The sequence below is a fragment of the Callorhinus ursinus genome, unplaced genomic scaffold (assembly GCF_003265705.2).
Source record: "Callorhinus ursinus isolate GAN/ISIS: 27379988/994484 unplaced genomic scaffold, GSC_fseal_2.0 scaffold3, whole genome shotgun sequence".
In the NCBI taxonomy this organism is placed as follows: domain Eukaryota; kingdom Metazoa; phylum Chordata; class Mammalia; order Carnivora; family Otariidae; genus Callorhinus; species Callorhinus ursinus.
In genome coordinates this window covers 62,920,774-62,992,862 of record NW_027397065.1, presented here as the reverse complement: position 1 = coordinate 62,992,862, position 72,089 = coordinate 62,920,774, and the positions used below count along the sequence as shown (strand labels likewise).

General features: G+C 41.9%; 2 protein-coding genes, 1 non-coding gene and 2 pseudogenes across 6 annotated transcripts in view; 3 read left to right on the top strand and 2 right to left on the bottom strand.

Annotated features, from left to right (window-relative positions):
* The window catches only part of EGFLAM (EGF like, fibronectin type III and laminin G domains), a 188,287-nt gene extending 184,459 nt beyond the window's left edge, over window positions 1-3,828 (top strand). For all 4 annotated transcript variants that reach the window (XM_073890971.1, XM_025866656.2, XM_073890974.1 and 1 more), the window contains 2 exons: window positions 1,732-1,835; window positions 2,640-3,828. In XM_073890971.1, coding sequence (XP_073747072.1) covers window positions 1,732-1,835; window positions 2,640-2,794 — 259 coding nt within the window. In that variant the 3' untranslated portion in view covers window positions 2,795-3,828. The remainder of the gene's footprint in view (window positions 1-1,731; window positions 1,836-2,639) is intronic.
* A 9,529-nt stretch (window positions 3,829-13,357) lies between these two features.
* Window positions 13,358-66,615, bottom strand: LIFR (LIF receptor subunit alpha). Its single transcript, XM_025867370.2, has 19 exons — window positions 66,471-66,615; window positions 64,315-64,429; window positions 61,505-61,644; window positions 55,781-55,944; window positions 49,065-49,239; window positions 46,997-47,251; window positions 42,604-42,733; window positions 42,020-42,189; window positions 40,075-40,220; window positions 38,719-38,881; window positions 36,132-36,202; window positions 33,265-33,478; window positions 31,515-31,694; window positions 28,728-28,829; window positions 27,979-28,146; window positions 24,126-24,287; window positions 22,907-23,000; window positions 21,195-21,273; window positions 13,358-20,590 (listed from the first exon to the last, which is right to left on the bottom strand). The coding sequence occupies exons 1-19, from the start codon at window positions 66,613-66,615 to the stop codon at window positions 19,967-19,969; spliced, it is 3,297 nt and encodes a 1,098-aa protein (XP_025723155.2). The 3' UTR covers window positions 13,358-19,966.
* LOC112820525 (U2 spliceosomal RNA) lies at window positions 35,102-35,291 on the bottom strand. Its single transcript, XR_003207186.1, has one exon. It is a non-coding gene; the product is annotated as a U2 spliceosomal RNA (small nuclear RNA).
* LOC112820275 (nucleophosmin pseudogene) lies at window positions 50,577-51,840 on the top strand (annotated as a pseudogene).
* On the top strand, window positions 55,240-55,405 carry LOC112820537 (U4 spliceosomal RNA; annotated as a pseudogene).
* Window positions 66,616-72,089: the final 5,474 nt, after the last annotated feature.

The following is a 72,089-nucleotide window of genomic DNA, read 5'->3' as shown; positions in this document are numbered from 1 at the left end:
TGGAAGGTGAAGGAGGGACTAAAAGGGGAATGATTGGTTTTAAAACCTTTCCTTGAATTTACTTGAGGAGTTAGAACCCAAGCCCCTTTTCCACCTCATCTAGCTGGCACACTGCTCTCTCCCTACCCATGGGAAAATAAGGAAAGGCAGTTCTCTGGAGAAAGTGAAATAAGGTTCTGAGCTGGTGGCACTAGGCATAACTAAATACTGGACTACTGTGTACTGTATAAACTATATAAACTAGAGCTGGGGACTGGGTGCAAGCTCATATGTTGAATATTAAGAACCCCATAATTCTTCCCCCAGTGAGATTCCAGAATGCTGGGAGCCAGGCTATCCCCCACAATAAGGAAAGTAGAAAATTCAGATGTCCCCCAAGAAAATGATTGAGCCAGATCCCAGCACTATGAAGCCCCAGGCAGCAGAAACGAATCTACACACAGAGCTTCCAATCTGCCTTTTAGTGCTTTTTTCTTTTTTAAAGATTTTATTTATTTATTTTAGAGAGAGATAGAGAAACAAGTGGGAGGAGGGGCAGAGAGAGAGTCTCAGCTCCCCGCTGAGCATAGAGCCTATAGTGGGGCTCGATCTCACGACCCTGAGATCATGATCTGATGGTTAAAACTGAGCCACCCGGGCGCCCCAGTGCTTTTTCTCTTCACTTAACTATGAATGAAATGAAACTATGAAACTATGAAATGGCCGTCAGGAATCACTAGGCATTTGAAAAAATCTCCAATGTAAAAGATGGCTAGCAGAACAAATCAACATAACAAAGCAATTTGAAGGAAACAAAGACTTGAATGAAAAAATGATAAATGATAAAATATGATATAAATGGTAAAACATATTACTGTTGTCAGAGAGATAAGAGAGACCAGTAATCCAAGAAACAAGAACAGTTTGCTGTAAAAAAAAGATTAGAAGATCAATAAGGAACTCCTAAAAAAAAAGTGCAGCCTGGGTTGGTACAGTCCTCCAAGATCTGTACAAACAGGTGGTTTTTTGAAGAAGGTCCCTGGGACCAGATAGTTTTGGGAACCAGCATAGAAAAAGGCGAAGCCCTTGCCACAGATGAACACCTCCACTCCACTGTCCCCAGAGTCGCTTTTGGATGACTCTCTGGGCCCTTTAGAAACTTCTCAGCCATTCTTTGTCCTCCCCCAGAGTAATCCTCTACCTGCTTCATTGGCTTTCCATTTTGCTTAGAATACTGTTAGAACTCGCCACGGGTCCCCGTGTCCCTTCCACACCTCCCCTTATAGTTCTGTTCTTCTCTGGCTCCCTTCAGGAGAAATGCTTCTGGCCACTCTCCTCCCACTTCCAGAGTTCTCTGTGCCCAGCCTGTGCCAGCCCCCTGTCTTTTCTCTCTTTAGCATTGCCACTCCCTGTTTGCATTACCCTCCTCCTTCACCTGACCTACCCAGCCTCCAGAGCTCATCTCAGACGGAGTGTCCCTTGAAGCTTTCCCTGACCCCCTCTCCTCCTGTGCTCTGCGGCATCCTGGCATTCCTCTGCTGCAGAGCGGTGACACGGTGTTTTCATGTACAATTTGAATTTTTTTGTTTGCCTCAGGAAACCATAAATTCCTGAGGGCCAGGAATTTTTTCTTTTTCATTTTTGTGCCTCCGTCATTTAGCATAGTGCCAGGCACAGAGTAGGTACTTGAATACAGTTTTATTAAAATGAATGCATAATTGAATTAAGCTCCAAAACTGGTGGTCTCTACAGGGATGGCCAATCCGGAAAGATAACTGTGGATGACTATGGGGCCAGAACAGGCAAATCACCTGGCACGATGAGGCAGCTCAACATCAGTGGAGCTCTGTATGTGGGTAAGTGACCTTTGACCAAATCTAAATTATGCCAGTGTCTTCTTGTTAGGCCTCCATTTGTCATGGTGGGATTCCCCCAAAGAGGTGCACTTCACCAGATCAAAATACTTAGAAATTGGGAAGCTTGCCATATAGTCTGTTGTTCCATTTTCTGAACTTCTGACTCATGGCTGAGGGGGCAGGAGGCACTTAGATGCTTTTGTGCTTTGGACTGATCCACCAGGAAAACCATGCTTTTCTTGTTTATAGAACAAAAACCTGCCTAATATAGCTCCGACAGTTCCCTCTGAGGAAGGAGGATCTTTCTTGTCCCCTCTCAAAATTAGAATGAGTAGTATTTCTGTAAATAGTTTAGAAACCACTACTGCAGACACATAAACACGAAAATAGATCTCTATCCAAATGATATTTCCTAAAAGTGAACTTAATTGAAAGCTTTCAATATCAGTGTATTTCTTTTGGGTTAAGATGACATCATTTAACTATCTGCTGCCTTCTGTTGACTTTATACAACATTTCAAAATTTCTCAGGCACTGTTTGATTTTAAGTGGTCAGTTGGGTCAGCAGTCACACATGAGGTGGGTATTTATAGCCTCTGGTTGTGTGTCAGGTCGATACAAGTCCATCTGTTCCTTCAAGGGTTACTATTAATCAGACAGATGCTCTGCACTGAGCAGTTGGAGGGGCTCACAGCCCTCACCCATCCTGTCAGCCGAGGGACACCTTGGTCAATGAAGACTCAAGTGTCCTAACGAGACCTGCTCCCCTCCGGCTCACCCCGTCTCCCTCTTGCTTCCTGGCAGGTGGAATGAAGGAAATCGCTCTGCACACTAACAGGCAATATATGCGAGGCCTTGTGGGCTGTATTTCTCATTTCACCCTGTCCACCGATTACCACATTTCCCTCGTGGAAGATGCCGTGGATGGGAAAAACATCAACACCTGTGGAGCCAAGTAAGCCCAGCTGGGCTTGCCCAAGGGACACGGCCTTCTCTGCTGAGAATCCCCGGGGCCCCGCGAGCCTGCCTGCTGCCGCACACGGAGGCACGGCGGCCAGGTGTGTTTCTTCCCATCAAGGAGAAAGTACCCCCTGATGAGAAACTAGAACCAAGACAGGAGTCCCTGTGTGGCCTTTCCTGCTGACACTCTGTGGGCCAAACCTAACGGAATACTCTGTGTAGGAAGCGTCGAACTTTGTCCATTGAATGTGCAGGGGCTGCCAGAGATCACACATCAATGCAAATTCCAGAGCCTATCTGCTGTAGCTCAGTGACTGTGTTGTGATTCATGGTGAATAAAAAAAGAAAGAAAGAAAAAAAAAATAGAGACCCAAAGGGCAGTATTAAAATACTTCCCTCCTTCCCTGACTCATGACACTTTTACTGACAGCAGAATGACTATTTGACCTTGAACCTTGAATTTCTCACCTTGGCCCATGAATTATTTAGGATTAATCCCTTCCACTCCTCAGTGGCTGGTTCAGTACGCTCTGACTATTCCATGAAAATCAGGAGGAGGGGAGACTAGGCATGGAGTCACAGAACGCTGCCCCCACCAAAGTTTACCTTTAATGAAAACTCTCTACTTTTTATAATGCAAATCGAAGAAAACAGGCACCATGATTTTGTAGATGTCTTTTTGTATGTGTATATTTTTATAGCTGCAGATTGTCCACACAGTATACTTTTGCAAGTTTGTGTGGACAACCCTGAATTCTTTGCACACTTCCTAAAAATCTTCCCCCAGAAAAGACTTGTTTGGGCCCTTCATGGCATCCTCCGGAGTGGGGTAGTTATCTCGGGGCGGGCAGCTTAGGGAAGCTGACTCTTCTCTTGCAGTAAATGTTGATGGCTCAAGGAGATGAACATGAAGCTTCCCACATAAGCAGATTAACAGGGACATGTGTTACGGAGGAGGCTCACTGTCATATTTGCTTTAGGAGAGGGGGAACGTCTGTAGTGAATCTGAATAAAGGAGATGGAGAAGGCTAGAGCTCATGCGTTCCGTCTTTTACTCATTTGGGGGAGGTGTTGCTGATGCTTGCAGAAGTCACGTCCGCAAATGGACACCGATACAATTAGTTCATGAGCTGTAGACACGATCCCTGAAAGTAGAGTCTCACAGTGGGTGATTATAAGGCTGTTCTGGGGCAGGGGGTGCCCTCAGCATGGTCTGAGCGTCTGGGCAAGAACTGGAGAAGTGGGGTGCTTCCTCTGCCTCCTTGGCGGGGACCCGGCAGACAGCTGGCTCACTGGCAGATCCCAGGACGGGACTTGCTAAGGGAAAGGTGAGATGAACACTGTCCCCAAAGAGGAGGGAAATAGGATCTGAATCACGTACGAGCCTATAATTTGTCATGACGTGACTCTGGCGTGTGCAGCCTGTGTTCAGCGGAGACTTTGAGCTTTGGGTGAAGCACGGTGGTAAGCACTTTGAAAATTCTGAAAACTGAGTAAGTGAACTAGAGACATTCCCCTCGAGCTTCAGCCTTCTACTTCCTGCCTTTGGGGCCTCCGAGGACCAGGACCCTCCCTCTGGGAGGAATAACAGCAGCGATGGGAGTGGGGACAGGGACTGTAGCAGTGGCAGCCCCGGTAATACCTTTGTTCTTCTGGGTGTCAGCTGGGGAGTGCAGTTTACAGGAAAGCCACGTGGGAGAAAGGGGGCTGTTTTTTGTCTTTTTTGTCTTTTTTGTCTGTTTTGTTCCCTAGCTTAATGAACTGCACACTCTTCCTGCTAGCGTCCAGCTTAGAAAATACAGAATTATCATATTGTTATATGTATCCCTGTATCCTTCCATTTCTAGCGTACACGGTTTCCTGAACTTTTCATGGACTTTTATGTCTTTGCACAATCTTTTTACGCTGTTTCCTCAGCCCAGCATATTACATTCCTTAATCCAACATGTCTGTATTCTCTGTCCCCTTCAGGTAATCGATCAGAAGGTTCTGCGTCAGGGTGTCTTAGAAAGTGGGTTTTGCCGGCTCCCAAACACCCTCAGCTCCACCCCTCTTCCTTGGAGACTGCTAGCAGCCGTGCTTCCCCAGAGAGAGTGGGGTTGCCTTCATAGCATAGTTTCAATCCATTGCCTCCAGCCAAAAAACAAAACAAGACAAAACAAGAACCCACCCAAAAAACACCCCCAAACAAATAAAACACTGTGATTTTAGCAAAATATGCAGCTGAGCTGAAGCCAGGAGAGTTAGGTTGTAGATGAGCCACCGTTCCCTGCAGGTGTTACCTGGACAAAAATGCAGTGACTCAGGGACAAGGGCCTGGGAGTGTGTGTTGAAGCTGATGAGAATTGTGGGCCACCTTCCCCCCTGGGTGGGATGCAGAAGGGGTTAGAAAGGGTGACCCCATGGTGGGCTGAGGGCAGGGGAGATCCTGCTGACAAGAGGGCAGCAGAGTAGGGTGACACCAGAGGAGCGGATCACCTGGGTGCTCAGGGTCAGAGAACATGGTAAGTATATCCCAAGCCAGGAGCAGGGCTCTTTCACCCTCTCGGTGGACAAAACCCAGGGGAGACGGGATGTATTTGTAGGGGAGGTGGTTGTGGGGATACAGACGGCATTCTGAGGCTTGACCAGGTGGTTCTTTGGGTCTCAGCTGGACCCGTTCACATGTGTGGCAGTTGGCTCATTTAGGATGGCCTTGGCTGGGGCGGTGAGGTGACTCGAGTCTCCTCCGTGTGGCTCTCCTCCTCGCGGGCCCAGAGGATAGGCTGGTATGCCCTTGTCACTAGAGAGGAAGGCAAAGACACTCAAGTAAAGGTGTAAGGCCTTCGACAGCCTACGTCTGGGAACTGTGCATGTCCCTTCTGCCACATCCTATTAGTCAAAGTCCATCGACCGAAGAGATGAGGAAACAGACTGCACCTCTGCGGTGGAGAGAAAGTCACCCAGCAAAGGGCCAGACACAGCCAGGGTACGAGATCTGGGCCCTTAATGCCATCCGTCCCTCACATAGGCTGTTGAGAGAGGGCGTGTGGTGCGGGGCCATGGCCCCCCCCCCCGGCCACAGTCCTCCTGGGAGCGGGGATGAGGTCTGTGAAGTTGTCAGTGGCCGCCCGGCCAGACGGGGCCCACGGAGCAGCATCCGTCCCTCCTCCACACCTGCTGTGCTCTGTGCCCCCTCCTTTTGCTACCCGTTGCCTGACACTTATGCTATTACTCTGAGGAGGGGGATCTAGGAGGGGAACAGGATTTGTGCCCTAGCTTTTGGGTAGCGGCTCTGTTGAGAGAATCCTGAAAAAGCTGCCTGGGCCCTGGGCTCCTGAGAGAGGTTTGAGTAGCTAGGGAGCTTGGAGGTTAACGGCATCCCTGTCCTGCCCGCCAGGGCTATCGTGAAGCCCGGGTTCCTGAAAACCACCGTTTGTACCCTGGTCAGGATCTGAGAAAATCCCCCACACTTCCATGTGCCCTAAGCAAGGATGGCTGGGGGGCGGACGGGCGGGGAGGACAGGGGCGTCCTTGCCATTCCTACCAAAACTGACTCTCTCAACCGCACGGTTCCTCCAAGCCCGGTTGCAGGATTTCTCTCAGGAAGGTCTGTGGGGTCTTCTCTGTCCCCACACTGTCCCAGAAGCCCATGAGTGGCAGCTTGACGACCCCGGGCCGTCGGGCAACACTCTGAATGGCTGCCCTGCTCTCCCACCCTCTTGCTTGCTCTTCATTTCCGGCCCCAGGCCCGTTCCAGCCTCCGGGCCTGCGCCAACACAAACAGGCCTCAGGCTCCCGGACGCGAGCCACCCGGGTTTCAGAGTAACGGGTGCTTTCCTTCCCACTTCCCTCCTCGCCTTCCCCTCGCCACCCGCCTCATCGCTTCTCCCCCTTGCAAGCGAGCTGCCTCCTCCCTGAGTGGGAGGAAGGATCTCGGAAATGTGCCCAGAGCTGGCAGGCCCAGCGCTTTGCACTTGGAGGAAATGCTGCATTTTTCACCTTTAACCCAGAAAAATATGGTTCTCAGAAAGCTTGTTTTTAGCACTGCGAGTTCCCAAAGGAAGAGGAATTGGGAGTAGGAGCGGCTCGCAACCCCTCTCAGCTCTGACAGCCAACCCCCTGCCCCAGAAGGCCGCTCTTCTTTGGTAGGGAAGCGCCAGGGGCAGCCTGCAGCGGCCCAGCTGCTGGGGAAAAATAAAGGCAGCTCCAAGTAGAAAGACATCAATCTTTTAGGAGACGTCTGGACAAAGCATTAGCCGCTCCCTGTTCCCTTTATGGCCCTCTTGCAGCTCTGGCCCAGTCCAGCCGACACACAGTAGTTGCCCCTGAGGATGGAGGTGGGGTTGGGCTGTGCCTGGCACCAGCCGGGACCCTTTGCTGATCAGGCTGTGTGATGAGCCTGTGTGATCAAAGGCAGGAAAGGCATCAACATCAGAATCCCAAACAAGGGATTTGTGGTGCTTCCGCCCACTCCCAAGTGGCTTTTTCCCAAGATGGAGAGCGTGGGTCACTCAGCTGCATCGTCACTGGGTATTTCCTCAGCACACACGAAGCAAAGAAGGCAAGTAGAAGGGCCCTGCCTCAGCCCAGTGAGGCCGTGAAGTACAAGGTCTGAAGGCACTTAACGCTGGCAGGTTCTTAGTGGAAGTGACAGGCTATGGTTCGGAAGTTCCACGAGGCTATATTCAGGCGACCACACGGACTGGCTTCTGGGATAGCCCTTGTGAGTCATTAGGCTCCAGCCCCACGTTCATATGTTTAAGCTTAATATCAGCCCTCCTTTGATGACTGCCAGAGCAGATGTGCATGGCCTGTTTGGCTCGGGAAGACAGAAGCTGGCCAGAAAGACTGGGCGACTTGCCGTGGTCCTACCATGAGGACACGACCATGATGCTTCCTTGTGGACCTTTCCTCCCCCTCACCCCGGCCTGCAGTCAGACGCTACCGGCCCAAGGACCCCAGGATTGTTCAGTGGCCTTCTGGAGCTTCCTCAGGTTGGCTGTGACTGGTAGCCCAGGCCTGTGGGTAAGGGGATTGGGGCAGAGGCCAGGACCCAGGTGTCTGCCTGCCAGTTTCTCGTCAGAGCTTCAAGTCTGCCTTCTTCCAAAGTTCTCTTATCTCAAGGACGCTGGAGGCAGAAACCAGAGCCATTTGGTCAGAACGGGATTCAGGGACCCACAGTATGCAATGAGGTCTGGGTTTGAAGTGTTTTCTCTTCTTTCCTTTGCCTTCCCCTCCACAAATAACCTCCAGAACTCAGGGGAGTTGTTGCAAATTATTTCCAAGCAGAGTGTGCTCCCTGGGCCCTTGCCTAGCCCCGGCCAAGCCAAGAACTGAGAGCGCAGGGCAGGCAGCAGAAAAGACTCCCTGCTGCTCCTCCTCCTCCTCCTCCTGCCTGTGCTCACGGAGACATCTTTGGTCCTAGAAAGTGCATGGCTCGCGGAGCATTTTTCTTTTCCTGGAAGGATGTGAGAGGAACACTATGTCTCAGTCTTTGGGATGAGGTGGCTGCTATTTGGCTCTTTGTCTCGCAGACCTGCTCAAGCTCCAAGTGGTTTACAAAGGCACAGAAATTTCTAGCACATGGTGTGACCTCCCCCAGTGTCCCAGCTGCCCACCTCCAAGCAAGGGCCCAGCCTGGGGCTTCAACCTCCTGGGACAGCCTGGTGACAGGGCTGCAGCTCTGACTTTGCTAAAAGACAACTTGGGTTGGAATGTCTCTGAGAAGGAAGGCCAGGGGAGCTCAAGAAATTTGCTCAAATATCCTCATTTAGCAACAAAAGTAACAGGCACCAGGCCAAGGGCTGAGCTGCAGGAAGCCCTGTAAGGAAATGGGCTTCAGGAAGGCAGAGGCCAGGGGAGGGAGCTGTCAGACCCAGAGAGCGTGGAGGAGAGAGGTAGGGATGCAAGGCTGCCGCACAGTGACCCGGGCCCTGGCTGCAGATGTCCGGTGTTCCCGCTGGACTTCAGCTCACAGGGCACCTGGGGGCGTGTGGGTGTGATACGGGGGACTGTCAGAGCAGAAAATGGGCCCACTGGTTGCCCGGGGCCACATATCTGTGAGCTCTCGAATGAAGGAAGCTAAGTGATGGCCTGATCTAGCCTCTCAAACAGGGCTGGGGAGGTAAAATGATTTGCCAAGTGTTGGGATCTTATTCACAGTGACATGACTGCCTCTTGCCTGGCAGCCTGAAGCCCTTGGGGTTTGTTCAGAGGCTTTGGGGCGGTTAGGATGGAAGGATGCAGAATGATCTGGGTCCTCCCAAGCATTGCTTTGGCGCTCCCTTTCATAGACACGTGCCATCACACATCTGCTTCGTGAACATTTCCTGAGGATTCGCTATGTGGGAACCAATCCCAGAATGAGACACCGGGAAGAAGGTGAAGGATAGAGAAGACTTGGCTCCTGAAATCCAGGTGTCAGCTGGGGCTGTGGTCCCGTCTGGCATGCTCAAGGGCCACCTGCTCCTTCAAAGCCTGCAGGAGACTCTCTTTCTGCAAGCCCAGTCCCTCCTGCGAGAGCTCTTGATTAGGTTAGGCCCACCCTGGATAATCTTCCTTTTTATTAACAGCAAGTCGATGGATGAGTAACCTGATCATGGGAGTGACATCTTGTCTCCTTCAGGGTCGGGCTCACACTCCAGGGAATGGGAGGGTAGCAGGCCTGTGCCGCAGGGGCTGAGACTCTTGGGGACCGTCTTGGACTTCTGCCTACTACAGCTCATCAACCCTCACCACCAGGCTGTATACCTCCACACAGTACTTCACCGGAAACCAGATTTGTTTGCCTAAGACACATTTCATGTCATGTGTCTCCCATTAAAGAATGTGCCACTGTCTCGACTTCCCTACACTAGGAGTCTGACAAAGACTCCTGGGCTAAAGGGACTTCTGTTCCCAGAGAGCATCAAAATATTTCAAAATCCCTCCTATAGTTCCTGAAAATCCTGTTTCCCTTGGGTCTAAGGATCCTTACCAATGACTGAGGGCCCAGGATGGAGTTCAGCTGCTGGTGTGGGTGCCCTGAGGACTGGGTGAGACTGAGCCGGGCAGCTGTCTTTTCTAGTGGCCAGCCAGCATGAGCCCTGAGCAGTCCCCCACTCTGAGCTCCTGCTGCCTGCCCCGCCCCCCCACCCCAACCCACCCCCCTGCATCTTAGAGGAAGTAGCATGTGAGCAGTAGAACTCCGCTTTAGGTTGGAATCTTCCTTAGTTGGTAGGAAAAGACCCATTTAATGGCATAGAAAAGTCGACTGGGGAGTGCTTGAGTAGAGCGTGCCAGTGACTCCTAGTGTGAAGCTCAAGTGTTGGTTTTTAGTCCCAACCAAATCAATGCCAAACCTCTTTGCCTGGCTTTCAAAGTCATCCCCTATTTAATGAAAAGTATCAGCGGTTTTATAAGTGAATAAGAACGAAGGAATTCAGTAAGGAATAAGGAATAGGAAATTTAAATAATATATCCATACACTAGAGTGTTATATATCCATGAAAGAACAGTACGATATAAATATTCCGTTGATATAAAAAAGATTTTCAAAATAAGCTAAATAAAAGAATCAGGTTTGAAAACAGAATATACAATATAACCCTCATGTATGTGCACACATATATATGGAAATGTGTAAATATTTATATACACACATTCACATAGGAAAAACATCTGAAAGGGTAAAAGGCAAAGTGTGAAAAAGAGCTAATGCTGTATAAGAAGAATGTGATTTTTTTTTCTTTTTATTTTCTAGTTTAGCGAGGCTGTAGTGAATATTGTTTTGTTCACTCAGAATATCACCCCTCTTCTTGTGGGGGACTGGTCGTCCTCTGACTCGGAATGTGTAGTTTGTGTACAAGCGGCCTATGCCACCGAGCGAATGAGACCTGAGGCAAGGCTTGTCTTCCGGAGAAGCAGATATGCAACTGGGGGGAAGAGAGGTGGCGACAGAAATGGGACGACTTAGTCATGCAGATGGTCACTTGGAAGGATACAGACCCAAAGAGAATGACATAAATTTCGAAGCGGGGAGGAGGTGCGGGTGTTGGTGGATGCTGGGGAGCGGGGGGGCTCTCCCCTGTGGTCACTTCAGTAAAGCCCATTTATCCTTTACCTGCGCTTGTCAAAGAGGTCTGAGGATGAAGACAAATTTCCTTGAGGGAGAACAAAGGCAAGCAACAAAGACTTGAGCACCTGGGGTGAGCAATGTCTCCCCCAGTGGACGTGGGAAGGAGTATCTTAGGCCACCACAGGGAGCCTGCCGTCCTTGCCTGAGGCATGCGAGTTCAGCGGGACCCCTTGTCTTTCCATGGTTGGAGACTAGACCCCAGGCGGGTCACCTCTCTGTACTGTAACGTAGTTCCTACATCCGGGAAACACGTTAAGTCATGTACTGGCTTTTCAAGGTCGTTATTTCAAGAGTACGTAACAAGCACTTGTCATGTGGCGGACACTGTGCCGAGCCCTGTGGATGCAGCGGCAACTGAGGCGCCCCTCAAATTCTGTGTCAAAGAAAGCATTAGAATTGTGCTTGGTGCTCCAAGAGGTGGGGGGGGCTGCACAGAAGTGGGGTGCGCGGAGAGGTGGGGCTGCTGAGACAGCGGAGGAGACTTCTCTGAGCCAGCCATGCTTACTAGCCTAAGACGTGAGGATGGAGAAAGTCACCCGGCGGAAGAGAGGTCGAGTCCAGCATTTCAGCAGGTGGAACAGGTCCCGCGGTCCATCGAAGCAGGACTCTTGCCATGTAACACCCCTCTGGGTAACCGTGGGATGTGACCTCAGGGGCATCTAACCCGAGTTTAAGGCATTTACACCTTTAAGGTGACGGTCAGTAAGAGGCATTCCTGACGTTCCTGGAGGGAAAGAGGCACGGGTAACAATCCCACATCTACCCTGTTGGGAGCGTCATGTACACTCTCTGGAATCCTCACAACCACTTTGCAAAACGAGGTCCTCAAGCCCCACCGTTTTGAGCCCAGGAGGATGAGAGGTTGGCTGATTCCCCCCACCCCCCGAGGGGGGGGGCGGGTACTAGGTGGTGAATGCGGCCAGGAGCCAGGCCTGCGCAGCTCAGGCAAGGCGGCAGCCACCTGGCCTCCCAGGAAAGGAAAGGAGCCACCAACGGGAACAGAAAATTGGACCCTAGGCCTGTTTGTGAAGGGTGCGTGCTGTTGGCTGTTGGTAACTGGGCAGTCTGGCCTCTTGAATCAGAACCTGCCCTGGACAAGGTGAGTGGGGGTGTGTGCAAGCACCTCGAGGGATAGGAAGCTGAAGGCTTGGCTCCAGCCTTGGAAGGCTGTCTGCAGCAAAGACATGTTTCCATGGCAGTGAGAAAGCTGGCTGGGGCCCCAGGGGTGGGGGCGGGGGGAGGAGTTAACATCTGAGCTGGGACCTCAGCCTCGCTCTCACCTTTCGGAAGTCGAGAGACGTCGGAGCGGCCCAGTACACTCCACTCGCACTCATTTTAACATGATTTCCACTTCCCAGTTTTTATCAAAATCCTCCTCAAAAGCTTTTCTTGTCTCTTTAATCTGAAACTAATCACTCTGGGATAAAATCCACTCCAATTTAATTCCAAATCAGTTCAAGACATCTCTTGTAAAATCAACTTCGCTGGTTCTCAGACACCGAATAAATGCTTTCAATGCCGTATTTCTGTTAGTCACTCCAGGGGTAGGGTAATGGATCAAATTTAGAGGCCTTTCAAAACTAATTCTTACACAGCTCTTTTGTAAACAACTTGAGTTTGTAAACTAACATTTTAAGTGATGTTGAATACTACACATTAAGGAAAAAATTCATACAGCTCTACTTTTCTTTCCCCTAATACTTCTATCATTCCTCTCTTTCTGACCTTTTCAAAGTTCCTGGGGTGGATGGTGCTTACACATTTTGGCTCAAGAATCCACCATCTGGGAAACAAATTATGCCCTGACATCTCCCCGGAGGACAGACCATATGTATGCGCTCTTCTAGGACTTAAACACGAACATGTGTTTCACAACCAATTCGAAATTGGTCTACGGTTTCTTCAGGTTAAATTGTAGCCCATTCATATTTTAGTTGTGACTCTGGGTAAAGCGCAGGCTACAAAGGACTAAAGACTTAATTTCTCCCCTTATGAAATGCTACTTAAGATCACTTCACACTTTAAAATTACTGAGGTTTTGCTGAATCAATGACTGTATTTCCAAATTCAGTGACTTGGAATTAAACTGATTTTGCTGTATTCCCAGAATCCCCAGAAATGTTTAGGTTGTCTTCAGAGGAAAAAAATTAAAAACCATACTTTCAGGACCAGTATTCATTTTTTGTTTTATGATGTTGGATTCCCACTTTTTGATTGTTTTTATGCTAACTTCTCTGGGACACGGAATATAGATTTAGTGGAACATACGGAAGATTATGTCAATGGCACACCAATGTATTAAAATATTAAAAATTTAGTTAGAGCCCCGTGTGACTGCTTCATAAACCACTCTAATGCTTATGAGAATTAACAAAAGTATTAACAATAACAAAGCAGAGGCTACTGTTTCCTAAGTGCTTAAGACAGGAGAAAAAGCAAACAGTAATGCCTAAATCCGTCAGTGTAAGTTGTAAGAAAATATATTTATTTTTCCATGACAATACTATGATAAAATTGTTAAATACATGCATTTTAAAAACAAACATAAGTAACATCTTTAGAGTTAACAGCCAAGCATACTAGTTTTATGTTTAAGGTGTCTTAGTAATAGGTTACTTATATTCTACGTTCTTGATATAACCATGTTCTCCAAAAGATATGGAAACTAAATTCTGAAATTATACGATGATATAAAATGTTCAAATTTTCCATTCTTACAGCAACATAATCTCCAAATTTTCGCAAGGCGGAAAACACTTCAGTTGTCATCTCTGTTAAGTGGAGTTGTTTTACTCCATATTAAACTAGGAATTCTGTGAATCAGAGTGAATCACACCAATATACTGCAATCTATAGTTTGCTTCCTCTAGGTGTGTTTTTAAAGGTTTCCTTATACGATTAAGCATGATTTTAGGTACAGAACATCACAAATGATAATTCGGGGTTAAACAAAGAAAGTCTGTAGTGGTAACATTTCAAGAAACGAAAATGGGACATTTTGGATGTGCAGTTTCTCCCTGTCTTTCAGCTACATTTGCACACACCTGACCAAAAAATTAGTAAACAGTTACTAGTATTTATATAAAAAAAATGAAAATATTTAACATACAACAACCCCTTTAAAAAGACACTCATTCTACAGACAACCTTATAAAAGACAAAAACTTCTATCTGTTCACAGTATGTGTATTTTGTAAACAGTAATTCACTATAATGCAATTTTGAGAGTAAAAAAATGGCAATTTCCTAAACGTGAAGACCTCTGACTTATAGCCAGCTAATGAGAGACAAGAAAAGGCAACACATTCCTTTGGGATAGCTGAGTATTTTTAAATGATTTTCAACCTTTGGACATACTTGTAAAGGCGGTACCATCTCAAATTTTGTATGTCTTTCTATCCAGGCCAATCTTTTTCAAGCAATGCTGAATTGAAATGTATTTAAGAAAAAGCCATGCTCCTTTTTGAGAAAATAATAGGAAAGCACAAACGCCAAGGTAGCACAGAATACCTACCCTTCCACAACAACGAACTGAATAGGTGTTTCTTTCTGTGTTTTGTCTTCAACTATTCATAACATATTAATCTTTTTCCAAAACATTATGTCGGAAGGAAAAAATTAAATAAAAGGGTGTATCATAAATAATGGGAAAAAGTTTTGGAATCAAACTGGGGGCCAAACATTTGAAACATTTTTTAATGAAAATTTAGTATTGTTTTGTATGATCGATTGCCAAAATACTACTGTTAAACCTAACAGTTAACTTGTCCATGTTTCATTGGAAATTGTATTACCACCTAGAAATCTTTCTGATGTCTTATAATGGAATGTTTAGGAGGAACAGGAAGTTCAGAAATTGAAAGTTACCCATTTTTAAAATGGAGTAATTCTGAAGGGAAGTACACTTTAAATGTGTAAGGAAATTCAATACATTTAAATAAACCATTCAACCAGGTATACAAAGTATTTTTGGCTTAAGGGCAGCATAAGGTCTTTGTTGTTAGTTGTTTGGCTTTTTTAAAGTTCAGATTGGCTAGTGCAAAGGAAATCTTAGAAAATATATGTAAATGTAATACAAATTGATTTCCTTATCAATGAAATATTCATCCCCCCCATCACATCTCTTAGTTTTTAGGGTGTTCAGTTATAGCAATAAAAAAGTAATGTAAGTTACTACTGTTTTGTATTTGGTTAATATTCAATCAGTGAAAGCTTACTTATTTGAGAGATTCTGAATTTATTTTTTCTATGGTTCTTCAGCTAGGCACTTGTAATGAAAACTTTCAGAAGGTTTCCCTCTTAAAACACTACTTTTAATTTTCATAAAAATGTTGCACAGTTAGAATTTATCTTGCATAGGTAAATTCTGTCTGCAACTTGGACACTTATAATTCAAAATATTAACATTCTTAATATAGGGAGAAACAAGCACACTCAAGGTTAAAAAGAACAGAAACCTGTCAATTCAGCATCATAATTGTAAGAATTTGAATATATTCTAGATCAAATCACATCCCGTGGAATTTTACCACACACACTACAGCCTGACATATCAATTAACTGAATGTTCTTCTTAATCCTCCATACAGGCACTAAAAATAGCTCATTTGTATCATAACTGGCATGAATATGATCATGTCATAGTTAAGACAAAGGCACAAACTGAAAAGAAATAAAAATCTCACCACCCTATCGAAATAAGAGGTTTAAATATTAATAGCCCTGGTACATAATCCACAAAGACATAAATAGACCAAATTTAAACCAAGTGATTTCCAATGATATTCTAAGGTCATGTCTAAAGGATGCATTTCCAGTAAGTTTGGAAAATTTCTTCTGTGAAAAATCTTCTGGATATGAAAGGCAGGATGGGCAAGGTACCATGGAATTTTGTTTCAGCGGGAAATACCAGTTTAAAATAAATGCTTTGAAGAAAGTTTATCAAGAGAATGCATGAGTCCTTATAATTAGTTAAGCTCACACATCAATGTCTTGTTGGTTTGCTAGAACAATGCTGGTTGGTACGAACATGTCCCAAGTTTTGTACCCATTAAATAAAAAGATGCTATGGATTCTCACAAGGAGAGAGGAATAAGATATCTAATGACGCTTTTGCCTGAGTCTTTCCCAAGTTTTCACTCAAACTGGAGCTACTTCTTGAGTAGATTTGAATCTTTCAGCCAATAGTCTTGGGCTAGATCCTCGTATAAACCACCCTTCGTGAAAATTGCACATTCTGGAATGGGACTCTGTCAATAAACAATCACTCGTTGAATTCCCACCATGTACCTAGTCTTCTCTGGAATTAGCTAATGATCTCACATTTGACTTTTGGGATGCCTAAGTTTAGACTTTCAAGATAAAAGGGCATTTTATAAAAGATGCAAATTTTAAATGGTTCAACACAGAAACAGTAAAAATTACTTTAGAATAAATAGAAAAAAAAAGTCTCATCAGATTATGTGCCTGAGCTGTCAAAAAATTTGAGATAACATTTTCCACATTTTGAGATGTTAGGGAGTACTTTAATTTCAAAATACTATAAACCTGATTTCAAATTCCTTTTGGAAGAAAATATTCCCTAGTCTCCTTCACTAACCTACATCTAATTATTCAAACGCAGAAAGGACTGCCAAGTTCTTTATACACAAACCATATGAAGACAATTAAGAAATTACAGGACTAATGATTTCCAACAAGAATACAAGTTGCCTGAAGTTTTAATAATGTGACTTTTACCACAGTTTCTGAGTGCAATAGTACTAGATGTTCTAAATGCAGTCCTTCAGATCCATGAGCCGTGAAAGTAATGCTGGTATGGAAAACGAGGCTGATCCTTTCACCCTTAACCTTTTCCATGAATGGCTGCTTGAGTCTAAGCTGTAAGAACACAGCACCTCTATCACCTAAGCACATAAACACACAACTATCCTGATACCCGGGGCCACAATCTCAAAGCCAGGCTTCTACAGTTCAGCACGTTGATGACTTCAACTGTACACGGGTACTAATCCATGCAGTACATAATGTACAAGCTCTACCTAAATGTCAAAATTCTAGCTAAGTCTTCTAAGAATATTTTTATACTAAATACTGTTTATCTAAGAGGGCCACTCACAAGAGAAATGCAGTCATAATGACCACCAGAATCTCCATTCCTCACAAGGGAAGCTTGATCTGAAATTGGTTTGTAAGTGAACTGGCTTATGCAAGATAGGAAAATGTGTCCTAATACCGACTATTATTAAACAGACATTGTGGGGCATAAATGAGTTCAGATACTTAAAGAGTTTTCTAACCAATGACTAGGCTTTAGTTGAGGAAAGAGGGATCTCCCAATTATTTTGCCAGTTGGGAAGGGCTGAAGGGAACACATCTAGCCTCCCCCTCCCAACTAGCCTTTAGTGTCCCATCCCCCAGGGAGAGGGGCTAAAATGACTGGACAGAGCGTGACCAACTACAAGACTGCTTTTCACACTTGAGCATGGTCCTGACATTGACAAAGAGTGCCTATTTACCAGGTGCCACAAACAACCTGATATGTGACAAAGGGAGGTGTCTGCTCTCCCTGTGTTGAGGCTGCCCCCACATGACCAGGTAGGGCAGCAGGGGCGAGGAGGGGGGGGCGGGAGGTAATGACTTTGGATTTGCACAGAGGGTCTGTCTGTCTTCAACTCAGTGGGGAAAGACAAACCACCTGCTTTGGCCTCAGCCCTAAACCACATACTTGTAGGCATATAGCACGTTACAAAGAGCTTGCCCAGTCTAACAGTGTTGCTCCACTTCCCATTCACCTAGTGATCGCTGTGTATGGAACTCCAGGGGAAGGTGAGAGGTGAGCAGCACTCTGACCCTTTCTCATGCAGGAAAAGCACTGAAGTCTTGGAGAGGGTGAAAGGACTCAAGAGCCCACTGATATTCACCGTAAGCCAAACAAATGAGTCATTATATAGGTTAGAAAGGGCACCGGATCCAGATGGCCACAGCTGCAATGCATATATGCTGATGACAGAGATCCAACAATTGCTTCTGGCCTTTCCCCCATTCTCAGTTTAGTGTAGCTCAGACCAATAAACTTTTACCTTGGCCAACACTTATCTAAAGAGATGAAGTCCAGGATCCATTGGTTTCAATGGTGAACAAGGCAGGAGCTGGGGGCAAGAGGGGGGGATGGAAATGACAAGCTTCAGCAGGGAATGCAGGCAGCCCCAGGTCTGAGTGTCTGGGGTGCAAGCTGAGGAGAGGAGCCCAAGAGGATAAATAAAAGCAGCAAACTGTCAGGGATGGCTCTGGTTTGAGACATTTTTCATTGTTGAAAATCTCTAGGAGCTATTCCATGGTTTTAACATATACTAATTGTGTACATAACTAGTTCTGTTTCATTCCACGCGTCCATATATCATGAAGCTCAAAAATTTAGTTGAATTCTAGCAATTACCATCAGGATTCAGTGAGTACCCAAAGAGGTTTGCCCCTTGTCACCGTGTGGCTTTTTTCCATGACATGGTTTTTATAAAGAAACATGAGGACCTAGAAAAAAAGGATAACCAATCCATTATCACAGAACCTCAGATGATTAAATAAAGAAAAGAAAAATAGGCACATCCTGATGTATTCAGGTATTTCCAATTTTTCTGGTGCTTTGCCTTAACTCTCCAAAGACAAAATACATAGACAACCTACGGGTGGGGGAGATGTAAGGTACACTTTTTAGTTTATTCTGCTTTTCCAAAACCCACATTCATCCTAGACATCACTTACGGAAAGCAAGGGCAGGCGGGGAGGCTGTGAAGACATGCAGTCAGGGACGGCTCACACAGCAACCACCGCACCTTTAACACGGGCACGCCCACCCATTCCAACGGACCTTGCCACAGCTCGCATGCAATAGCCCTTGAGGAACTGTTCCTGTAGGAAGCATGATCTTTTCAGTTTTAGATTTAAACATTTGAGGACTGGGTCAAATAGTCTAGACTGATGATCATTTCACAAGGAGAAACTGCCAAAACGCCTGATCAGGAGGAACCTTTGCTACGAGGAGTCAAAGGTCACCACTGCCCGGGTGATTGGAACTCTGTGACACGGCGTTCTCGGGAGGCGCTGAAGCCGGTCCGAACAGTACAAAGAGTTAATGCAGCGAGCGTCTGTGTAGGAGTCACCTCAAATAGTCAAATCACTGCAATTCTAGGTTTATTGGTAATATTGGATTGGCTCCTATATTTATAAAACTGACACTGTGTCACAAAAAAACAAAACAAAACAAAAAAACCCCCTCAGATCTCCAGTCTTTGAAATTTCGGTCTTAAATATTAGGGCAACCAACTGCAATAAGGGAAGTTCGCATGCAAGCTACAGAGTAAGGGAATGGTCTGCAAAACCTCCCAAAGCAAGACAACATGATTCTAATTTGGGCTGGTCAGTGTCACGCTCATTTTCAAAGTTTGTACCCCTGAGAAAACTGTTTGATAACCATTATACAGTAGGCATGGAAATCAGCATACTTTATCAAACAAAACACTAAATAGCTGTCACTACATTAGAAATTATATTAATTTTTTGTAAGTGCTGTGGATAGAGGAGACTAATGTTGAAAGTTCTGAAATCTGTGCTTGGTTTTCGTCTAGAATGGAGCAAGGATCAGGCAAATAACCATCATCTGTTACTCTGACATTTTTCTCCCATGCCTGTAAATCAGCTTGCGATTCCATAAAGCATCCATATGAGAAAACCACTAGCAGAACAGAACACGCGGCTGGGGGACTTGTTTTGCATGTGTGGACCAGACAGGATTAGCCACGAAGGGCTTCCTGAAGGTAGAGCACGTGAGAATTCTTTGGCTCCAGTCACGGATTGCTCCAAGACTTGAGCTGCATGGACTGAATGTCTGGGTTACTCTACTTTGGCTGTGAGACTACACTAGGTGTACATGAACACTTGGTGTGCCTTGCGCGCAGTGAGGTCCCCCTCGCTAACAGTACTTCACAGGATCCCTCCAAGATGCGCAGTGCTGGCCTGGGAACGCCAGAACGGAGAGCTTGCTGAGATGGCAGACTGAAGTGACACGGTGACTCTGTTAGTCGTTGGGTTTGTTCTGAAAAAAGTTTGTAAAGGACCACCCTCCCCCATTCGATTTTGGAGAGTCTTCATCTTTAGGAGGAATCAAAAACTGTCGGGAGTTAATGGAGCAGGGACTTCCAAAAGAGACAGTTTCACTGTTGCTGTCTGTGGACCTGGGAGAGTCTGGAGATACTAAGCTCCAAGTATTTACATTGGCCTGGGGTCTGTAGCCTGCAGTTGTGTCTAAGTCGTCCTCCGCCACGAGGTCTCCCACAGCAGCAGGGACGGGGAGGTGCATTTGTGGCTTATAGCCGGCCCCCCCGACAGGGTCGTTGTCTTGGTCTCCCTCTGGCTTCGCTTGGGGCTGGTACATAGACTGGATATCGATGTAAACGACCTGAGAGGTCCCTCCGGCTTCATCGGCGCCCGGGGTCGGCGTTTCCTCCTCAATGACAGGGGGGCAGTAGGACACAACCACGTGGTTCTCGGGTTCTGCATCAGAGCTTTCTTCTGGCCGCTCAGCTACCGGAGACATTATTTCTGTGTCTTCTATTTTTGGAACTGTTGATCGAGTTTCCAGAACCTCAACATTATTTGGGGTACAAGGATTCATTTCCAATGTTTTGAGAGGACTGTTTCCCTAGAAATAAATTATAAATCAATGATTAAGAAGAGTGCTAAAAGCTGCTGCAAATGCCCTTCCTACAAAAAGGGGCATTATCTCAAATATTTTTCTCACAGCTACTTAACAAAAATGAGTCTCTACTATTCTGTAGTGCATACTAGAACAAAGTTACTTTTTTTAAAATTTTTAAATTTAATTTTATTTGAGAGAGAGAGAGAGAGAGAGAGAGACAGCGAGAGAGGGAACACAAGCAGGGGGAGTGGGAGAGGGAGAAGCAGGCTTCCCGCTGAGTAGGGAGCCAGATGCGGGGCTCCATCCCAGGACCCCGAGATCATGACCTGAGCGGAAGGCAGATGCTCAACGACTGAGCCACCCAGGCGCCCCCAAAGTTACTTTTTTACATATCAATATGTTCCCTGCTATTAACAGCTGTGGAAAAAATGAGCAATGGTAAAAACACGTTAACATTCATCAGTGCAGAAGTTCAGCAGATGTTAAAGACGGCTCTTTGCTCAATACATTGTCTGCCGGGTGATATTTGCACGTTAAAAACTTCTCCCACAAGACTAAAAAAAGGAAGCCAGTACTAAAAGATAAACATAAGAAAAGAAAGGATTACCTCACAGACACTCTTTTGAAACTGTAGAGCTTTACAATTTTCTGGATTTGGAATATCAGGGTAGAAGGTTTCTTTAATCCTTTAAATAGAGATGATTAAGTACATTTAATAATCATGATTATCAATCAGACAACAAATAAGTTAGTAAATCATTGGGCTTATTTTGAAATTTCATGTGACGCTTCAGTGAACATCTGAGACAACAATGCAAGACCATTTTCAGTGTGATCAGTCACTAAGCTCTCTGTACAATGCACCGAGAGGCTCCTATCTGAAAACTACAAGCAGTACTTCTATTTCTAGAACCACAGTATCTTATGGATCTTATGAAAATGGAGGCAAAGGATTCAAATGGTGATTGTGCTCTCAGGTCAAAAGTACAACAGGGTCACCGCTCATCTAATCGAATGTCCAGAGTGTGGTGGGGTCATGCACGGTCCAGTACTTCAGGGGGCAGTACTGGACCAGCAGCAGTTCTCTGCTGCTCCTAAAAGGGTCTGGACTCTGAGGGGAAAAGGCTACTAATCATGAGCAAAAATGAAATGCAAACAAAAAGGAGATTTGCTCAGTGCCATAGCATATGTATAGCTGTTAAAAAGTTTAATATTTGAAATTCCTGCAGGAAAAAAAAAACCAATTTTGTTAATCTAAGTCTGAAATGCTCTAGCTTCTAAACTCTCTCATTTTGTCTTTTGTATTAAGATCATTTTTTTAAAATGTGATTTTTCGTAATGAGACTATGGTCACCAAAACAGGGTATTCTATGGTTCTAAACTATTACTACGTTAACTTATAAGCCAGGATTACTAGAATACATTCTCTTCTTTATCACAAAGGATGGCACTTTCAATGCCAGTGAGGGCCGTCTATACGTGAACACAGCCATCTGCCCCAAGCCCAGCCCAGGATGGCTCCTGCCAGCAGACCCTGAGGTATTCTCTCCCAATGGGTCCTGGCTCACCTCCTCCCCTCCCCTCACCTCACCGCCTGCCTCTCTAGCTTCACTCAGACACACAGTCCTTCTCACTGTCTCCTGATGACCAAGCTCTTTCCAATTTCTGGGCCCTCACAGGAGCGATTCTCTCTCCCTGGAATACCCTTTCTCCTCTCCTTACCCTGTGGTAAATGGAACTCCCATAGGGAAGATGTGGTTGGCCACCTCCAGTGACATGGTTCCCCCTCTTATTCCCCTCATGGTGCCCAGTGACCTTCCTGGTACACACATACTTTGTAAGCATGTGTTTACTGGATGATTACGGGTTTAATGTCCACATTTCCCCACTATGCTCAATGTCTGTAAGGATCACGCTTATTTAGTTCACCCACTGTATTATTCTTCATGTGGGAGGAGTCATTCATATTTGCTAAATAAATGAGTAAATGACAATCTTTTCTAAATAGATCACCAGGACGAGTGTGATCCTAATCAGTAACCTTGCACATAGCTATTGCCATATTTATGCCTGTTAAGTATTTTTAGTACATCTGCTATACTTTAAATCATGAGTAAACACAGGAGAAAGTTCACCTTTTACTTTATTACTTTAAAAACCTTTCAATAATTCTTGCTTAATATTAAATCCAGTATTAATTCAGACTAAGCCAACATTTTTTACCGACTAGTTTCAACCAAGTACTTCCTTCTTAACTCATGAAGTGAATAATCACGCTCTTCAGAACACAACAGCAAGAGGAAATGCAGGTATCATTACCATTCTCGTTTCCGGTAGCAAAGGATACTCGTCACCACTCCCACGATGACAGCCACTGCCACTGGTATGAGAATGGCAATAATCAATCCCACAGCTGAAAAGAGAATATTGGATATATTCAAATCACCATTTTAAGCAGGACATACAGAATAAATTCGTATTAGAAGATACTTAAATTGATAGATTATTTACAGAAAAAAAAATCCTACCTGCTCCAGGGATACTGAAAAACTATTAAAATATGAACTCCAAGCATTTTAGTAATTTTTACACTAGTACTTAAATTCTTCAGAACAGGGCTGAGCGCTATTGACACGTGAGGCCGGATTCTTCTTCCCCGTGTGTGGGGCTACCGTGTGTACCGTAGGGAGTTCAGCCGCAACCTTGGGCTTCCACCCACTAGGTCCCAGTAGCACCTCACAGTTCTGAGATCCAAAACTGTCACCAGACATTGCCAAGTGGCCCCTACAAGGCATAATGGCCCCCGGCTGAGAACCATATCCTCATGGTGCTTTATTTAAGTGTGTGTGTGAAGTCCAACTCGGGGCTAGAGAATATGGCGTGATCCAACTCAAGCTCTTCACTGCAGACAGTCAAGCCCATCTTCCCTACTCTCCGTCTCAAAGTTGTGAATGCTGGGGTTTATCGTTTTTTAAAGGCTATTTCTTCCACTCCTCCCTGGATATGTTAAAAATCACATTTAGAATAGGGCAAGAAAATGTTAAAGTGGGGGGCACCTGGGTGGCTCAGTTGGGTAAGGGTCCGACTCTTGATTTCAGCTCAGGTCATGATTTTGGGGTTGTGAGATGGAGCCCTTCATCGGGCTCCCAGCTCAGTGGGGAGTCTGCTTGAGATTCTTTCTCTCCTGCTGCCCCTCCCCCTGCTTGCACACACACACACACTCTCAATAAAATCTTATTTAAAAAATGTTAAAGTGGGTCAGCTTTATATAGATTCAACATGAATTTAGAACTCCGGACTTAAGATGTATCCTTCATGCATTAATTTCTCAAGTACTCTTAGGAAACAGCTTCAAATAACTGACAAGAATAAACACGAACTCATCCCGCGGCCTATTTTAACACTGCTGGCTACCTGCTATATACATGCAACAACACATGAAATTTTTAAAAAGGGGGTTCCTACAACATAAGCAAAACTTGCTAAAACCTTATACATTTAAGTACGGAAAGCACCTCAACGGCAATAATTAACTTACAATTTTCCTTCGTCACCACAAACATGCTCTTCTCTGGGCCCATGCCACCATCTGTATAGGCTCGCAAGACCAGATGGTAGCTTGTTTTACCCTGAAGATCAGCAATTCTCAGTGTCTTCTGGGACAGGTCAGTAATATTCTTAACCTTTATGTCGGACCGACCTATTTTTAAAGGGAAGATTATTATTACTCATCTCTACACCATTTTTTAAACCCCTATTCATATCTCTTCCACCACATCCCTTTCAAATGAGTGGCTGCTGGCTACCCTCATGGCCAGGGCCTGTGAGTCAGCCAGACCCACGTCCAAGTTCTACCTCTGCCAGTTAGTAGCCGTGTGGTCTGGACCTAGTATGGAAATTACTCGGAACTTGAGTTTCTCTAACCCATGACACAGACCATCACAACTTCCCTCCCTGAGGCTGTGTGAAGTTTTCATACATTCTCTAGAATAATCCTGGCATATGGCAGATAATCAAAGTCCCTTCTCTTCCTCGGGGCATGAAAGTGCACCACCACCCGCTGAGGCGGGGTTAAGGCCTGGGGCCCATCCTGCCCGAGTGGAGTGAGAGACCCGAGGGAGAAAAGCGCACCGGAGTTCTCAAATGAGCCGCTAGCCAGGAAGGCTTTGAATCATTTCAAAAGAAGTATGAAGAATTGTTTAAACTACTGTTTTAAAGTTTTAATCAAAATAATGGAAGACAGTAGTTTGAAAAACTGACAGCACTAAATGCTAAATGGCTAACACCACAAAGTAGCAGCTCCCTGCTTGTAACTTCCCCGCCAAACCCCATCACCTGTTTCTTTGGGTATTTAACTTCCGTGTTTTGAGATAAACTCACACTGGCAGTGCCTTGATTTAAAACTTTTAGACATTACGTATTGCATGTCCTACAAAGAAGGTGCAGCTTCGGTGTTCTCAGCACCCCGCCTCCCTCTCATCCCACATCATTCACAGACACACAATGTTTGGGAAATGCAGTGTTTACATTACTGTGATCATGTAAGTGTGGATTCCTGCTAGACAAATTGCTTGGTCTGCTCATGTTTCCCTTATTTTTCTGTTGTTTTAATTATGTTTTTTCCTCATTTGCTTAATGTACCAATCTCTAATTCCTCCCACATCCTCCTGTGAATATTCAATGCGATTTTCCACATGGCCCAACGCAAGAAAATCCCAGTGCCGTGACTGGCTGCCCAACCCCTGCCCACACCCCCCCAGGGCCCCGTCCCCAGGGTATCCGCTCCAGACCCAGGCCTTCCCAGCTCCTGCCCTCCCAACGTCCCTGTCCTGCCTGCTTCCTCAGGCTGACCCACTGTTCTAGAACCAGCGCCTGAGAAGGGGACACGGGGAAGGAAGTATCTGCAGCTCGACGGGTCTGAAAATGCCTTCATTCTGCTCTCACACTGGCTGCCACTGACAGAATACAGACTGCTAGGCTGAAAAGAATTTTCACTCAGTATCCTGAAGACATGGCCATGCTATCTTCCGGCATCTGCTGGGCTGCTGAGAAGTCCGAGGCCCCTTCCATTCCTGAGGCCTCGCACTTGAGCGACTTTTCTCTGTTTCTAGGACTTACTCTTTATGTATCAGGTGCTCAGGAAATTCATGACAACCTACCTTGGTGTAGACTGTTTTTCTATTTATCTTACTGTGTACTTACTAGGTGTTTTTACTCTGTGTATCCTGGTCTTTAAGTTCTGGGAAATATTCTTACACTCTTTCTCTGGTTAATTACATTCTTACACTCTTTCTCTGGTTAATTTCCTTCTATTCCCCCCCCAACCCCCCGCCCCGACAGAACCCCATGACAACACAGGTCTCCATGTACTCCAACTTCCTCATCTTTCCACTCCCAAGTTTTCTCCTCAGCATTTGTCTAATTTGGGGAAGAATTTCTCTATCTCCCATTTAATTTCTCTATATTCTATTTAATTCTTTAAAATTTTCTTTGATTCTATTTTTAATTTTGATGAGTTCTTACCTATCTTCTGACTGTTCTTTTTTATAACATCAGGTCCTTTCAATAAATACAGGGAATCGCAACTATGTGAGGACAGTTTTGTTGTTTTAAATTTGTTTCCCTACGCTGAATCTGTTTTCTCTAATTTCTTCTGGTTTCTGTCCCCATGTTAGAATCTTTCTCAACCATGTGGTTATCCCTGGCTGCTAGTCACGGTTAAGAGTGAGCCACTGGAAGGTCACTGTGAACGGGTGGAGCTTACTGGTTGGTAGGTTTCACTTACCACTGGTGGGGAATGACCAGGTCAATTTCTGGCCTTTCACTGGGACAGCGCCCCAATATCAGCACCTTTGGTGTCTTTCCTCAGGAACCGTTTTCTTTTTTCCAAAGAAAGATCCTCTAACCTCATCTGGGGAAATAGGCCTAGCTGAAGATGTCCTATTAGCTTCCATGAGAGGAAGGAGGGGCAGGGAAGGTCACACTGCTCACTAGGGTGTCCCCCTCTTTGGAGGCTCTCTGGTTCAGTTTGTCTTCAGGCAGGGGAGCGAGCACTCAGGTTAGCTGTATGAAGCTGGTGTACGACTTGGGGGTTCTCACTGCTCCTTACAGACTTTCAGTCAGCCCTCACTGTTCAGCCCCTATCAATCCTAACCACCTGCCTCCAATCCTGGCCCACACAGGGCGAGTCAAATTATTTCTCGCTGAAGCCTGAATGTCCACCTGGATTTCACCATCCTCCAGGTCATCTGTCCCACTCCATCACCCCCAAAATGTCCAAATGTGGTGTACTCCTGTCTGATTCTCTTTGTTTTTGTGGCTTTATGCTTTTTTTTTCCTCTTTAACTTTAGCGACCAATCCATCATGTCTAAAATACTAGAATTTTAACTGGTAGAAGTGTAAAATTTCTGAACATCTGGAGAAAAATTTCACTAGACTCTGGATATTTGTAAAACTTTATATGTAGGATTTTTCTCATTCACAGACAACTGTGAAGGTTCAGGTAATGCAGACCTTAGTGGTCTGGGGGAGGGGCACATCTAATGCCACTGCGCAGGGAAGTGCCTTAGCTGTCAGCAACTGCGTGCAGCATTGTGGTCTCAGCTTGTCCGACGGGCATTAAATAATTAAAATGTTTTTTTTCTGAGGTGAGGTCATTAAGGGAAATGAGAGCTCTCAAACTGAAAAGATGATATGCTTGTGTTATGTGGCTACGTATAGGAAACATCTGACTCCCAACAGAAATATAATTTAGGGAAAAGCCAGAAGTCTGCATAAACACTACTGTATTTGTAAATCTGAAAATTCTCTATGGTCTTTTGGACATACGCTTACCAACTGTCAAGGACTGACTGTACCTTTAAAGATCTAATAGATGCACATGTCCCCAGTTAAGTCAGTTAAGCTTGCCAGCTCATCAAGTCCACGGCTAACTGTGTGGATGGCTCTTTGTCAGATAATAGCAAGGCTCCTGAGCCCTTCTTTGGGTTCCTGAGCTTTTCCCCTCCATTATTAGAATTTTTTAGAAAGACTTTTTTTTTTTTTTTTTTTAAATAACCTATGTAAGATGCTATTTTATGCATCATACAAGATTGCTAAGAGACGCTCTCTGTCCTACGGGGTTTATAATCAGTCTGCAAAATAAATAATTTAAATGAAAGATGGTACATGTCATTTATCACATACTAAAATTCTAAAATTCTCATATTCATACATTTTCATTTACCTACTTTTCAGTTTTAGAAACCGGTATTACATTACTCAGCAGCACTTCCTTTTCTTTCCTTGTTTTTTGTTTTTGTGTTTGTTTTCTGTCTTTTTGTGTGTGTGTATGTGGGAGGGGGGTTAATGAGAACTTCTAGAAAATACTGTTCTTGCTGTAGTGACTTACCTGATTCCAAACCCCTTATTTTAGATGTGTCTCTCTCTCCTTTTTCAAAGTAAAATAAATATCCTCTTAAAAAGCCTCTGAGCTCTTCCACAGGAATATCTTCCCATTTTACTAATATGGAATCTGCGGATGTATCCTCAACAGTAAAATCTGGCGCAACAATCGGAGCTGTAAAGGGAAAAGCGTCCACAGCTAAAGGAGAGCTTACGGGTACAGAGTAAGACACCAACATTTAATGAGAGTCCTAGCCTCAAAAATAACTGAGTCTGGGATGAGACCTTTATTCTCTAGTAAGTCACACTTTCAGAGATGCTCTTACAAGCCCTGCTCCTGTGAAGCTCACACGCTAATGACCAGAGACACACAGGGGGGGTGTCACAACATACACACCCGGGGAAGCAGCCTCGGCAAAATCTGTAAGCAGCTACTCACACAGAATCGTGTTTCCCCTCTGCACACAGTCTTGAAGTTAATGGTTTTATTAAACGTGTTGAAGTGCAAATTAAGTCTCTTTGACATCAAAATTAGGATTTCATTTCCTCAATGACAACAGTAAAATTGTGAAATATAAACATTAAAGAAATGAAGTTTATGTAATCACGAGTAATTTTATCATACAAATTACTTTTCCTTCCTTGAACTAAACATGTCAATTCAATCTATTTTTAGAATTCAATCTTGCAACTGCTGTTGATTTCTAATTTCTCATGTTACCTTGGACTCTAAGAAAACTTACCCACTTAACTTACCCAGTTCTTCTATATATCCAATTACAGAACGTAATAACTGATATCCTTGATTTCTGCACCCATACAGAAAAAAACTGTATCTTACACCTGGTCGAAACTGATCTACAGGAGGAACACAATTAACTTTCGTAAGTACATATTACTACGAACATCAATTTTTAGAAATATCAAACTTATAGTCACTTATTCTGAAATTTCCAAAGCTAGCTGTTTTCTTATCATAAAAAAATACAGCCATATTTTCAAAAATTGATAAATATTCAGAGTGAAAAATGACTAAAGAAAAATTAAACAAATTCACTTCTGTTGTAATGAACAGTATTATAACATGATGCAGCCTTGAAGGGAGAAAACAGCAGTCAAGGCTTTCATTTTGTTTCTTTAAATCAAGCAACGAAGACTTCTTTCCAGATTTGGGCCAGGGTCAGTTTACTAGCCAATCCCAGGTCCATGTCAAGCCTCTGGAAAGCCCTTCCTGCCCTAGCCAAAAAGCAGATATCAACCTTTCCACTCTACCTTGCTGCTTCAAGGTGTGCTGGCCCATAAAGTCTGTTTCTCTATACAGCTTTGCTACTTAGTGCCCCTGAGTTAATTTCACAAGACACGCAAGAGAAGCATCTTAACTTCAGTTCAAAAAGCCCCTTTTGAAATACCTTGACACAATGCAATGTGTGAAATGTTGGGAACACAAAGGTGGACACAGTGTGGCCCATGGCCTGGAAAGGCTGGCAGAGTACTGGGGAGACAGATGAATGGGGGTAACCAAGACACAATGTTCTAGACTACAGGGACCTATCACAGGCTGGGGCACCTTTACTGTGGGACCAAATGAGCCTAAGAATATCACGAAAGGCCACCAAGAAGTGACATCTGAATAGGGCCTTAAAAGGCAATGAGGAGCTCATCAGTGGTGGTCCAGGAAGAAGATACTGCCTGGGGGGGAAATGGCAGCATGTGGGATTGCATTTAATTAGTGGAAAGCAACTCTTCTGGTGTGGTGAGCACCAGTTCTTCGATTACGTTCCCACGGAACACCAGTGGTTCTACAAGCTCAAAAGTGAGATGGTAAACCTCTAAAATCAGTGTAGCTTTTTTCTTTGGGGACAGGCATGCCTGAGGTTATTTTAATCTGCATGTAGGTTAGTAAATCTGTACCTAGTGTCACAATGAAATAGATCAATATTCTATAGGGTTCTGCTACCTTAAAAAGAAAAAGAGCCCGAGTGGGGGTTATGACATTACTTCTGTGTTTTGAGGTCATAAATAGGACAGTTGAATGAATAGATGACTAGGTTGAGAAAGGGACGAGAAGTGTCTCCTGTGGCCACGTGCTATCCCAGCAGCAGTCAATAAGAGAGACAATTCCTGGCCTCCTGAGGCTCTGAACTGTTTTGAATTTGAATCCTGGTGCTGTCACACGCTGGTTCTATGAACTTGGGCAAGTCACCTGACTTCTCCGAGCCTTTCTCAACCACTGTGGGGACTCTGCTCATCTGCCGAGCCTTTCTCAACCACTGTGGGGACTCTCCTCATGTGCCGTGACACGGGAGGTTCTCCCTCTAATCCTGCAGGTCTCAAAGCCCAGGTGAGAGAGGTGGAAGAGGGACGAGAATTCGTATGGTGTAGACGAGGCTGGCATAAGGCTTAGGCAGCTACAGGTGGGGCGAGTGCAAAGGGGAGGTGCAGGAGAGGAGGGTGGGGTGTGCCAGGCACCCTGATAAGGGAGGTAGGCTCTAAGAAAGGATAAAGAGACCACCAAGTATTTCAAGTAGAACTGGCAAATAATCTAAACCCACGTGGAGTAATCTACTGGATGGGACTTATCTTCACCATTTGATGGTGAAATAAGTGGGTGGCACTGGCTCCTGGGAGAGAAGTATCAGCAGCTGCTTGCTCTCCTGAGCTTCACCCTGACGTGAGGGAGAACCAGGACAGAGGAAGGACCCTGAGGAGCATCACCACCAAGGCGGCAGGTTCCAGAATTCCCAAGGGTAGAGGCACGAAACACTCATCAGCTACTCAGAAGGAACAATGATGGTGGAAACTGAGCTGTAATATCCAAGGACCAGGCGGCATTAGCCTGCAAGTTACTACATACTCTTCATGGCTGAACTTTAGGCTGCTCCTAGCAAAAGCAGCTTACCTTACAGGACTCCTGGCTTGTCAACAGTCAGGCACTGGGCACTGTTCCCCCCGCCCCACCACATACTGTGCCCCCTGCCACACGGATGCCCCTTGTCCGACATCAGTGGTGATGGGAGCAAGGCCTTTGTTCTCGGCTCTGCCCAGTAACCTGCGCTTGGGCAACAGAGGCCAAGTACGAGGGGTGAGACCACACTGCTTAGGGCTTCATGGTCTTCTTTCTTCAGGAGCATTTCTCCATTGCTTTGTCTCAATCTGTGGTGCTACTTAATATTCCACTTTATAGATACACTGTAATTTACTCATTTTCCTAGTTGCTATTTGGGTTTCCAATTTTTGTGATTATAAATAACACTACGGTGAACCTTCTTAGATGCAATCCTTTGTTGCTCTCTGATTATTTCTTAGAATAAATTCCTAGACAAGTAATTACTAGATTAAAAAGATACAAACCCTCTGACACACATACTGCTACAAAGCACTTTCCAGAAAGGTCAAACCAATTCACACCCACTCCAGTGGTTAAGGGGGAAATGATCACTCATTATACCCAGTCACACCATGTATTGCTCTTTTAAAAATATTTTGTAACAGCTTTCTGTTGGCAGAGAGGCCTTCTGAGAGGCAACTATGAGTTCATCTTACCAGATGCTATTACAGTTTCAGTGCTGTTTGAAGGGACTTTTTTCCAGTCCATAAGGCAGGGTTCAGACCGAGATGAGTTACACCATTTAATAACATAGTCACAGGTCATATTGGGATCGTAATTCCAAGTGAGGAGAATTCCATTTCCCATTCCGACAGCCTGCTCTACTTTGAGATCATCTTCAACAAGAAATAAGTACAAGTTACTTGTGTTAAAAACAATAACAGAAGTAAATCTCATGAAAATGGGCAGGAGTTAGAAAAACTACTTCATTGGACAGAAATTTTAAGAGTGCTCAAACTAGATAAACCTCTAGCAAAGTTTAGAAGTGTTGCTCTGTTATTTTTCCTATAAAAAGGTAATTACCTGGATGTACAGATAAACTCAGAAGCTGGAAAAAGTAATGCAAGGGCACCTCGGACAGGTGGTGATGCAGTAGGCTGGGGTGTACGGGTCAGGGCCAGGACGGATGGGGCTGAGGGCGTGCGGGCAGTAGGGAGGGTAGCAGCACAGGGGGCAGGCAGGTGCAGAGCATGAGTGGCCAGTCCCAATCTCTCTTCTCATCACCCACTACGGATGTGAGCTCTGTGAGAGCGGGCAGGGGCCTGTGCCTGCAAACCCAACCCCGGGGCCAGACCTACAGAGTAGGAGCACGCTAACGAGTGGTGAGCAAGTGGATGGACCAGCCCTTCTCTTCCTCTCAAGCCTATGGGTAGGCTGAAGGGGCTCCTGGAGACAGGCTGAGGAATGGAGAATCGGCTGACATGCAGCGGGATCAAAAGCTGTGGGACCAGGGTTGCCTGGGTGGCTCAGTCGGTTAGGCATCTGCCTTCGGCTCGGGTCCCATTCCAGGTCCTGGGATAGAGCCCCGTGTTGGGCTCCTTGCTCAGCGGGGAGCCTGCTTCTCCCTCTCCCTCTGCCCCACCCTTCCCCGCTGTGCTCTCTCTCACTCTCTCGCTCTCGCTCAAATAAATAAATAAAATCTTAAAAAAGAGTTGAAAAGATACTTGGAGGACCCTAACCAGACCCACCAACTTTTCTTCCTTTAGGAGTGGGTAGTCATAGGCAGGCGCCCCCATTTTGGGACAGGACAGCAAAATGGCGGGGGGGGGGGCAGGGAATGACCTGGAAGAGGAATGACCTGAGAAAGAAGGCAGAAGTGGCTATGGATTAAATATTATGGATTACTGGTAATACATAACATTTAAAGAAAGGCACTAATTTTAAAATTGCACCACGGTGACTTTTTAAAGCTTATATTGAAGATCTAATTTAGACTTCAAAAAGAATTTTTGATCAATAAAGGATTCCTATTAATAAAGAATGTCTTGTCGAAAAGCTGCCATTAGAAATACGTATTTTTTTTTTCCTGCCTAACATTTGTAGAACAGCCCAGCTGATAAAGCATCAGCTCCCGTGGTCTTAGGAGAAATATATGAAAACGGTCCTTAAATAAATGGCTGAAACATTTCTTACTAAGAGTAATATCCACCACCACAACTCTCCAACACTATGCACTAAAGTAACTGGGTACACTTATTTTATCCATCAGCGCAGAGTCTGGAGTCATCCCTAAGGATGAATAACTGCTCTCAATGAATTCTGGACATTAATCGGTTTGTTCCTCTTTATGGATCAGCAGCAGCAGGGGATATGAGAAGAGAGCTGACCTTGTAAGAGCAAGCGAACACCCCTTAAAATGTTTCACTTTAATTTCCTGTTCTTATATACATTATCTTAAGTACTCACCGTTTGGAATTTCCATACTAGCTATTTTAGAAGGTGGCGATGAGCCAACAGAATTTTTTGCCACCACACTGATGATGTAGTCATTCTTATCAAGTTGTAGTTCTGCCTTGTGTTGAGGATCAGGGATCTCAGAAAGGGACTGTGTCTCCTCATCGAGTGAACATGATACATTATAGGAAAGTATTTTCCCATTCGCTTCATTAATGGGTAAAGGCTATGAGAAACAGAAAAATAAATTCTGTCAAGAAACCTGCCAAAACCGGCCGTGTGATGAGGCAAGACCATCAAGTCTAAACCAGGCACCGCCTCAATCATGACAAGGTTAACAGCAGAATCGAGGGAGTTGTGAACAGTGTCAAACACTGATTTAAGAGGCACTGAGGCCAGGACCGATCAGGGAAGTGATGCTGAAGAAAAACTATACTTACCCTAAGCAGTAAGAGCACAGAGAAATTTAAAAATTAAGAAAATGCAAACCAGTCTTTAGCCTCCCATTTTTCAGAAGCAAAACAAAAAAAGTAACAGGAATGACTGCTCTATCAAACAAAACACAAAAAATTATGGCATCAGGGTGGCTGGCTGGCTCAGCCAGTGCAGCATGCGACTCGTGATCTCAGGGTCATGAGTCTGAGCCCCATGCTGGTAGAGAATACTTAAATAAATAAAACTTAAAAAAAAATTATGGCATCATAGTTTTTAAAAAATATTTATTATTTTCTCAAAATAGTACATGCCCATTACCAGAAAATTTGGAAACTATACAAAAGTTTAAAAAAAAAAAAACTGTAAAATGCTCCCATATTCCCATTCTTAAATAGTCTTACATTTTGATATTTTCTTCAAGTTGTTTTTCTAAGACGTAGATTTTTTTATTAACATTGTTTTAATCATACAATTTTATCTTTTTTTCACCTTTCTATAATATACTTGTTCATAATACATACACTTTAATGGCTTTATATTTTATGTAGTATTTTTACTAGTTTACTTGAATATTCCTTAAATAAATGAAATTTAAGTTGTTTCCAACTTTTCACAATACTAAAATAATACTTTGGTGGACCTTTTCATGCCACTTCTTTCTTTTTCATAGTTAGGATTAATTCTTTAATGTGGATTTCCAAAGTAGACTTACTGGATATAAGGAAACATTCAAACCTTTTTATTTGTGGAGCTGAACTGCTTTTCAAGACTACTGCTCCAATTTATACAACAATGCATGGGACCCTCTGATCCAGACTGACCTTGATATTAATACTCTGCTGAAAACACTGCTCCAGAACAGTGACTCTCTGATGGCCTGGTCTATTGGACCCATTATCATCCTAAGGCTCATGGGCTTCATTTGATGCTGCTGACCGCTCACTCCTTCACAGAATCCCCACCCTTGGCTTCTGCTTTACCATTTTTTTCTGATCTTCCTGTCCTCTAACCTTCCCACTCTCCTCTGCTGGATCCTGTTCCTTTGCTGGTCCTTTATACGCTGCTATCACCTAGACCTAGGGGTCCATCCTTGGCCTCTTTCCACCCTGCATGCTCTCCCTGAGTGATCCCACTTACATGCTACTCAAAGCTATGTCTTTAGTTCTGACTTCTCCCCTGAACTCCAGAGCCTCACACCAAACCACCACCTATTAGACTCTACCTGGATATCCCTGTGGCACATATTTTTAGAATACATTTTGAAAAAGTCAACCCCAAACAACTTCATTTTCCACCCAAACATGCTCCTCTTTGGCAAATGGCAGAACCATCAACCTAGTCTCTGAAGTTACAATCACTTCAGTATTTTTAATCTTTGGTTAGGCATTCATCTAGTTTGAACAACATCCCAAACTTTCTCTACACTGAAGTAATGGTCCTGCAACACCAGGCTGATGTGTGGAGTGGGCGGAGTGAGCTCCTATTCTTTCTCCTAATTCCAAAAACCCATGTGATATATTGTCTTCGGATAGAGGATGTATCAGCTCTTAAACCGTTAAGAACAGATACTACACTTGATCTTAGCCGAAAGGCTGGGAAGTGACACACTGAAGTGGTTGTATAATTGTTACTACATCATTATGAAATCTAACAGACAATGTGAGTAGCCAGTGGATTTTCTAATCAAGATTAAGAGGGGTACACAGCCATATACAGACCATCACAAAGCAACGGAACTCACAATGAATTTGCACAAAGACTTTACTCAAAGCTGTACTGCTGTCAAATTTTTGTAAAAATGTTTTACTATCAATAACAAAATTCACTACTTAAAGGAATCCAATTATGACTGCTCTTACAAAATCTGATGTAGAAAACAAATGTTTGTTTTTGATGTTTGCAAATCAGATAAAAATTAGAGCAACAAACATGTCTGCTCTAGTAGAGAAAAACTAGTGAAACCATAATGCAGTTTATATCTAAAAATTGTACAAAACCATGAAAACCTTTTTAAATGGCATATAATAATACAACTAAGGGAAAACAAATTACATATGAGATACATAAAAAGTTTCCTATTCACTGGAGTAAAAAGCATACAGCATCAACACAACAGAGATTCTAACTTGTAGCTTCTTGCTATGTTTCTGGCTTGAGTGAGAGAGATGGAATTCATGAAATCCTGAGGTCCTTTATAGGCTTCATGAAATCAAACTGAAGAACGCTCAGAGCTGTCAGAGAAGATCCTCACCAAACTGACTGTGGTGAATGGGGCGTGATGAGGAGTCCGGGGGGTTGGGAGGAGCCAGGTTAGATTCGCAGCAGGACTGTGAAGAGCCAGTCTCGGAAACCCGCGTTTCTGAATCACTCAAGTACCATTCGTAAGTTAAGTAGTTTAGCCCAATATCGTTATGTAAATATTCAGGAAAAAATCAGGTATTTACCTTCCAATAGATTATTAAATTTTTTCCATCAGAACTCCACTCTCTCCACGTATCTGGTCCCTTTGAAGGAACTAGGAAAGAGATTTCAAAGTTAGCATTTGGAGATGTGTATTGTATGTCAGCTGATAATATCAATAATTGAGACAGTGGTGCTTGAGATTTTTCCCTAGGTTTTTGGAATTCTCCATAAAAATGTGAAGCAGTTCAGTGGCTTCCACTCAGAAATGAAACAATGAAAAAGCTGAGCTCTCAACGCCCACAAAACAAGAGGCCCCTTAGAATGGACTAAGGGATGCTACACCATCTCACACCCTCCTACCTCCTACCTCCCCTTGCTCAAGTCGGCTAGGGCCAAGCACAGGCTTCCGGGGTCTCCTCAGACGCGTTGGACCACCTGCCTCAGGCTTCCTGTGCTTTCCGTGACTGCTCTTCCCTGAGTGCAGAAACTCTCCTCCCCGGGATCATCTCCTCTCCTCCGTATCTCAGCTCTAATTTGACTTTACTAGTGAGGTCTTTTCTAGCTACCCTATTTAAAATTGCAACCCCTCCTCCTGTCACCTTCTTTCCCGAGTCCCCTTTCTAGGCTTTATTTTTCTCTGTGGTATTATCCAGCAAACTATTTCTAAAACTTTATTTCTAATCCTCTATCCTATAAACTCCATGGGCAGAGACTGTTTTATTCAGTGCTATATCCCTGGTGACTACCACAGTTCCTGACACATAGTGGGTGCCCAGTATTTTTTTTTTTTTTTTAAGATTTATTTATTTGAGAGAGCATGCACGTGAATGGGGTGGGGGAAAGGGAGAGAACCTTCAAGCAGACTCCCTGCTGAGTGCAGAGCCCAACATGGGGCTCAAACTATGACCCATGAGATCATGACCTGAGCTAAAACCAAGAGTCAGCCGCTCAACCGACTGAGCCACCCAGGCGTCCCTCAGTAAATATTTGTTAAGTGAATTAATGCTATAATCTCAGTAAGGTATAAATAAAATATTTTCTCTTGACAACAGCAGCTCATCAACTGAAGGCAAAAGCTCCTGTGGTAGCCAGTCTCCAAAGGATCAATACTGGTCACACCTCCTGGTAAGCCTGCCTGTGTGTGGCCCCCTCCCACACCATGACAGCACTGGCCTGTGTGACCAATAGGGTATGACAGATACGATGGTGGCTCCCTTCTGAGGTAAGGTCATAAAAGGCATTGTGGAGGCTGCCGTGTTTTCCCTCTACTCATTAAGTCCAGGAGGAGCTAGCTGCCATGTTATGAGGATACTCTGCAGCACTGTGGAGAGACCTGCATGGTGAGGAACAGCCACTGTGTGAGCCATCTTGAAAACAGATTCTCTAGCCCTCGGCAAGCCTGCAGCCCCCATCTATGTCCACACTGTGGCCTCATGAGAGACTACAAGCCAGAGCTACTCAGCTAGGCTGCTTCTCAATTTCTGACCTATACTCACTGTGAGATAACATGTTTACTGTTTTAAGCCACTGAATTTTAGGGTAATTTGTCAGGTAGCAACGGATAACTAAATACACTGGACTCATGCACAGCATTCAGTTTTGATGATCCAAATAGTTTTTTTACATATATCACAAAGACTTCTCTCATCTCTCTAACCTTCCTTCATGTGGAGAGGCAAAAATCTGGATTAGCATCTATCATTTTCTGTTTTGTTCATTAATTTTTTGGAAGAAGTTTTTTTAAGAAGATTCGTTTATTTGGGGGGGCAGAGAATGCATACAAGCTGGGGAAGGGGCAAAAGAAAAGGGAGAGAGAAAATCCTCAAGCAGACTGCCCACTGAGTGTGGAGCCCAAAGTGGGGCTTGATCCCAGGACACCGAGATCACGACCTGAACTGAAATCAAGAGTTAGATGCTTAACCAACTGAGCCACCCAGGCACCCCTAGAAGAAGTTTTATATTCCCTATATTATCTAGCGCAAATAAAGCTTTTGCTATCTTTTGTTGAATGACTCCTGAAAATTATACCTATTTCTAAGTTTTTTTGCTTTTTACTTTTAAAGCTGACATCTGATTATTCAAGGATAGAATCTCATTCCATCTTTGGAAATTATCATACTCAGAAAACCAGTTACCTAATTTTGTACCTATTTTGACCTCCGTGTACTGCAGAAACTAAGTTCAAGATCTCTGGCCCCATCCGTTTCTCAAGCCTAGGTCACAAATAAAAATTCCAACCAATTCTCTTTATTAACAATTGTCTTCAGTAAAGTCATCTAAATAGGTTACCAAAATTCTAGGAAAGGAGGAAAGTGTCAGAGAAATCACCCATAATCTCATCACAGTTTCGAGTTTGTTTCCTCTGCATCATCTTAGGACACAGCTGCAAACATCCTGCAGACAGGCCTGGTCTTCCCCACAACACAGGCCAAGCGGCTGCCCGTAGGAGCACAAACCTTAAAGCCACGATTTAAGATGTCTGGATGATATTTTACTAGGAGATATTACACAATTATGCAATTCAAGCTTTCTCCTTTTACTCACTTCGGTGACATTTTCTTTAAAAATAAGTTGTAAAATGTCAAGATCCATAGTAATAATCAGCTATAAACCATTGACTGAACTTACTGGCTTCTGTGGTTAAATATTTTTTTTCATTGCTCCATTTGCTCCATTTCCAGAAAGTTTCAGTAGAACAGCGAATCCGAAAAGTATATATAGTATATGGATTTAACTTGTCCACAGCTACAAGATAACTTGAATTTTCTACTCCTTTGATTGTGACATTCCGCTATTAGAAAGCAAATCAGTATGTATATGTAATGTCATGTAAGAATCCACATATATATACACATACACACACATTTTGATAAGCCACCCAAATTTATAACATAAATTGACTAAATGTCCATGTGAGTTTACCTTTGTAAGACTAAAGACACTTCATCCACCAAAACATTTTAATTTTCACATAAATATAAAATCTGTGAAATTACACCCTGTAGTAATATATTTAGTTATCATTTTAATTCAAATACTGGGTCTAAGTAATAATGATCAATTAAATTATGCAGAAAAGGATGATATAATATTGTTAATTGGTCAATGGCTAATGGTAATACAACAAGCCTTAATATACTTTAGTAATCTAAGATGACTTTGAGGATTAAGTACATTAGTCAGCTACATTTGGAAGCTTCTCTGAGGCAGGCATCATCTTATCTATTTTTTTAACAGGGCACTTAGAACCTCTAGTATGGTGCTAAACATGCAGAATATTCAACAAATTCTTATTTAAATTATGTAAAATTAAAATGAAATAATTTAAACAAATCTGAGGATCTGCATGCCTCAGGAAATCCTCTGAGCTCCCAGTTACAAATTATAAAGGAGTTTTTTGGGTTATATTCTGGCATTTGACTTATTTTCTAGCAATCATCAGTAAGTTTCCAAATGAGTATTTTCACTACAATATCTTTTATTTTGGACTTACCACAAATTATAAGATGGTACATTACAAAAGTCAAGCTAAGTATCTGAAATGTATTAAAAAGTCATGTTCTGACTTATAACGACCACATTCTGACTTAGAACTTGCTCCTATTGCTGTACTTGGCAGTTTTAGAAATCACATCTTCTCTCTGGTGCTTATCAGTCCATTAACTGATGCTAAAGGTTATAGCAAAAACTATTAATTCATGTACAAATTTGCTGAGCACCAGCCATGTGACAGGTACTATACTAGACTTGGAAACATTCTGAGTAGTAAAAGTCAAACTCATGTTCTATAATACCCAGGATTATAACTGTTTTCAAGTGCTAAGTATAATGCTGTCATTACATTGATATATAATGTCTTAGTTCTTAGTAAATTTCTATAATAAATCATCTGAGAGCTTCTGCGTATCAATTTCCTTAATTCGTTTTGAAAACTATTTTACCCAAAGTAACCTCAAAGGAAGTTTATAGAAAAATCTTACTCACCAATTCTTGGACTGAGTTAGTTGTGTTAATTTCAATTTGACATAAAAGTTTAATCTTTGCAAAGTTGCCTGGTAAATGCCAGGAAAGTGTAACAGCAGTTGAATTAATATCCTTCACTTTGATTGAAGTAGGAATTCGAGGATAGACTATAAATATAATTTGTAAAGATTACTTTAAAAGCTACTTTAGAATACAATAAATGACAATTTAAAAAAAAACACCCCCCCCCAAAAAAAAACAAGAAACAAGAGAGGCACCATTAGTACCGATCAACAATATTCCACTTAGTACCCGTGGCATACACAAACCTCACTTTTACTGCTGGTATCGTGCCAACAGACCAACCACACTCAAGGTTCTTTGACTGGCATCAGGAATACTAAAAGGTAGTTGGATCATAATCTCTACCTTTAAGGAACCCCTAATTTATTTGGAGAGTGACAAAAAAAAGAGAGATAATGAACAAGAGTATATATGCTAAGTTGGAAATGTGTGGTACAGCTCTTAGTGGCTACAGGAATTGAGATACAAGTGTGGGAGGGAAAGTCTTCGAGTGAAGATGGAACTTAAGATGAGCTTTGAAGGAAGAATCTGACTAAAATTGCTGAAACTGATGCAGAAGAGCATTTCTGATTGGGTCTTGGCAAGAACAGTACAACAGTGAAACAAACTACACACGATGCTGGTGATAGCACATAGGCCCAGGTGAGTGGGAAGAAGGAATCATGTGAAAGTAAGGTTGAAAGGCCGAGGGCAGACAAATACACACAAACACTACCACTCAAGTACAAAATGTAACTGTTCTGACCTTAGGAAAAACCAGGAAACAAAAATGATGAGAAGGAATAATTAATAGAAGTGTACTTACATCTACAAATAGGGCAACAAGATCAGTTGCTAAGCACTTGCTAGTGTCTATTATAATGCATTTGGTTTAAGCCTTTCTCCACTGACCGTGAGGCTCTAAGAGAAGGCCTCTGGACTACAGTGGAATGCCATGGGAATGAATGCTAAGAAGATGGACCATATTTTATTTCTATTTTGAACTACATATTAATAGGGCCGGTAAAAGTCCCAGAATCATCAGCAATAAGAAGGAACAAACCACTTACTGATAAACACAGCAACTTGGATGGATCTCAAGGACATTACCCTTAGTGAAAAAGGCTAGGTATTGTAGGATTCCATTTATACAACACTTCAAAATGACAAAACACAGAGATGAAGAACTGAGTAGATGTTGCCTGGGGACAGGGATGCAGGAGCATGGGGTAGGGGGTACACAGCGGAGAGGTGTGGGGAGGTTTGCTAACGGGGCACCAAGCGGAAGTCTCTTCGTGGAGACAGACCAGTACTGTAGCTTGACTGTGTTGGTGGTTCCGTGAATCTGTACATGGATCCAACCGCACAGAAGCACATCCACGCACACACACCTCCAAACGCACACAGAAACTTGCAAAAACTGAGCAAGGTCTGTTGTAGTCCAGTTCACTGGTCTAGTTTGCGGTATTGTATCAGGGTCGATTGCCTCATCTGGAAATTGTACTGTAGTTAGTAAGACGTCACAAGCAGAGAAAGCCGGGTGAGGTCACGGGGCTTTATTATTTTTGCAACCACTTGTGAGTCTATAATTATTTTAAAATAAAAAGATTGAAAAAAAAAAGCTTTTAAAAATTGGGCAAAAAATTTTTCAAGAATCAAAAACTATTAGATAAAGCCACTTAAAGTTTCTATGTAAATGACTCATACAAATTTTTATCTGAATTCAATAAAATGGTGAAACTTGAAATTATACATTTTAAGGATTTTTAAATAAAACATAAAATATTAAGTAACTCTAAAGAAAATTATAAAAAGGAAGCCCTAGAAGCACTTTTCATTAATTTCAAAACATTTTACCACTTCTAAAATTATTTTTAAGACACTGGTTTATGCAGCAGCTTACCTTTTTCAGTTATGTTAACTAAAATAGTTGATTCTGATCGACCCAGAGGATTGCGAGCATTCAAAGTAAAATTATATATTTCTTGATTTGGACGCATTTGAAAGAGTAACTGATAGCTTTCATTTGTTGGTGCTTCAACTCTTTTAAACCTAACATATTTCCCTGAAAAACTGTGAATTAAGAGAGCAATAAGAAATATTAAGAGATAAATACTTCATTCAGGAAAAAAATGAATGGGTAAATTTCTAATAATCTTTTTTAAAAGTTTTTATTTCTAATTCTAGATGCACTATGTACTTGGCAAAGAAAATGTATATGATTCAGAAAAGAGATGAAAATAATCGGCCAGAAACCTAGAAACAGTCTCTGTTCATATTTGAGGGTTCTTCTAGGATTTTTAGAAAAAGCATATGAATCTAGTCTGTGTGCATGTCATCTGCAGTATTTATGGTATAACCAATTTTATACAGCATATTAGCTTTTATATCTTACTCATAACAAATGAGATATCGCATTTCCCTATGTCATTTAATACCCTCCAATGTGCTCCTCGCTCTCTGACATCTTTCCCTGGTGACTTTTACCTTTCAAATAAAGTATAACTTGTATTGCGTGGGCCCACCAATGCAGTTGGTCTTCCTGGACTCCAAGTACAGACAATCTCTTTTAAATCATAGGTCTCACAGTTCAGTTTTTGAGGAATATCAGGTGGATCTAATAGGAAAAAAATGTAGTTACATCCTATGGGTTACATATATTTTCCCTGAAAACACGTTTCATAATGTTAACTATATTTTGTACAATTTCCTTTAGAAATGAAATAATGTATTGTTTACATTTTACCTTTTGAACAATGCAGGAATTGCCATGCTTTCTGTAGCTTGTTTTTCTGGAGTTCATATTATGTTAGAAATGATGGACTAAAATATACTGCAGAATGACTACTAGCTCATTTGGAAACTTCCCAACAGCAACCTGAAGACATTTTTCCCCCCTTAAATCCTATCAAATCTTTCAAAGGAAGCTGTACCCAACAAATCAGAAAAATCTACAGGTTAAAAGTATTATCTATCATGTAAATACTGTGATTTGAAAAGAAGTACCAACTCAGATTAAAGGTCAGCACCGGTCATATTACAAGTTTCAGAGTTCTTAAATAAGTTACAATGATTATTATTTACAAAGTATCTCTTGGTAAAATTCTGCATCTTCCTATGTTCAAAGTGACTACTGCTCTTCTGTTTTTGTTCTTTATTGGAACACTCCCTCTGGTTTTGCAGGGGCAAAACTAGAAAAAAGAAAAATGGGGGTTTTCTGTGTGTCTTAGACCTTTAAAGTAATAATGCAAAATTCTGCAGTTGGACACTAATTATAGAAATTGATTACCTCTGTACTCATGTTTAATCAAGCATACACAGAAACTGGTGTTCTCTGTCATATTTACCTTATCTACCAAATTATCTTTCACAAGTTTTTAAAAAACAATTACGTACTTGTTGCAAATTCTGTAAAATAATTTTATTTTTTAAGAGCTAATCTTTAAAGACAGTTCTTAGACTGTTTTAGAGACTTAGAAGGACATAGAGAATTTCACATACCCTCCTGAAGCAGAATAATGTCCGTCAATGGTATTTTAGGTAATATTAAGAGGAGTCATGAGTTTTTAAAATCTAACAACTGCATAAGCAGATAACACTGATATATTTGTTTTGAAAATTGTTTTAAATCTAAGGCTAAACTTTCAGCCATTTTATTAAAATGACATACCAAATTTTTGGGTATACTTAAAATGCCGATTATTTTAGTATTTGGCAGATTAATGTTAAGGTGAAATAGTTAAAATCCAAATAACAGAAGCAAATTAGAAAGAAGCGGAAGCAAAGATGGAGGGAGAAAAAATAGGAGAAGGCAGTATTTGAAAGGTAATGTACTATCTTCTCAATCAGCTGAAGCTGGATAAAAACTAGGTATAAATCAACTGTATTACCAGCAAACAGAAAATGCAATTTAAAAAACAGCCATTTTTATGAAAATATTTTCAAATGAGAAAGTATGAAATTTGACATGTGACATAAAATATTTACACACTCTAATTCTATGTCACAATGTAGTATTTTAAAATTCATGAGTATGATGAAAGATTAATACTTAAGTCAATTTTTAATGAAGTGGCACTATCTATGAAAATAACTGATTGAATGCATAGTGTTTATAAAATATTTTGCTTATAACTAAATTAGCTCATGCATAAACACTGAAAAATATTGGTAAATATCCTATCTGTTGGATAATAAATGTATTTGCAATTACAATAATAAACTGAAGAGGAAAAGACACTTTTACTAGCACCAAACATCAAACTCTTAGGAATAAATTTACTAAAAGATATATAAGACCTCCTATCACTATAATAAATCAAAGAAGACCTAACTAAATGAAAATATATACATGTTCCTGGTTTGGATAACTCAGTATAGTGAGAATGAAAGTTCTCTTAAAGTGGTCTCCTAAATTAATAAATCTAATGTAACTCAAATCAAAATCCTGGCAGGTTTTCATTGTGTCTTTTCAATATATGGTGGGTTAACAGGATATCCATAAAGGAAAGAAAATAATGAATCTTAATCCCTAACTCACACCACAAACTGCCCTTCCTGTTAAGTTCCTAAAGAAATCCCTCTGAAGGGAAATTCTATCGCTGCTTCTGAGTTAACAAAAATTGAATAGTTCAACCCCAAATGCTATAAATGAAGGTGAAATTATGAATTAAATAGGCTTGTTCTACTATTATGTATAGAAGAGTAGAACAATGGGGCACCTGGGTGGCTCAGTCGTTAAGTGTCTGCCTCCAGCTCAGGTCATGATCCCAGGGTCCTGGGATCGAGTCCCGCATGGGGCTCCCTGCTCTGCAGGTTGCCTGCTTCTCCCTCTCCCATTCCCACTGCTTGTGTTCCCTCTCTCTCTGTGTCTCTGTCAAAAAAAAAAAAAAAAAAGAGTAGAACACTATTGGAAACAATAAAAACCTGATGAATAGTCTCATCTTCTGATTTTTAATTTTTCTCTTTCATACTTTCAAGTGGATATCTCACTTTTTGGTATCACTTATCATAGGGTAGCCTCACTCCATATACCATTGGTTTTTAACTTACACTCCATAGTCATTTGTGAGGAATGTTGCAAGTCCTTCCCTAAAATTCCATTAGGAAAGAAATTTTCTTTCAAGTTTAAATTTGAACATAATCTCTCTCTCACTTGAATTCCAAAAGTTACAGCCATCAAACTGAGAAGTGCATCTAACCCCGGTTATTCCCTTGGGAATATATGAGCGATGCAACATAACTCAGCCTAAATTTCACTGGAAGGAAAAGAGAGGTGGAGAGCTGCTGGTCTAGAGCACCGCTGAGAATCCAGAAAAGGGGAAGAAAAATCACCACGATCCAAAGAAAAATCACAAAACCCACTCAGTACATTCCACACCCTTTGATCATGAGACCCTTTAGACCAAACTCAGCCTCTGATTCCGAATGCTAGGGAGGAAGGGAAGCAGCGCTGCTGGGGGCAAAGCCATCCGTGCACCACATGCCAGTTACCACAGGAGAGGGGACAGAAACACTCCAAACACAAAGTCCCTGTGGACATTCAACACAAGCTACATAAACAGGGCAGTCCCTCACAACAACTTTCGGAAATGTCATGGAATTTTAGAACTGTGGGAATGACAATGTTAATAAAGAAGCCCCTGTACTATGAGGCATATGTTACAGAGAGGACACAGCGAGAGAGGGACCCTTCCCGAGCCTGTCCTCCAGCAACCCTCTTCTTCTCAGATATACTACTTTGAAAGCTAGAGAAGCACATGTTATGCCGTCGAAAGATTTTGTGGAAAATTCATTACTGTTTCTTTAATTGGGGGTTGTTTTAAAAGGTATGTTTTTAAATTTTAATTTTAAAAAGACATGTATGTTTATATTAGGTGGGATGTTTTAAAATTTTAATTTTAAGAGGTGTGTTTTAGGTGGAAAATTGACTGTGAGTAAGCCCTCGAACACAGGGTCAGGGGCACTGACCTCGCATGCAGTCAGAAATCTACATACAGGGCACCTGGTTAGCTCAGTTAGAAGAGCATGCAACTCCTGACCTCAGGGTCGTGAGTCTGAGGCCCACGTTGGGTGTAGAGATTACTAAAACAAACTTAAAAAAAAATCTACATATAGCTTTTGACTCCCCCAAAATTTAACTACTAGTTTACTATTGACTGGAAGCCTTACCTATAAACATAGACAACTAACACATATTATTTTGTATGTTATAATGTGTTATATTCTTACAATAAAGTGAGCTACAGAAAATGTTAAGAAAATCATAAGAGGAAATGCATTTATAGTATTGTAGTTATTGAAAAAAATCCATGTAGGGGTGCCTGGGTGGCTCAGTTAAGCATCTGACTCTTGGTTTCGGCTCAGGTCATGATCTCATGGGTGGTGAGACCGAGACCCATGTCAGGCTCCACGCTCAGCAGGAAGTCTGCTTGAAGATTCTCCCCCTCTGTCCCTCCCCCACCTCTTGTACACCCATTCCCTCTCTAAAATAAATAAATACTTAAAAAAAAATCCATGTATAAGCAGACCCATGCAATTGAAACCTACTTTGTTCAAGGGTCAACTGTATATGAAATAATTCCTAAACAATGTAGTATTAAGAAATGTTATATACAAACTACCCTTGACTCAGCAAAACTGTTAACTTAAGAATTTAAAACTAAGCAGCTGGATGTTTCAAATCTTACTACAAAAGCTACAAGTTATATAAATACAAACATACAGAAAACGAGCTTAGAACTCATCTTAAAACAAGCAAAAATTCTGGTGTCTTCATATTAAAAAAAAATAGAACTGTCCATGTCCCTGGAAATAGCATTAAAGCTTTTAAAGAGGCCCAAAGCAGATCAATAGGAACTCTTTAATATTATATACTTACATCCTGCGAAAATAACTGTCCCAAATATGTTATCTTCCGTTGTGAAAACCACATTTGTTCCGCTATTTGCAGAAACAGAAATATTATGGATCTTGATTGCCACATTTTCCCCATCAAGATGGATAAGGGGACAATTTGTTTGGCCAATCTGCGCTGATAACACTTTTTCTTGAGTCACACAACAAAATGTTATATCTGAGCCTACAAGTATCACTTTGTCTTGAGGAAAAACCTTAGTCTGAGAATCAGGTGACCCTAGAGAGAACAAAAGGAATTACAAATACCTTAGAAGTCTTTTACCATAAAATAGCCCAGTGTATATAAAACATACTATAAAGTGTTTTCTAATAACGGCGGCCCAAAGGACCTTTAAAGGAGCAGGACATATACAAGAAATAAATAAAAACCACGTATATTTTATCTACTTATGGCTGATAATGGGGGAGCGGAGGGGATTTCAGGCCAATGCCCAAGGTCACAGGTTAATGTCTAAGAAGTCTGAAGGTTCAAACTAAATGGGTTTATATCCATATGTGAAAAATCCATACCAAGAAAATGTCACTCATTAAATAATTCCAGTCCTTTGAAATGATTTCTATGTATTTAGGGCAGACTTCTTACTTTCCATCAGCCTGAATATATGTTTAAGTATTCCACATCCTAAAGAGCACTTTTTCCTTAACCTCAACTCTCTGCAGGTTAAAACCACACCTTTGCTTTTATTTTCCTAAACGTCCAATCTTTTTAATTATCTCTAGTTTCCTTTCTATCTACTTAGTCTCTAATCTACCACAATCTGGCTTCTACCCTGACCATTCTACTAAAATGGCTCGCTGATCTATTTGTTCAGTCCAATGACCACTTCTCAGTAACCCTTGCCTTCAACATCCACAGCATCCGACATGTTGCCTAAACTCTAGCTTCTCAAAACTCCCTTCTCTCTTGGGTTCTACTCTGAACCCTCTGGCTACTGTCTTCCACTCTGCTGGCTCTTTTTCTTCCATCCTACCCTTAGACATACCAGCTTGTAAGACATGTGTCCCTGGTCCCCATTTTCTTTCCCCGAGTACAGCAACCTCTAGATTTAAACAATTTCACATCCCATGTATGTTGATGACTCTCAAATATATATCTCCAGCTCCTAGTAATCCGTTGGATGCCAGACTTGTATTTTCGACTGCCTGAGACATCCCTACCCAGAAACTTCCTAAGTACCTCAAGCTCAACATATTAAAAAATGAATTTATCTTTCCCACCTAAGTCATTCATGTATTTCCTGTTTCAGCGGAAAGCATCACCAGCTACTCAGCTGTCCAAACTAACAGTCACCTTTGGCTCTATTTCTTGGTTAACAAATGCACAGTCACTAATTTTAATTCTGTCTCTTCAGTGTTTTCATACCTTTTGCCCCTTTTCCTTTCCAGACCCACATGCCCTACTTTACGCCTTCACTGTCTTTTGTTCAATGGCAGTAAGATCCCCCTTACTTATCGACGTGCTTCTAGTCCTTCCTTCCTCTGACCCATTTCTCCATGTGGGCACTAGAGTGGATAATCTACAATGATAACCAGCCTTCTGAAGGACTTCATTACACTGTCAACAATTTTTCAGGCCTCTCTTACACTGCCAACGTTCTACCTGCATATGAGTTTCATTCAACGTGCAGATGATTTGGGATTTGGGTATACTTACAGATCCCCATGTTCTCTGCAGCTCATAGGGATCTGCTCTGTGGGCAAGAAACTAGAAGCCATTTTTTTTTTTAAATATAGACTTGATCTCAATAACATCTACATAAAATTTTTAAATGTTCTTCAATGCCTACCAGTGATCTGCAAACCTGGATGTTTATCTAATGCCTTCAGAAGATCTTTAAAAACAGATTCCTGAATCCTATCTCAGAGTTTTTAAATCAAAATGTTCTGGGACAGAGACCTGGAAGATCCCCAGGTGACCCGCATGAAGCCAAATGGCATTTGGAGAACTGAAAGCTTACACTAAACCTTACCCTTACGCAAGACTAATCTAATTCATTTGAGAAACGAAAGCTTTTTAAATGTAAGCTTACAAGAAACGTTCTTCAGTGGGCTCCAGTCACTCCACTCTTTGTGACCAGAGAAATGAGGATCATCAACATAGCATCTAATTCCCACAGAATGAGTGGCGCACTCCAAGGGCATGTCTGAGGTCCAACTCCAGTGATGAACTGTATCTTTACCATTCACAGTTGTGTTGTGGGTCACCTAAAAAATGAAGACAAACACAAAATAAGATTTCTAAGTAGTGATATGTTCTGCTTCCTTAAAAAACACAATAAAATGTAGACAATCACCACTAAGTTAAAGGCTTGCCCTTTTGTACAACCATCTTGGTTTTCTATAAGGCATAATAGGAGAGTTACAGGAACAATAATGATGATTCATTTATGTTTACTTCTTTTTTTTAAATTCCAGCATAATTAACATACAGTGTAATATTAGCTTCAGGTGTACAATATAATGACTCAACAATTCCATACAACACCCGGTGCTCATCACGACCAGTGCACTTGTTTACTTCTTCAGTTTTAGGCTCCACTGCATGATTATACATGATGTTAATATTCCAAACATTCAATACAGTTCACAAATGTACCATTGCCAAAAATGATCTCCATTTTTCATCAAGAAAAAAAATTAATGGGTTTGTACTTCCAAGAGTTAAAGGCAAAGAAAGGAACAGCATCTCAACAAAATAACTGTTTCAGATCAGATTTGTTTTTATATGCAGCTTATAGTAAGATAAAATATTAATCTCAACTGTGAAAAATGGGAAGGATTTCAATAAAATATCAAAGATCTACTAAAAGAAACCTTGGGAGCTCCAGTTAAAGACAACAGATTAAATAACTGTATTTCCTTTTCTCTTATCTTCTGAAATCTTTCTAAAACGAAAGTACACAGATTTTTTTTTTTCCTAAGGCATAGATGCACAAAGGCAAAAACCAGAAGAAACAACACCAATGAAATTCTGGATACTGGAGAGCTGATGGACAACAGTAATGGACTCAGAAGACCTGAGAAAGCTGAATCTTAAGCCTCCAATGGAAAAGGCAGAAACCACCTGACTTCTATCATGGAAATGCCAAAGGGCTCAGGAAGGGGCTGTACCAGGCTCCCCTAGAAATGCAGTGAAGGTGAGGCGCAGAACAGAAGACTGCTTGAAAGTTGTTTGAAGAGATTTTAGGTACCCAGATTTCCCTCCCACATTCTGTGCTACCAAAAGACTACCCTTCTTCATCTTGGCAGAATGGAGATTTATGATCTGGAAAAGTAAAACACTACCTCTGGAATGAAGAATCTCAGAAAGAGCAGAGAATGGGAAATACTGTACCCAAAACAAGGGGATTGCTAACCTATGCACTATGAAGGCTGGGATGCTCCTGCCTTCTTCTCCTACTCAGCCCTCAGGATACTGATGGCAGAGTTGCTACTTACCAGGTAGGAACCTAAATCAACTTTCCTGGGGCATATGAACAGGTCAAGCTAAAAATCTAAAAAAATAGTATTAAGATTTTGTCAACTAGCCTGGTGTGATTCCATCCTGTGCAGCTGTTCTGTGGAACAGTAGTCGTTTATCTCTGTCCACCTTCTCTCCCACCTAAGTGCGTGCCACCACCCCATGGAAGATTCGATGGACATGGACATGAGCCCCCTGAGGCCCCAGAACTATCGTTTTGGTTGTGAACTAAAGCCTGACAAGGATTATCACTTTAAGGTGGATAATGGTGAAAATGAGCACCAGTTATCTTTAAGAACGGTCAGTTTAGGAGCTGGTGCAAAGAATGAATTGCACGTTCTTGAAGCAGAGGCAATGAATTAAAGCAGTCCAATTCAAGTCACACTGGCAACTTTGAAAATGTCTGTACAGCCAACGGTTTCTCTTGGGGGCTTTGAAATAACACCACTTGTGGTCTTACGGTTGAAACGTGGTTCAGGGCCTGTGCATATTAGTGGACAGCACTGAGGAGCTGTGGAGGAAGATGCAGAGTCAGAAGAGGAAGAGGAAGAGGACGTGAACCTCCTTAGTATATCTGGAAAGCGTTCTGCCCCTGAAGCGGCAGCAAGGTTCCGCAGAAAAAGTAAAAACTGCTGCTGATATAGGTGATGATGAAGATGACGACGACGACAATGATGATGATGATTCTGATGATGAGGAAGCTGAAGAAAAGCCTCCAGTAAAGAAATCTATATGAGATACTCCAGCCAAAAATGCACAAAAACCAGAATGGAAAAGACTCAAAACCATCAACACCAAAAACAAAAGGTCAAGACTCTTTCAAAAAACAGGAAGAGATGCCCAAAACACCGAAAGAACCTAGTTCTGTAGAAGACATTAAAGCAAAAATGCAAGCAAGTATAGAAAAAGGTGGTTCTCTTCCCAAAGTGGAAGCCAAGTTCATCAATTATGTGAAGAATTGCTTCCGGATGACTGACCAAGAGGCTATTCAAGATCTCTGGCAGCGGAGGAAGTCTCTTTAAGAAAATAGTTTAAACAGTTTGTTAAAATTTTCCGTCTTATTTCATTTCTGTAACAGTTGATATCTGGTTGTCCTTTTTATAATGCAGAGTGAGAACTTTCCCTACCGTGTCTGATAAATGTTGTCCAGGTTCCATTGCCAAGAATGTGTTGTCCAAAGTGCCTGTTTAGTTTTTAAAGATGGAACTCCACCCTTTGCTTGGTTTTAAGTATGTATGGAATGTTATGATAGGACATAGTAGTAGTGGTGGTCAGACAAATGGAAATGGTGGGGAGACAAAAATACACATGTGAAATAAACTCAGTATTTTAATAAAGTAAAAAAAAAAAAAAAAAATTTTGAAAAAAAAAAACCCAACCTAAACAACTAAAAAGAAACCCCAAATAAAAATCCCTGGAAAAAAAAAAAAAAATTCCAAATAAAAAAAAAAAAAAAAAATTAAAAGTCACTCACTTAAATGTGAGCAGCAATGAAGATGACCAGAAATTGGAGAAAAAGTTCTAATATGAGAGTCAAAGATCAAAACAAAGAAAAAAGCAACTCGAAGAAACAGACTATACAGAAAGAAAAAAAATTAAATAACTGGTATCCTCAGAGATAAAGATATTGCATCCATAAAACAAACAGAACAGACAAAAGGGATCTCTTGCACATTTAAAAAAAAAATCTATTAATAGAAATTCAATAGCAGGAATGCAAGATCAAGTTTAAGAAAAACTGTTCAGGAAACAGAGCAAAATAAAATTACAGATGGAAAGTAGGAACAATTAAGAACATTAGAGGACCAGTCGAGAAGGTCCAATTTCTGAAGAATTTCTGTAAGGAAAAAAATAAAAAAAGGAGAGAACAGATATGAAGAAATCAGAGACATAAGACATAAAATAAGAAAATTTCCCAAGCTGACAGACATGTGTTTTCAGACTGAAAGGGGCCCAATGACTGTCTAGTACAACAAAGGAAGACAGACCCACAAGAAGAAGCAGATGGAACAATGTCTTCCAAATCTTGAGAAAATTCCCCAACCTACAATTCTATACCCAGCTAAAGTAGCAATCATGAATGAGTGCAAAATAGACATTTTTTAGAAATGTCACATCTTAATAAATTCATCAGGTAGCATTTTACACTCCCATCAGAAGTGTGTGAAAGTTCCAATTGTTCTGCATATTCTCAATATTTGGAACTGACAGTCTTTTAAATTTTGTTAGCAACCAATTTAAATTAAAAAAAAAAGTATATCTGCAAGCTACCATTATAGGTAGCAGAGAATATTTATAATAAATAGCAAATACCTACTAGAACATATGCTTCCACCAAAATGAGGAATTAAGAGGAAGAATTCAGGAAAAAGAGGATCCATCACAAGAAAATGGTAAAAGGAATCCCCTGGATGATGATGGAGACCCCCTGGTCCACAGCTTCCTAAGAAATGTGCCAAGAAAACACTGAGATTTGTCCTAAATGGCTTACGGGTATACATAGGTATTAATCTCTTCAAACCTAGTGTTGGCTGGTAGGAGTGGAGACAGCCAGAGCTCCTGAGAAACCTCTGGCCACAAAGAGTCCTCAGCTATTTACCACACTCTTGCTCTACCAACACTATACCTACGTGAACCCTATGTAAACAGGGCTGAGAGGTAAGCCAGAAGGCCTCAGAGAGAGCTATTCACATTTAGCTGATAAAATACTAGTGTGTTTGAACAATTCAACACAAGATTCATACAACTTGGAGAGAATTTAGGATTGAATTAATGGGGCACAAAAATAGCACTAAAAATACAAGAAGCTGTGTCCCCCAAAAAGGAAAATAATAGTATATGCTACTTGGTTTAGTTGTGGATAGTGTTTATATAACTATAATACAAACAATGAATGCCAGTCTACCAAACATTATCACAGAATGATACAACAATACAGGAAAAAGATGGGAAATGTGAGAGAGAGAGAGAGAGAGAGAGCAAGCACGCCAGCATGCAAGTGTGTGCGCCCAGGCCAGGAGATGAGAGGACTAAATTCTCATCTCCCACTGTTACAATAAAATGCTGCTCAAAACTGAAAAGAAAAATTAAGGAAGAGCAACATAAGCATGCTATCTGGACAATGGAAATAATTAATAAAAGAATCAGCTAAAAGAACTGAAACTTGTTGTTTACACGAAGAGCAAAATGGGAGGGGCCGAGGGTGCTGCAGAGCTCCCAGGTGTCACTCCTATCCTGGTCCCCGCAGTGCGCAACTTCCACACCCATATGTGAGGCCATGGGCAGAAACCGTCAAGTTCTAACTGATTATTATTCTATTCTTATTACACAATCACAAAATAATAGCAAAGTGACAGTTCATAAGCAACTCTGCCTTAAATAATGATATTAATAACATATAATTACAAACAGAAAGGTCACATTTTACTACAGACCTGCATTACTTGCCCTCTCATGTTTCACTTTTTAAAAATTCCTTTGTTCTATCTCTATTTTTCTGGCCTCGTGCTCTATTTCCCCATATAAAGATTTTTTTCAAAGATCAGATCCCCAAAAGTACTACTTTGCCACTGCCATCTTGTGATGCATCTTGTGGCAATGAGTTACAGCACCTTAAAAATAGTATTTCCATTTCTTTATGCTTGATTTCACTTACACTTCCAAGAGTAACCCTCTTATTCTAGCATCCCTTAGGTAGGCCCCAAAGAAGTAATGACAACTAGTAGTTGTATTTAGCAGCTTTATAGATATTGGTATCATTTACTAAAGTAAATACTTGACACCACTTCACAAATGAGAAAAAGGAGGTTTTGGGAAGTTACCCAAAGCCACTAAGTGGTAACCCACCCAGCACAAAACGTCAGGCCATCATAAAGAGCTACACAGTACAATTTTAGATAAGCAAAAGTTTTAAGACAACTGTGGTAGAGCAGTATCAAAGCTAACTCCAAATTAGATTGACAGGAAAGAACTGCCATTAAAATTCAAGAAGAAAGACGGCATTTTAGGCTGAGGAAATTAGGATGGGCTTTAAAATAAGGGGTAAGATTTGACTCAGGTCTTGAAGTGTACCTTCAATTTGCACAGGTGCAAAGGAAGGGAAGGCATCTTATACAAAAACAAATACATCTATTTTGTAACAGAAACTGCAGTGGTTAAGAAAGAGCACAGAGTCCTGGCTCCACCACTTCATGTCTTCCTGTGTCTCTGTAGCTTCATCTATAAAATGGGAATGATGCTGACAGTGCCCCCCTCGCAGGTCTGTGGTGAGGATGCATGGAACGACCATATACGGAGCTTTTAGAACACTGTCAGCAATGGAAGCACTGCGCGCACGCGCACGCCAGCTACAGTTAGGGCTGCCACTCATTTAGGAATGTAATACACAGTGTCAGAAAGGAAAACCAAGACAACAACTATGAAATACAGGTTCATCCTATTTTTTATCTTTACAATCTGGCTTATCTATGTACTTAGGCAAATAACTGTAAAATCATGAGATAGCCTTCTAATTCTTAAATCTCTAACTAAGCATATTTCAAATCCAATGAGAGGGAAAGGGAAAAGAGTAAAAGGACAAAAGAGGGAATTCCCACATACCCGCTGTCAAAACATTTCACAACTATTCCCCATTCTCCTTTAGATTAAGAGGAAACTAAAGACAGATCATAGGGAATCCATTCAGCAACAAAATTTTTTAAAAAATAAGAGAAAAAACATGTACTATTAAAAGTAAGAACGTTATAAGCTTTGCGCAGTGGCAGTATCGTAGCCAATGAGGTTTATCCGAGGCGCGATTATTGCTAATTGAAAACTTTTCCAAAAGTAAGAACGTTATTTCAGATTCAGATAAATTCAAACTTAGAGGCCTATACAAAATTTCTCTACAATTACTATGACTAAATATGTTTCAAAACGTTTTTATGTTTATAGTATGACGAAAGTAAAAATAATAGTAAATTATACGTATATATTTATTTATGTGAAAACATGCACATAAAAAAAGCTGGAAACACAAAAATAACATTTATTGTGGTCAAGTGGTGGAATCATGGATTATTCCTCCTTTAATTTCCTAAATTTACTAGAATTGGTAAGTAATACATTATTTTAAGTTATACACTATTTTAATAGGTGATTTGAGTGATAGCACATAGTTTTTAATGATATCTGATCTACTTCCTTAACAATGTAAAAGTTCACTGATACCACCTTAAAAATCTTTTTAAAATTACTTGGTTTCTTTAATGTCACAGGAAAGAAAAATCTATTTTGGTTCAAACTTACTAATTTTACAATTTCCATATTTTCTTTACGTAGAATTTTAATTTCCCAGATGACATTTAAATGATATGGAAAAACAGAGCCTCTGTCATTCCACTTTAGGTGTAATGTGGAAGTTGAGAAATCAGCCGACAAATTCAAGATCTCTGGAGTGTCTGGAATTAAGGCTTGAAAAAAAGAAAACAAAAGACATGACTCAGTAATGATTTTTCATATTGTAATTCCATTAATCAACTAATTTTAAACTCTATTCCTTCCGGATCAAAAAATAATAAAAAACTAAAAGCAAACTCTCGGGATACCTGGGTGGTGCAGTCAGTTAAGCATCCGACTCTTGATTTTGGCTCAGGTTATGATCTCAGGGTCATGAGATGGAGCCCCTTGTCCAGCTCTGCACTGGGCATGGAACCCTCTTAAGGTTCTGTCTCCCTCCACCCCGCCCCCTGCCTTGTGCACGCGCTCTCTTAAAAAAAAAAAAAAAAAGTAAACTCTCAAAGTGATTACTGAAAAAAGAGAATATATGTATTTATTTGCATAAGCAGTTCCCAATGATTCATCCGTCAAATCCGAGAAAATTATTATCAAATCCTAATATGTCTTCTAATACAAATAGCCACTGTGTTCCTACAAAACTCTAGTGTCATCAGTCTGGAATCTGTAAGGAGGCAACATCAGAGAGAAGTAAAGGAGCTGCCTCTGTATGACTATAGGTCAGGCCTAAGAAAATGCTGGAATACGGAAAGCCTGCTCTCGTAGAGATCGCCATCTGTTTTCTCTGATGCTGGCAGAAGTCACCCACTTGGGGATGCTATGAGCCATTCCTGGTATAGGTATCTGTAAACAGCAACAAGACCATAGGAATGACCAAGGCATTGAGTGAGGGAGCCAACAGGGTACTGTGCAGAGGTGGGAAGTACTCAGCAGGATAGGAAGTCCTTCAGAAAGGCTAGGTAAGCTGTGGTGTGCAGGGCTCTGAGAGAGAGAAGGTGATTAAGTGGGAGACCACTGGGGAAAGGCTGACCAGAGTAGCAAGGATACGGATCATGACACATCAGCACGTGCATGAAGGATATGGAAAAGGAAAAACTCTGATGGGCATTTCAAAGAAATGACAGGATCAAAGAAATGAAGGATTAGTATAGTAAGAAAGGGAAACATCTAAGATTTCCTCAAGTTTCTGGCCTAGAAAGGCAAAAGGAATCACGGACATTGTGAAGAAATGCGAGAGACAGGCTATTGATGACCAAGAGTCAGGGAGGGACAGGTCAGTGGAGGGGTCTGCCGACAGCGAGTGAGAATGGGGCCCATCAGCACCATGGACGCAGACTCAAGAGGAACTCACTGAGTGTAGCTGAAGAAACAGACTTGAACGCACGACTCAAAAGAGCCGAAGCTTGTTTGAGAGTTGAGAACTACCAATAGACAGTCACACCTTCAAGGAACCAGAGAACCCCAGCAAGAATCCTGAGAGGCAGAAGGAAACCAGAGAAGATCCGGCACTGCTGAGACTAAAAGAAATCAGTTGTCATTGAGGCCAAATCAAAGAGTTCATAGAAGAAAAGTGAGAAAAGACCACCAGCACTGTCACTGGTGATAAAGAAGCCTGGGAGGGTAGAGGGCTCTGAAGCCGCAACACAAAAGGTAAAGAAAAAAACCATGCTCAAGGATATGGTAGCTTACAGGGAGAAATGGTTAAAAAAAAAAAAAAAAAAAAAAAAGGAGGGGGAGGCAGAAAAAGTAAGGTATTCTTTTAAAATCTTCCAGTCTCCCTACCTAAAAGGGATGAGTAAATTATTCAATGAAAAACACGTAAGGTGTGAGCCTGTTCCGTTGTATGAAACACAGGCTTTCTGGTATGAAGGGCAGACAAGATGGGGACTCTTGTCTTGCATGTTCTCTCTTCCAACCACGGTAAGTGAAGGTAAGTTAAGACAGCTCCAGAGACACATGCTCTTGGCCCATCCCTATCCTAGCACTGTCCCATGGAGCACAGGGCCGGCTAGAGGAGTCACGGCAGGCCCAGACTGCAGGACTTTACAGAGGTAGGGTAGCTGAGTGTGCTAAGTAACAAAAATGGCAGAGCAAACCAATATAAATTAGTCTTGGAAATTAAAAACAAGTTCTTATTAAATTTAACTAAAATGTGCTGACCACAGTGCTCTATACTGGATCTGTGTAAAATATCTTCGGCTGGACAGGAAATAGTACCTGTGGCTTCAACTAAATACTATACAGCAAAGTCAATGGTTTCACAGCTACCTAAGGACAGTGGAGGATGCTTTACAGGACAAGTTTTAAGTAGGAGCTGCTTTTAAAACAGAAGGAGCCACTATATCGTACACCTGAAACTAACAGAACAAATACTATATGTTAACTGACTGGAATTAAAATTAAAAAAACAAAAAAAAAAAAAAACAAAAACAGGAGGAGCAAGAAGTTGCCTTAGTGCCAGGAGAGGGAAAGTTCAAGGTGCCAGTGTGACCACAGAGCAGAGGCTTCTGAGAACATGGTTCTTTCAAATGCTTCAGGCTGTCACGATATAGTAACTTAAAAATTATGAAACATGCGAGCATTTACACTAAGGCAATATTTATCTATCAAAATGCTCCCTCCCTGGAAAGTACACGTAATTTACATTTTATCTAAACAGAAGTGGGCTATTCTTCAAAACACAAGTCATAGCCAATACATATTTCAAGCTAAAAGACAGTAACAATCACAATTACGCAAATGAAAGGATTAAACACACACACATAGTACACTTCATAGTATACTTCCCCACAGTAAAATGGAAGTTTCCCTAAGAGTCCACAAACTATTATCTGCATTTCTTTCCAGCTAAAATAGACACTTGAGGACAATATTAACTTGCTTTCTAGAAGACACTTTTCAGCTGGGAAATAAATTTAATCACTTGTGTTTGTTTATTTTTTTAAAGCTAGTACATCTTTACTCATAACCTCCATGCTTTTCTTGCTTAAACATCAGAGGATGGGAGCTTTCCCAGCTCATTTATAGGATCCACATTATTTATTCTGTCTCAGCCAGATCTTATTTTCAGGTTATTTTAAGAAACTTACACACTAGAAGTCTTACAAAGACTTATTTCTGTGTTTGCCCTTGTCAATTAGAAGCTTAGTATGCATATGTACATATATGAAATACCTTGTTTGCTTTATATGTATAGTGTTGAAAGCATCTGGAGAAAACTTAATTTCTCAAACTTTAATTCAGTAGCAAATTGCCAAAAACCCAGATCCTCTAAGGCACGGGTACACTATCATTTCATACCTTCTCCCAAACAGTAAGTACTCAAAAGATTTGCTGATGCATCCACCTCCTTTTTATATTCATCTAGTTTGATTTTCAATTTTCTTATCAGTATTATAGTAGTAATAGTAATATCTTATTATTGAGATACTATTAATCTAATATTCTAATAATCAGACCCAGTATTATTAAAAATGCTATCAACAAATTACGTGATATGTAAAAACAATGAACTATTCATCCAGTAAGTAATCTAGATAATCTGTCTTGATTTGCCCTTCTAATTCTTTCTGTCAAACACTGTCATCTTCAAGTAGCTTCCCAGGCAGAACCTTCTCAGTTACCTGCTGAAAAATCAAACAACACAATCCGGCTCTCTGACAGAGTCCTGGGGAATTTTTTAAAAATCTGGAATAAAACTAAGATTCCTTATACCTTACTATAAAATAATTCCAGATGAGTAAAAGATTTAAATCGAGCATGATAACAAAATCAAAAGCTCAAAGAAAAAATAGTGAAAGATTCTATTTATATAAAAATGAAAACCAGGAAGTTTAAATTTTAAACTTGGAAAATTATTTGTAGCAAATATGATAGAATTAATAACCATAATATAGAGAGCTCTTATGAACCGATGAGGGAAAAGATGAGTTTCAACACAGAGAAAATTGAGAAAGGATACAAGTTCAGAAAAGAATAAAAATGGTAACTTTTTAAAAAGAAGTAATCACAGAAATGCAAAAACAAAGTGCTGTAATTGGGGGGCCATCAGATTGAAATGGCAAAACTAAGAGAAATGGACAATACCCAGTCTTAGCAAAAAGTAAAGAACAGGGCGCCCCTCTAATAGGATTTTGTGGAAATGCAAAGAGACTTGGAAGTTTTAAAAAAACAACTGGCAATGGATATTAAAAGTCCTAACAAGGGGATTATCTTTAATGCAGCATTCCCAATTTTAGGAATTTAGCCTAAGGAAATTGAAACATACATGTGCAAAACAAGCTCATTAAAGCATTGATTATAATTCTGAAAAACCAGAAATAAAAATCTCAATGTTAATAATCAATCACTTAACATATTTATGATACCTCCATTCAGTGGAATACTATGCAGCCTATAAAAATAATACAGATTTAGATAACAAATTGAAAAATCTATGTCTTCTGTTAAGCAGGTTATAAAGTAATATAAAGCTCACTGCTTTTATGTGTATGCATAGAAAATAAATTTAAGTGTTAGCAGTATTTTTCTGTAGGTACTGAGATCATGGCTGATCTGTACAAAACATTCTCACACAGATCTCACATCCAGCTATAGAAAGAAAAGAACAAACATGGCTCCCCTTTTGATCCTGAAAGGCAGTGAGACAGATGCGAAGTTCCTGGAAAGCTTGCTTTGTTATCCTTTCAGAATCTGTTCTATCTCAGACACAGACCACTCCCAACAGGCATCTCATCTATGAAATTGGACAGGTCACCAAGTTAATTATATTTTTCCCCTTGTTTCAAAGTAAGTCATCCTTATAAGACTCATTATAATATCATTCTGATGCCACACCATAATAGTTGTCAGGAGCAAACAAACCTGCCTCCCCCTCCATTAAGAGTCAAGGCTCCTGGGGTTTCTAAGGTTTCACTGTGTAGCAAAATTTCCATCTCCATCAGCCTGGGTCTATTTCATGACTCCACTCAGCCTGTAACCTTCGTCATAGGCATTCAGTCAACACATTTGTAAAAGATGCTCAGCACCTGTGAGGCAGTGGGCTAGGTGCTAGGTGTAGAAGAGAAACCCCCTGCCCTACTTGAACCTATTTTCTTGTGGAAGCGACACACAGTAAGTGCCTTATCACATAATACATTAGTAATGCAACTGTGAGAAATGCCACGAAGGAGAAATACACATTGCCTAAGGGAATGTTAAGAAAGGAATAGGGATGGTCAAAGACCACTTCGTAGAGCACGGGACACCTGAGAAATTCTGAAAGGTATGGAGGAATCAATGAGGCGAAGAGGTGACGAGAAAAGTATCCAATGTGGAAAGGATCGTGAACTCTGTGACATCTACTTTTGATTGACTAGACAGCAGTTGGCTTCCTTCCCCAATCTTGGCTGTGCTCTATAACCCACAGTATGGTTGCTGGGGAAATGCAAGCATTAGTCTAACTGCCATTCAAGAGAAGAGTAAATTTCTGCCAATTATGAAGCACTGCAATACTAAGCACAAAGGCACTGTGCTGAGTTCTTTTTTCTTAAGATTTTATTTATTTGAGAGAGTGTGGAAGCAAGAGAGAGCACAGAGGGAGAGGGAGAAGCAGACTCGCCACTGAGTGGATCCTGGGGCTTGATCCAGGACCCTGCGATCATGACCTGAGCCAAAGGTAGACGCTTAACTGACTAAGCCACCCAGGCGCCCCGTTGCGGAGTTATTTTCTAGTCAATTTTCTTTTCAAATACTTACAGACATTTTTTTCATTTAGTGTGAATTTACTTATAAGATTTCCAAAATCATACAGAGGGTTTATTGTTATTTCATGATCACCAGGTAAAAGAGCAGGGATTTTAGTATTTGTTTTCTCTGATTGATAACAAGAATGAGACCTGCAACAGAAAAAAAAAATTTTAATTAGCAGATAAAATTAATAGTGCAACTTTCACAAAAACATGATTAACACAAAATGTGGTGGAAAGTATGTTCTTCCGTACAAAAACATGATAGGTTATACTGCATCTAAAGACTGAAAAAAGAGAGGGTAATGGTAAGTGCATCAGTGTGGAGGATGAATAACCAGACTGTACCAGAGAGTCGAGTGATAAGCAGAGATGATTATTTCAAGAAGCTTGGGATCTTAGCATGCCCTTCAAACTCCCACCAACCTTCCCTCGGCAGCCTTACCTGGTGCCGCACACCCCTGCCCCGCTACAGCCCTGCCCTTCTATCCAAGACCATCATGAGGTCTCAGGCTGAGATGGTGCCTCAGATACTGAGGACAGGAATGAAACTGGCTGCTTGTGACCCTCAAACACACCCTCAATCTGTCCGCAGCTCCTCTGTTTTGGTCTAATGTTCAATGTGAACAACACTTTCTCTTCCCCTCTGCTTTCAAAACTCTTCCAGTTCCCCACCCATATCTCTTGGACAAAAGTCGGTTTTCTCCCCTTGGTTCCACAGCCCTTTGAACCTTCACAGAGCACATTCACATTCTTTTTATTGTCCTTCATGTACATTTCTAACTTCCCATGCCAAATGGAGCTCAAGCAGAGGGACTCGGCAGTGCCTCATGTGACCCTGCCCAGCACCCCACCTCTTTACGTCTACTCCGGACTCCGACTTAGACAGGTTGGCTCACCTCCTGTCACCCTCACAGGGGGAGGCTTCCTTAGGTGCCAGTAACACAAAACCACTTGAATTTGCTAAATCATGCCATTTTGTAAGTTCATGCCATGGAACCCATATTCTTTCAGGCTGGAATGTCCTTCTGTCCTTTTTCTGAGAAACTGGGTCTTCACACTCCACAGTCACACCTTGGACAGCCTCTCTGGGGCCCCACACTCCTCAGTCAATGCCCCCTCAGCCCTTCACATATAATTTCCGTCAGCACTTAACTCATGGTGATTTGTTTCTGTGAACTCCTGCAGAGCCAGAACAACTTCCTCTCTGTGTGGCCTGAGGTAGTCATTCATGCTATTTACCAAATGTTTCAGGTTCTCCCATTCTGGATTCACAGCAGGACTGTACTTCCTGCTGAAGCAAGGCAGGCGATGGGACTTTATTTGCAGAGAAATGTGAGTGAAATTCACATCTGTCCCTTCCAGAAGAAAGCTCTGGAAGCCAGTGTAGGCTGTGCTCCCTTCTCCTGTCTTCATGCACTGGAGGGTGAGGGACCCCTAGGTTTGGGGCCCCAAGGAGAGACTGGGGGCAGAGATGCTAGCTGACCCAAAATGGACACAGAACACAAGCAGGAAATAATCCTTTATTTTCACAGCAGAAAATAAGGAAATAGGATTTTAGGGCTGTTTCTGCAACACAACCAAGCTCCTCCTGGTTGACAAACATACCACAAAGCTTAGGCTAACACTCAATAAACCTATACCAAACAGGAAAACAACACCCAAGTAACATTTAAATGCACACTTATGTCCATTTACATGAGGGCCACCCATCAGCAAAAGGGGACTTGGAGCTGCCCTGCTCAACAACTCAGGTGTTGCCGAACCACTCAGAGCCCTGCTGGAATCGGGGAAAGGGAAGAGAATGTTCCAGTTTGCAGAGAGCCCAAAGGCCTCACCTCTAGGCTTTGGAGCTTGTGGCCCTCTCCCAGATTACCTGAGAGGGGAAGGTGGGGTGACAGAACCTGTTGCTAGCCTCCTAATGTCCTTTCCCCCTTTCCCCTAATAACTCAAACTCACGGTTTATCCAGGCACACTGCCCCGTCTCTTATGCAAATAGGCTTTATTATTCGACTAAATTCTGCCAATGAGATGCAAGCAGAGGTGTTGTGTGGGACTTCTTAGAGGTCTCTTTAAAGAAAACTTTTCAGGGTTTTTAAAGAAAGCATCCTTTTCGGGGCACCTGGGTGGCTCAGTCGTTAAGCATCTGCCTTTGGCTCAGTTCATGATCCCTGGGTCCTGGGATCGGGTCCTGGGATCGGGTCCTGGGATTGAGCCCTGCATCAGGCTCCCTGCTCGGTGGGAAGCCTGCTTCTCCCTCTCCTGCTCCCCCTGCTTGTGTTCCCTCTCTCTGTGTCTCTCTCTGTCAAATAAATAAAATCTTTAAGAAAAAAAAAAAAGCATCCTTTTCCTCACTGCTTTCTGGAATGCAGACATAACAGCCACTCCTCAAGCATCCTTGAACCATGAGATCACATGCTAAAGCTGGCAAAGCACCATGATAGAGAGGAACCTGGGTCTCTCATCAACAACCATGCCAGCCTTGAACTGCCTATTCCAGACCTGACGTATTCTGTTAGGCAGAGTCAAAACTTGAACCCAATTGATCTAGACAGATGTTGGTTTGGGACAGACCAGTAAAACTTCCCTATAGATCAGAATCCACAGCATATGAAAGGGGTGTCCTATACAATATTCATATAACACAAAGTTTTGGCCAGGAAAAGGGTTTGTTTCCCTTGATATAAGATTCAGATTTTTTAGGAAATAGACAGCTAAGATTTAAAATTTCATTAAAAAATTTCTAGAATCAAATCTCTATGCTCTAATATTAAAGACCTTTAGGTTATAGCTATTCATTAACCAAAGTATTTCTATTACCTGTTTTCGATGCAAACTTCATAAACAGTACCACGGCCTGCTCCAGAGGGTGCTTTCCAAGAACAGTCCCACACTTGCAAATTGTTAGTTATACACTTCAAATCACGAGGAGCCCCTGGAGAAGGAAACACACACACACACACACACACACAGAACATGCTTAATAATTTAACGGCACCATGAAAGGCCAACATATCAAACCACCTTTAGTCATGAGTATGAGCATATGCGCCTGCACAGAATCCACGTTCTTTGTGCAGGGATGAGCCTGCAGTCACAGAAGGGGCTGGTTTTCTATTTCTTTTTGTAGCTGTGGATTAAAAAATGAGAGGAAACCAATGGAAGTAAGCCAACCACTAGACCACTTAGGGACCGAGCCTCCATCAAAGTTCCACCTTCAGCCACTAAGATAAATGGAGGGAGTCAAGGAGGAGACCCAGAGAGGGCCTGGAAGAATTTTATCTACAATAGGCCCATTTGCCCCCATTCCTCCCCCCGAATAAAGTAACTCTAAGTAAAAATTACGTGTTTCCCATGCCACAAACACAGCTTCTAAGCATTCCTAGCCACACTGTCCCACTGCCTGTTACCAGACTGCCACCTACACAGAAACCCCACAGCCAATCTTTAAATTTGTATGAAGCAGGGGTACCTGGGTGGCTCAGTCAGCTAAGAGTCTGCCTTTGGCTTGGCTCGGGGGTCCTGGGATCTAGCCCTGTGCTGGGCTCTCTGCTCAGCAGGGAGTCTGCTTCTCCCTCTGCCCGCACCCCTGCCACAGTCTCTCTCTTTCTCTCTCAAAAATAAATAAAATCTTTAAAAATATTTTTATGAAGCATATTATATTTAAATAGTAATGAACTCACACAAGTCTCTGAAAAGTATGTCTTCTGTGTAGGCCTAAACAACTGACAAGTAACGAATAACTTAGAAGACTGTAATCCTAATAGTATTTATTCATACCTATAAAACAATACTAGGTCACAGAATACATTCTCACCATATAATGAAAAACTGTCATGCTAAAAAGAGAATGAAAAGAAAGGAGGAGGGGTACAAGAGGGAGAACAAAAGGAAAAAGTTAAGGAGGAGAGGGAAGAAGGGAGGAAATAGAGCAATTAGACTGTAAAAAAAGGTTATTCCATCTCAGACTCTCTCTATAAATGTCTCTGAAAAGGTTTTAATTTTTACATGACTGGCATGACATTTACAGTAGCAATAAATTACAAAGCTACTTATACATGACAGAAAACAAAAACATTAGAAGCACTCACATTAGAAATCATCAGTAACCATACTAAAGTTATTTAACAGTGATCTCGGGGGAAAAGAGAAGATCTGTTTAATTATGGAAATAATATAAAAACTCAGAGGCAGAAGGATGATAATGTTCTTTATAGAAATAAGCTAGGTAATAACATCTACACAAACATTCTTAATATATTTAAAGAAGATGAACACAACATATTATTAAAGAAAGAGATTTAGATTTCATTTATATGACATTCGGAAAAGCAAAATTATAGACAGAAACTAGGCCAGTGCTGGCTTGCGGTAGGGAGAGAGGAGCTGAGTACAGAGGAGCAAAGGGAATTTTCTGGAGTGGGGAGTGTTCTGTATCTTGATTGTGCTGGTAGTTACATGACTGTACACATTTGTCAAAACTCACAGAATTTTATCCCAAACAGGTGAACTGTATTGTATGTAAATTATACTTTTTTTTTTTTTTCCTGGGGAAAGACTATTCATGGGCCTTTTTAAAAGAGAACAAAAGTACACAGGAAAAAAAATGACAAAGAAATGGATTTTTTTTTTAAAGATTTTATTTATTTATTTGACACAGAGAGAGCAAGAGACAGAGAAGACAGAGAGCAAGCAAAAGCAGGGGGAATGGCAGGCAGAGGGAGAAGTAGGCTCTCCACTGAGCAGGGAGCCTGATATGGGGCTCCATCCCAGGACCCCGGGATCATGACTCAAGCTGAAGGCAGCCGCTTAACTGACTGAGCCACCCAGGCGCCCCAAAATGGGGTTTTAACCATAAAAACCTGAAGGAAAGGTTCGATAAAGACACAAGATCACCTCATAATCAAAATAGTAATAGCAAAAAAACAGCAACGGCATTGCAATCAGTTCATTCTCTAAGGCTCAGATGCACTTACCCCTTTTCTGGCTATTTACTTGGTTCATTAAGTACAGGAGAATACATGTTAATAAGAGCCACTGTAAATCTGAAGTCATCCCCATTCTTTTACTATCCACCATCCAGGACGGTCTTCTCAAACGTAAGGAAAGGTTCATCATCATCCGTACAAAGTAGTCAGTCCTAGATGAGGAGAAGAACTTTCAAATGGTGTTCAAAGTGCTGCAAAGAGACCTCTTGCACTATGCACAACAACATGGAAAGTGGATACCCGCAAATGCACATACTGTACGTTAGTAACTCTGTAGACTCTAGACTCAAGCTGCCTTGGCTTTAGGAGATGTGAAGAATCAAACGCAACTGTTGCTTTAGGGATCCATTATAGGATAAGTTTTCAAATGACAGGCTTCAAGTTCAAGATTATAACCAAACACATATTTCTCAACACTCCATTCCAATACTTCTACTACAGTATAGAAAAGGAGTGAATGAAACTGAAGTTTTGACAACTTTCAATGATATATGGAACATTTTTAATTTCAATTAATATAGTCATTTATGACAAGTAATATTTTTCTTTTTCATTTACATTGTGATAAAAGTTTCTATTTCATGTAAATTTAAATGAAGAAAAAATTAGGATAAATAACAGTATAGGGAGTCCACAGATGTGGCAAAAATAGGGCCCAATACACACAAATGACTCAAGTGCAACAAACACTACAACAACTATAACAGAAAAGGGACCACTGCCTTATAGATAAGAGTTGTCTACACACATGGGCGAGCAGGGACTGAAGCCGGTGCGCTGTGGAGAGGGGGCCGCAACGAAGGCAGGCACTGTTCAGCCTAAGAGCTCCTGAGACACTTGTCAGCAAATGACCAGAGAGAGCCTACCAAGTGCCGGGTCCCCATCCAGGCACTGGGGGTGCACACTGAACCAAAGTCCCGGCCCTCCAGGAGCCTGGAATCTAGGTGGGAGATACATATACATAAACTACTAAGAAATTTATGATCTTGATATGTGCTTTAAAAACCAGAAGAAGTCGATGTGTGTGATTCAAAGTGTCACCTGAGCTGAGTCCTGACTAATGAGAAGATGGCGAGGAGCAAAGAACAGCAGCAGCAAACAAAAAGGACAAGCTTACTAGGTTCAAAGGTCAGGAGGAGCAGCCCAGCCCAGACCCTCCTGGTCAGGCCATGAAGGCCTCCAGGCCATGGAAAGGATTCGGAGTTTAAAACACAACAGTGGATTCTTCTCTCAACCATGTTAATCAGGGGGGGATCCATATCTGATCAGCCCTTTGGAAGATTTCTCTAGCTGCTACATGGAAGGTGGACTCTAGGGAAATGGAGTAGAGGTAGGGAAACCAGAGTCCAGGTGAGATCACCAGTGGTGAGGACTAGGGTTCTAAAAGCAGAGGTGGAAGAGATGGTCAGATTCAGGATCTGTTCTAGAGATGGAGGGTCTTCCCAATGCACTAGAGGCAGGGCAGTGTGGTGATTTAAGAACATGGACTGGACATCTGGGCTTTTTCCATATTTTGGCTATTGTGGACATTGCCGCTATAAACATCGGGGTGTGTGTGCCCATTTGAATTACTATTTTTGTATCATGTGGATAAATACCTAGTAGTGCAATTGCTGGGTCGTAGGGTAGCTCTATTTTTAGCTTTCTGAGGAACCTCCATACTGTTTTCCAGAGTGGCTGCACCAGCTTACATTCCCTCCAACAGGTGGGTGGAACTAGAGGGTATTATGCTAAGTGAAAAGAAGTCAGGCAGAGAAAGACAAATACCATATGATTTCACTCATATGTGGAATTTAAGAAACAAAACAGATGAACATAGAGTAAGGAAAGGAAAAAAAAAGTAACATAAAAACAGAGAGGGAGGCAAACCGTAAGAGACTTTTAACTATGGGAAAAAAACTGAGGGTTTCTGGAGGGGAGGTGGGTAAGGGGATGGGGTAAATGGGTGATGGGCATTAAGGTGGGCACTTGTTACAATGAGCATTGGGTGTTATATGCAACTGATGCATCACTAAATTCTGTGAAACCAATAATACAATATATGTTAACTATATATGCTAACTTGAATTTAAATAAAATCTAAAACAAAACAAAAATGGACTGGGGCTGAATCCTAGCTTTGCTACTCGTTATGTGGCCTTAATCTCCCTGTGCCTCAATTTCTTCATCTGTAAAGTGGGGATGATAACTATATTTCCCATAAGTTTGTTGTAAAGATTAAAAGAGTAAATACGTGTAAAGGACTTAGCAGAGTGCCACACACGTAGTAAATGGTGTAAGTGTATTTAGTGTGTTGTGGGAGATACAGGGAGAGGACAGGAAGCAAAGATGGCTACAGATTTGGTGGAAACATAACAATGGATGGGTGGTGGTGCCACTTAAATCCTCTCTGGGTACATAAAGAGGGAGGCAGTGATTTACTGTTTATAGGCTGTTTATAGATGTTCTGTTTATATCAGAGATCTGTTTCAGGACCTCAACCTTGTCATGTTCCTACTTCCAAAACAGAAACGGAGGCATTCCCTACAGAATGTAAAAGAACTACCCAGGAAATGAGAACAGCTAACAAAGACACAAGTGTCCAAGAGGAAAGGCTTCCACATCTGACACTGAGGGCTTCCTCAGAGTAATGATGTTCCCATCCGCTCCAGCTGAATGAGGCCCGCCAGCTGACAAGTCCCCCCAAGGCACTGAGAACTCCTTGTCAGACTTCATAGTGCCTCATTTTTATACTGGAACAGACAACCAAGGATCATAAAACATATAAAGCAAAGCCTAAAACAATAAAAAGAAATTCAGAATAAACAGGATCCCTAGAAGGAAAATAAAAATTACTCCCAGAGAGAAAAGGGATGATGCAGAAAAGAGGAAAACTAAAAAACAGAAAAACCGTCTCTAAACAGTATTCTAGAGTGAATATGGCACAGCCCTGAAAACTAGAAAAGGATGAGGGCGCCTGGGGGGCTCAGTCGTTAAGCGTCTGCCTTCGACTCAGGTCATGATCCCGGGGTCCTGGAATCCAGCCCTGCATTGGGCTCCCTGCTCAGTGGGAAGCCCGCTTCTCCCTCTCCCTCTGCCTCTCCCCCTGCTTGTGCTCTGTTTCTCTCTCAAATAAATAAAATCTTAAAAAAAAAAAAAAAACTAGAAGAAGAGGCAATGAAAGGAATAATCAGAAATAAAAATAGCTCTTACAAGTCAAATGTATTGGCTGATATTGAAATTTTTTTAAAGACATAAAATACTGAGCAATTTTTCAGGGGGAAAAAAAAGACAAAAACAGAACATGTGAGAAGAGATGTAAGAACAGGCACTTGACAGAGGAAAAAAGATCCAACATCTAAATAACTGGAGTCCAAAAAGATAATTCAGAAAACACTTTTCTTAGCAAAAGCAGATGGCAAGATCTCTTCTTGGCTCTTGCTGAGTACTGTCAAAAACTCAGGCGACAAATCTCGAGTAGCTTATATAATTACAACCAAAACAGACACCGGGCACAGACACACATTTCAAAAGCGTTCAACTATTTTCTGGCCAAATGACTCCCTAACTTCCGGTGTCCCTGAGCTTACACAGTAGAATGAAAATGTATTCATGGAATGTCTGAAATGCCAGCTGCTAAAGTTATAGAATTCCATAGCATGTGCAGGAATAACTGAATAAAGGAGCCCCGAACGTGACCAAACCGTAACTGAAACAATCACAAACCATATTCATTGACTGGCTGAACATCATCTTGAAATGAAAACAGTCCCTCACTACAAGTTTGGAACTTGTTCCAGGAAAGAGATGCGTGTCCCATGAAGTAGCAAGATGGGTCTGGAGGCCGCCGCACTCTGGACCAGGTCCAGTGGACGCCGACTCTCATCCTGGCTCCACGGCTAATGAGCAGTGTGACTGAGACAAATCACTTGATCCCTCCCGGCCTCAGGCTCAGGAGTGGCAGCACGGGGGCCAACTCTGCTCAGGGCCCACAGGACACACTTCCCAAGGGTAAGGTATAATACTGTGCTCCTGCTGGCGGACCACGAGCAAGCAGGCAGACCAGTACAAGGTCAGCGCCAGCAGCAGGCGCTGATCAAGGACACCACTGAGGTCAGCGGTGGCAGGCCAAGGTGCAGGGTGTGCTCGGGAACAGGAGGGTCAATGACAGCATCACCAACACCTGCTTAATTGAACACAGTCAGGATGAGAAAGAAAACTCTTCTGTCGTTAACATTTATGTAGAAAACAATGGTGAGCGAAGTCACTTAGGCCACATATTATGTTTGTAATAGATCCGACTTCTCTACTAAGCAAAAATTTCAAATGGACTCGAGGCCAGAACAGGACACGAACAGAGCTTTCTAACGTACTTTAAGGGAAAAAGGACACGTGAAACTTGTTTCTGTTCCCTTCCAACAGAAACACTGCCAGATTTTACTTTTTTTCCCCAATAAGTGATGCCTTGTTCCTACAGGAGTGCACATTTTTAGAGAGTTTCCGAAATTAGGATCACTGTCACTTGCTGCAGCAGCAGGTGCAAATGCACATACCTGGAAGGCGAAACAGGTGACTAACTCTCCAGAGGCAGGTGCAAACTGGAGCTCGCCAGCCTAACCTAGAGGGGGCAGCAGTGGGCCTTGTTTTGCCAGATTTTCTGACTTTTCGAGCCCAGGTAGAAACCTGGGAATTTATATGAAAAACTCAAATTTGTAAATGTTAAGGAACTAATTTGTAGTTTTTAAATTTCTAAATTCTAAAAATTTTAAATATTCTAAATTTGCCAAACAAAATATGTCTTCAGACTATCCCACCCGCGGGCCACCAGTCTGTATCCTATGCAATATAACTATCTTAAAGGATTAAAAAAATGTCAACAAACCTTCTCTTTAAGGAAACTGATCAAGCAGAATCAATTTATAAAATTGTTGCAATGGAAAGAAAAAAAAAATCTGTTCTTTGCTTGTTTTATTTCTTTATGTTGTATCCCGAGCTCAGTCTTAGGGTGTCGGGAAGACAGGCCAACCCCGCGTGCAGAGCTTTCTGTCCCCTCTTGTGAAAACGGAACATCACAAATGCTTTACTTTCTCCTCAGCCTTGAACACTCTGGTTCCATACGTGAGGTTTCGGTCCTTTCTGCCCAGGATAATTAGTAAAGAGAGCTGAAAGAGCAAAGTAGAGGCAGAGGAGGAGCAGAAACTGTGGTCCAGATAGGTTTTGTTTAGTCTGTTTCTTCTTTCTGGTGGGGTAAGAGGGGAGGGAGCTGGAGAGGGAGGGGGAAATGTGGCAGAGAGCTAGTTCATTCTGCTGGCAGGACTCTCCGGCACCAAGGCCAGCAGGAATGGGCCTGAGAAGCACCTGTTGGGTCAGGAAGACATGAATGAAGAGGACCCAGAGCATCTTTTATCTCGAGAATCTATCTTTTTGTCATCCCAATGAGATACTTCCCTTGTCACTGATTCACAAAAGGAACTGCACACTGGAGGGAGAAAAGCCATTAACTACAAGGTAAGATAAACATGTCTGCAGATCACCAAACCTACGCTGGAATGTTTACCCCTAGTGGGGGAGACTGAATGGAAAGTAAACAGTATCCATAGTGCTGATTTCATATTCTTCTTAGTGTCC

Bases quoted from the DNA above. Each gene is read 5' to 3' on its own strand.
- LIFR (XM_025867370.2), bottom strand. From the start codon at position 66,615: ATGATGATGAACCTTTCCTTACGTTTGAGAAGACCGTCCTGGATGGTG. The intron at 64,430-66,470 runs GTAAGTGCATCT...TTCCTTCTCCAG, and splicing joins AGTAAATAGCCAGAAAAGGG to GGGCTCCTCGTGATTTGAAG. The intron at 42,734-46,996 runs GTAAGTATATAA...TTTTCCTATTAG, and splicing joins GACAGTTATTTTCGCAGGAT to ATCCACCTGATATTCCTCAA.